General features: G+C 42.0%; 3 protein-coding genes, 4 long non-coding RNA genes and 1 pseudogene across 8 annotated transcripts; 3 read left to right on the top strand and 5 right to left on the bottom strand.

The window, feature by feature from the left end:
- Positions 1-14,059: 14,059 nt before the first annotated feature.
- Positions 14,060-15,294, bottom strand: LOC123473850. Its single transcript, XR_006648170.1, has 5 exons — positions 15,282-15,294; positions 15,161-15,220; positions 14,824-15,093; positions 14,222-14,757; positions 14,060-14,151 (listed from the first exon to the last, which is right to left on the bottom strand). It is a non-coding gene; the product is annotated as an uncharacterized LOC123473850 (long non-coding RNA).
- A 6,752-nt stretch (positions 15,295-22,046) lies between these two features.
- Positions 22,047-23,183, top strand: LOC123473854. Its single transcript, XR_006648175.1, has 2 exons — positions 22,047-22,558; positions 22,727-23,183. It is a non-coding gene; the product is annotated as an uncharacterized LOC123473854 (long non-coding RNA).
- Positions 23,184-33,275: 10,092 nt separating this feature from the next.
- Positions 33,276-33,881, top strand: LOC123473849. The gene is made up of 2 exons (XM_045175393.1): positions 33,276-33,490; positions 33,611-33,881. The coding sequence occupies exons 1-2, from the start codon at positions 33,276-33,278 to the stop codon at positions 33,822-33,824; spliced, it is 429 nt and encodes a 142-aa protein (XP_045031328.1). The 3' UTR covers positions 33,825-33,881.
- Positions 33,484-34,002, bottom strand: LOC123473852. The gene is made up of 3 exons (XR_006648173.1): positions 33,877-34,002; positions 33,768-33,820; positions 33,484-33,710 (listed from the first exon to the last, which is right to left on the bottom strand). It is a non-coding gene; the product is annotated as an uncharacterized LOC123473852 (long non-coding RNA).
- Positions 34,003-34,102: 100 nt separating this feature from the next.
- LOC123473851 lies at positions 34,103-34,694 on the bottom strand. 2 transcript variants are annotated; one of them, XR_006648171.1, is made up of 3 exons: positions 34,521-34,694; positions 34,391-34,427; positions 34,103-34,329 (listed from the first exon to the last, which is right to left on the bottom strand). It is a non-coding gene; the product is annotated as an uncharacterized LOC123473851 (long non-coding RNA). The 2 variants fall into 2 exon arrangements; XR_006648172.1 differs by having other exon boundaries at positions 34,103-34,326.
- Positions 34,695-42,513: 7,819 nt separating this feature from the next.
- Positions 42,514-46,463, top strand: LOC123473942. The gene is made up of 6 exons (XM_045175588.1): positions 42,514-42,600; positions 42,662-43,097; positions 43,642-44,415; positions 44,493-44,990; positions 45,540-46,253; positions 46,426-46,463. The coding sequence occupies exons 1-6, from the start codon at positions 42,514-42,516 to the stop codon at positions 46,461-46,463; spliced, it is 2,547 nt and encodes an 848-aa protein (XP_045031523.1).
- Positions 46,464-47,217: 754 nt separating this feature from the next.
- Positions 47,218-47,924, bottom strand: LOC116933817. Its single transcript, XM_032941509.2, has 3 exons — positions 47,838-47,924; positions 47,544-47,762; positions 47,218-47,334 (listed from the first exon to the last, which is right to left on the bottom strand). The coding sequence occupies exons 1-3, from the start codon at positions 47,922-47,924 to the stop codon at positions 47,218-47,220; spliced, it is 423 nt and encodes a 140-aa protein (XP_032797400.2).
- Positions 47,925-49,030: 1,106 nt separating this feature from the next.
- LOC116933815 lies at positions 49,031-53,156 on the bottom strand (annotated as a pseudogene).
- Between the last annotated feature and the right edge of the window lie 4,717 nt (positions 53,157-57,873).

Raw genomic sequence — 57,873 nt, 5'->3', positions numbered from 1 at the left:
CCTCAGCAACGAGTTGATTTCCGGAATTAGCGGTTCCAGCGGAGTCAGCAGGCGTAGCTCCCGCAGGTAGAAGATTAGGTTGCGGATGTCTATCAGGAACGACTGTTGATGGGTCAGTAGTTGCACTTCCAAGTGGGAGGATAACTCTCTCACTTCGTTCGTCAGATGTAGGTAGCGTTCTTCTCGGTGTCTGATGGAAGTTGCAAAATTCTGAAACGAGGCTAAGATTGTCTCGTGTTTCTGTGGTGTCACGCCTTGCAGTTTCGTGATGTAGTGAATTTGACTCAGCAGAAATATCAGGAATTGTCTCGCATGTGATATGAAGATCGATGTCAGCACGGACGCTTGGGCTTCCGATTGGGTGGATTTCTTCACCTGTGCGTGTAGTTTCACCTGTAGGGTCGACGTCAGATGTCTCAGCAGAATCGTTGGTTCTGACCACACCGTCGTTGGATTCGTTTCGGGTAAATAGTGGTTCGATAGACGGATGTCTTGAATCAACCAAATTAGCTGTACCCAGATCTTCGGATCGGTCGACTGAAAGTCCGCTTCTCTCTCCTTCAGGCTCTTGATCGCAAGGATAAGGTACGGAAGCTGGCTGGTTTTGGGCTGGAATATCTTCTGTTGATTGTTCTTGATTTTGTCGAATAGATGTCGTAGGCTCAGGTTCAGTTGATTTTCCATTCGGGGAATTCCTCGTGAAAAACCCTAACACAGTTTTTGCTACTGAACTAGACTTAGGCGAAACTTTTGGAGGAGACTTAGCTGGAGAAATACGCGCAGCAATTCTAGCAAAAATAGAGGGTGAACGCTCCTCTGAAACGGTTCCAGCGGCAAAACTACCTCTGGGTTTCCGTCTGGAAACAAGATCAAGGCGAGCTACGGCTTCGTACGCACCATTAGACCTAAGCTTACTCAACTGAGAACTAACTCTAGATGGTTGTGTACTTACAACGGAAGAAACGGGTTCAGCATGCAACTTATCGAAATTAAGTGATCTAGCTACAGTTGGCTCACTCGGCCGGGGAACGTTAATTTGGGGCACACTGGGTTGTATGGGAGTTCGTGGAATTCTAGACCCGCCAGTAATAACATCATCATTCATTGTGGTTGAGTTCAAAAAGCGCTGCCACCATTATGTAATACATCCCCTTGGGGAGTTAGTATTACCAAAGAATTAAATGTCGTTTCGAATTGGAATTTAAGTGAACTCGGAGGCGAATTACCCACAATGATAGACATGTATTTCACTTGACTAAGGCCATAAGAATTACACGGGAAAGAACATACAATATGACAAGAAAGGGAATAACGAGCCAGACCATAATGGCCAACGAAATAAGGACAATTTGGAAGCTTACCGATGTAGCGCGAGCGTTACGGGAGCGCACGCTGGTAAAACGATAGGAAGCGGAGAAATTAACACTCAGCAATTCGACTACTAAACGTTTCAGAACTGTGAGAAGACTCTAGCAAATTCAAGAATTTGCACCGACAGAGTTTCCGCGTCTAAACGTTGTGGAAGTTGCCGAACGACTCTGTTTGTCGGAAATGTGGGTTCATCACGAAACCTCGCATTTCGGGAGTGGTCACAGACGCTGATGGCCTGTCGCAACTTGGCACGAGCAACCAATCAAGAGATGTTTTATTAAGTGGTTGATTGTGACGTGTAAGCAACCAATCAACTGATTGTTTATTTATTGTGCGATATGCGCATCAGTTGCAGGTGTTCATCGAGGTCAGCTAAAAGCGTCGATGACTTCATCTCCGAATTGACAAACAACGTTTCAAGGAAGTAAAACATGTAAATATGTTGCAATTGTAGACGTTAACATAAGAAGAAAGGTGGATATCATAAATGAAGAAGGGAGTAACATAAGATCATAAAATGTGGGCATGTTGAGTAAATATATTTGTAGGCCTTCGTTACAGTTAACTTAACGGATAAACGTAAACGTAATATTATTTTCAGGCGTTAAATTTTGACGTTATTTGCAGAAAAAAACAGCGTTGCCTTTTTTAAATTCCTGTAGGTTGACAACCAAAACAATGGGCATTTCGTTTTCAATGTCATTTACTGAGAACTTGTCTTGACTGTATTCAAAACAGTCGCGTAGTCATAATCAAGACCATTGATAAAATATTATTCCTTTGATTTCATCACCTAACCTGTGCAGAAAAACGCAATAAATTTAATAATCAAGATCCTTTTATTATTTTACAATTATTTTTTTCTTTAACGTAACTTAAAAATAACGTGTAACGTACGTTAACGTGCTGTTTCAAACAACGCGTTAAATAACGTATTAACTTAACGTATAAATTTCAAAGCTACGTTAATTTAACGGATAACGTAAACGTAGTCAAAATCCTATAACGTAACATCACTACGGATTTGATGGGTAAACGGGTATACCCACCACCATCTTGAAAAATGGCGGCTGGGATGGCGCCAAGTTTAAAAAAAGGGAGGGTAGCAAAAAAGTTTATGAGAAAATGCCATCTTGTGGCTGAAATTTAAAAGCACAAGGCTAAATTCCGGGAAATCGGGCCAAAAAACAGGATAATCGGGACCTGGTTGCTTCACTATGGCTATTTCTTTTTTTTTCTTCTCAGAAAAGGGTACCCTTTTGCGGGGAACACTAGATGTTTTCCACCAGACGAGAGCGCCTCTTGCGGGTGTGTTGGTGTTCACTCCACGCACAGGCTAATTTATAGCCAGGTGGCGCTCGCACCAGGCGGAAAATTACTCTTACGCTCCGCCCTAAAATCCTCGTTTTTTCGTATTATGTTCCCGCAAGAGGGTGCCCCTTTTCTGAGAGGGAAAATAGCCATAGTGGAGCAACCAGGGGTCTATGACTCTGGATATTTTAATTGAAAATTTATTCGTTATTCGTTATTTGAATATTATTCGTATTCACGAATAAAACGTCCTTTTTTATTCGTTATTCTTATTCGTATTCGTTTACAAAACGAATCAAGTTTTTCCTTATTCGACAGCACACTGGTCATAGCAGACAGAATCGGCCGTCGCATGCTGCGTTGTGCGATAAAATCAAATACTAAAAAAGAGGTCGAACAGCCCTATAGACATGGTGTAAAAGGGAGGTGTAGCAACTCTTCAGTTAAAAAGGGTATCTCAGCTGAAGCCTCTTTGTGGTACATGGGTTATCTATCGTCAGTGGCCGTGTGGCCGATCTTGAACTAAATGAAGAACCCACTTGAAAAATATTCTAAGTCCAAAATAGTGTATCCATCCCTATCGGCATTCGCTACGGCCCATGGCAATAAGATGGCATTTCAAAATTAACGTTATTATCTTTATTGTTAATTTGTTATCGTATATTTATGTTTATTTCGTGAAAAAAATATTTCATGAATACTGTATGATCACACTCAATATTAAAAAAGAAATTAAAAGATACTTTAAGTATTACTTTGTATTAAATTTCTTGTTTGGGCATTTTTGGCCAGTTTGAAACTCGCCTGGACTGTTGTTTGTTCTTTGGACAATAACACATCTTCAAACGTATCGGTACACGAAGTAAAGCAATTGAAACAGGTTTACATCTTTCCTTATATGAAATTCATTGAATAAGTATGGTCAGATAGGTAAAATTGAATTAAGTTCAGGTTCGGAAATTATTGGTCATTAACTGTCAAGTTTTGGTTTTTGAAAAGAGAGACATATCAGGTATCACGCACAATCTTTATACCTGTTCATTCAATTTATCCCTGAGAGATTTTCCTTGGGAAAGATTGAAGGCTATCCCGTGGTTATGGGCCCCAAAATGTTTATTGTTTCCCCAGGGGTTCCAGCCGGGTTTTGATTGGTTGTCAATTGGAGGGAATTATTGTTGAATATTGTAACGAGTTATCGCCGATGGGTTCGGTGAATCAATAAGGTGTATTCAATCACTTCAACACTTAAGCATTACACAAAGTAAACGTAACTGTTCTATCTAACTACTGGCCCCCAAGGTCTACACTACAGTCCCATTTATAGTCTTACAGGCGTGGGAAAGGGTCAGTCGATGAATCCAAATGCATCAGCAATCGGATGACACTCGAATGACACTTCCGTCGGTCGTTTGTCTATCCGTTACAGTTATAACGGATGGCGAGAGTTCTCTTACAACGATGCGTGAACGCTACATCCCCCCCTTCAGCCTGCGACTCGTCCCGATCGCACTATTACGACGAAAAACAAGGAGAAAAATAAACATAAACCCCAAAACATAAGAGACACGAGCAATTTTCGGCCAAAAAAAAAAAAAAATCAGTGCAAAGAAACAATTTTTAGCCAAAAGTTAGTGAAAACAAATGAATGCAAAATTCAATGTAAACAAATGTCACAACAAATGCTAGAAGGGTTACTGGTAGAACCAATGGACATTAATGCAAAACATAAAAAAAAATCAAATTACCAATAAAACAAGCATGAAACAAAATAACAGCTACAAATAGCTATTGAGAAGAAAAAGAAAAGTTACACAAGAAACACCAAAATAATTTCAGCAATTCGAATAATTCCTTACAGAATAGGGGAGAGAGAGAGAGAAAAACAAAAACAAATACAACGGGTCGGGTAATCGGTTATAAACGCTGTGATGGGCCGTCACATGCTACAGCCATCGCGCCCGAAGGCGTCGGCCTTCGACGCTCTACGAGAATACGGGCACCGAGGAAAACATTCTTACTTGCTTTCCCGTTGATGTTTTTGCTTACCGTAATGTCTGGTCCGGATCCGGTAGCTGCCAGCGAGATCGTCGCCTATCAAGGGGTGATCTTCAAGTCGGAAGGAGACTTAGCCTTTTCCGACTCGGAGTGGGTCGTAGTGACAGATTTTACGTTTGATCCAGTGGACCAAGTGGTAAAATCGTTATACGAGTGGTTAGACATTCGAGTGAATGCCATGTCCGATCACTACGCCGGAGTTAAATCACAGTTTAAACAGGCATTGCAACAACATGTGAAAGAACGGGCACAAGAAGAATTGTTGAAATTGCGGAAGGTTCATCAGCGCTGGAATGAACTAAAAACAGCCGTCGGTGTGCAAGACTCCAGAGTGAAACGTGGCCTAGTGGATGGAGGAGGTCGACTTCTTAACTGGCTTTTCGGGGTCTCTACTCAAGAAGATCTCGAACACGTGAACGGCCGGATCAATAAGCTTTCGACGGAGACAACATCCATTGTGCATGCCCTGGAAGTTCATGCTTCTCTCATTAACGAGACGCTGTGGGAGACTAAGGCAAGTGGCGACGCCATAGCCGAGCTACAGATTGCTTTTGCAAAAATTGAACGAGAGGCCTGGAAAATGGACAACAAAATGGACGGGGTGGTGAAAGAGATCGAAAGGCAATGGATTGCTACCACGAAAGTTGGAGATGCGTTCCGTCAAATTGGGTCCGCCGTGGGATGGGTCGAAGAGGTGTTGGATAACTTTGCCGTTGGATTGGCTGTTATGGCTATGGAACGTCTACCAGCTACCCTTTTTCCCCCGCTGCAAGTTCAAGCCGCCCTGAAAGAAATTAAATCTGTGCTGCCGTCAGGATGGTCCTTGAGTCCGTCCATCCAGAAGGGCGATGTCTGGAAAGTGTACACTGAAGCTAAAGTAGTCGTGGCTGCGGTTAATAATGGTCTTAGAATTTTTATTCATTTACCTGTTTTTGAGTTTCCTTTTCGTTTTACACTCTATAAAGTAATCAGTTTGCCGCGCCCTATAGAAAATGCCACACAAGGTGCACAATTTTATCCTCTTCCACCATTTCTTGCCGTAGCAACTGATAGACAAGCCTTTGTAGAGTTATCAGCAGACGATGCATTTCGTTGTTTAATGTCACCGGCTTTAATTTGTCCGATAAGTAGCGCTATTAATCGGAAACACAGGGAACCCGGGTGTGCAATGTCTTTGTTTGTTAAGGACGAGGCCCGTAGTCGCACCCAGTGCACGACTCATGTGTCACCTTGGCTTGGCCAACAAACTGTATATCTAGGCCATAGGAGGTGGGGTTATTCAACTACTGAAGATACAACAATAACAATAACTTGCCCGCAAAGTCGTGAAAAGGTTAACACTTTAATTAGAAGAAAACCTTTTGATGTCTTTGAAGTTCCAATGTCGTGTACTGCACACCTGGATAATTGGATTTTTCAGGCAAGCTTCAGGAAGAATGTCAAGTATACACTGAACAACGCGTCACTGCCGTCACTCACTGAGCTTGAAAAAGTAGGGCAAGTTTTGAAAGCGCCTGAGGCTAGTGAGACTATACTAGAAAGGGAGGGGGGGACAAGAACCCAGAAAAGCCAGCCGATACTGACGCGCCGTGCGATGATTCAAGGTCGCGTAGCCCTCATGGGGGAACATCTGCGTATCATTGAGGAAGAAGAGAAAGCTAGACGGGGCGCGGGGCAACCCGAAACAGATCGGTACCCTGCATCTCCACCATGTAACGAGTTATCGCCGATGGGTTCGGTGAATCAATAAGGTGTATTCAATCACTTCAACACTTAAGCATTACACAAAGTAAACGTAACTGTTCTATCTAACTACTGGCCCCCAAGGTCTACACTACAGTCCCATTTATAGTCTTACAGGCGTGGGAAAGGGTCAGTCGATGAATCCAAATGCATCAGCAATCGGATGACACTCGAATGACACTTCCGTCGGTCGTTTGTCTATCCGTTACAGTTATAACGGATGGCGAGAGTTCTCTTACAACGATGCGTGAACGCTACAATATAAACACGGAATCAACATTTGATTGAACGTTTACTTAGAACCGGTATTTCCAAGTACTTCGGAACGTTTGCCTATTGTAAAACCCCTACTTACTTCATCTTTAAGTAAATAGCTTTTACTCGATTAAGGGAAGCTGCGGACTTCGTTCGATGGTATATTCCCGTAAAATGTTAACATGATTCAAACAAGTCGATAAATGTCTCAAATGATTGGAGGCATACATACAGGCCGTAGCCGTATAGCCAGCGTCAAGCACAACAAAGACACAAATAAGACAAGTTTAAACGGGATACGAGCAAGCCAGTAGCAGGTCGAATAAACGACCTGACACTTGACTCGCGAAGGGGTGAATCAACACTAGACTGGGTGAACAACCCAGCGTTGACTAACGAAGAATTACAATTGATGGGGTTTTATAAGACAAACAAAGTCAACGCGATCACCAACGCAAGGTGAGCGTAATGAAAGGATGGAAAGGAAAATGACTTGTTTCCAGGAATGAGAGGGAGGATATTTTTCCAAGAAAGAGTGAGCTGATGCATTCCTTACACTATCGTCTGTTCTTCTCCCTTTTCTTTGTGGAGGAGAAGTATGGGGTCAATCCACGCCGATCCGTCAGATCTTGGGCGTGTATAGTCAGAAAGGGTTAATGTAAAGGATAAAAGGGTAATGTAAAGGGGAAAGGCCACCTATGTTCCGCTAAGCCAACCCTTTCTGACTTTACATGAAAGCCCGTTAGGCATAAAATGAAGTTGAAAATCCAAAATATTCATGAACTTTGCCGATTTGTTTCAGCCAAAGTATAAATTTAAGTCCTTTGAATTTAATACATATGGTTAATTGATATTTAATGAATAATTAAAAAAAAAAACGCTACTCTATTAAGTCGCAGATTTTGGCTACCGATTTTTGAATAAGGAAGGGTTTACAAATTTAAAAGTTAAATTACTATACTTAGAACTAATTTTTGACTAAAATAAATGTAACCAAACGAAAGCTAGTGAAAAACTGGATAAGAAACTTGTATTTAAATTTCTCAAAAAATAAAATAATAGGGACAAAAATTGAAAAATAAAAAAACACCGGTAAAAAATGCTCTACGGCAAAATGAAAAAAAACGTTTTTCATTTTGCGATAACTCAGAAACTACTGGGAAAAATACAATAAAATTTTGAAAATCAGTGTTTCATAACTATATGAATCCACTGTCCAAATTTAAACAAAATCCGTGACTTACCCGCGCCCGAGATCTGACGGATCGGCGTGGATTGACCCTATGTCTCTTAGTGTCTCCTGAGTCCTCTGAAGAGATCTACCTTTTGATTCAGAAGGCTACCAAGTTTACAGCTTGAAGTCAATACAAATTTACTTAAAGCGTACAAAAGTGTGTATTTTGTCTCTTCGTTTTCTCTCATAATTCAACAGGTTATGGCCCAGAGAATTATTTGTTTTTTGTTTAATTTACAAATTTGTAAGTGATGGCAGCATATTCTTCAAAAGATGTTAGTCACATTAAAAAGTTTGATGGAACAGATTTTTCGTTCTGGAAATTTCAAGTGGAGTTGGTACTAGAACAGCATCAACTTTTGAGTGTTATTAAAGGTCAAGAAATCTGTCCCTTGCCTGATGTCCAAGAAGAACTAATTGCTAATCAAGACGCAATCACTTTATGGAAGACCAAAGATGTTGCAGCCCGTTCTTGTTTAATCAGCACAATTGAAGATTCCTGCAAAAGAAGTTTGTTAAACTGTCGCACAGCGGCTGAAATGTGGACAAGGTCAACTGTTCAGTATCAGCAAAATGTAGCTGAGAGTAAGCATATTCTTTGCAATCAATACTATCAATATGCCTTTGAACCCGGTAATTCAGTAATGGCACCATCTCTACCATTGAAGGCATGGCAATTCAACTGAGAGATATAGGAGTGGAAATTGGTGCTACGCAATTAATGACTAAGATTCTTCTTACTCTTCCACCCAGTTTTCAAAGTTTTCAGTCTGCCTGGGATCTTTTACCAGACCAAGAAAAAAAAACATGGCCACTCTGACATCGAAGCTTGTTTTAGCCGAAACAATGAACAAGCATTTTGGTGGCAACACTGAAAAAGATCAAGCCTTTTTAAACAAACGAACAGGTTCATCACCTCCCAAATCTCGCGGTTTGTCTGCAAAACTTTTTTGTTCTGTTTGTGGTTATGGAACTCATTCTACTACCACTTGTCGTACTCGTAAGCGTAAATGGAACCAATCTACTGATGTCCCGCCTTCAAACAACAGTGAAAAACAACCTTATTCAGGTAGCAGTGACAAACAGGAAAAATGTACTTATTGTACCTGGGAAAATCATCGTGTTGAGGATTGTTCAATTAGATTGAAGCATGAACGAGAGTTAGCTGCCACAAAATCAAGAGCGAAGAAATCAAAGGATCGAAGCGGTTATGCTTCTAAAAAAGAAGAAGATCCGAATGTTGATCGGCATCACAACAACGACACTTTGGCGTTTCCAGCGTATTCGTCTGCCTCTTCTAGACGGTCTGGATCAACTTTATTTGTAGCTGATTCCGGAGCTACTGATCATATGAGTGATCAGTTGCATATCTTCAACGTTTTTACAGCTGTTACACCTGGAGATTGGAAAATAAAGGGAATTGGAACTAATTCAGCACTACAAGTTCACGGCTACGGCACAGTTAAAATTCGTAGTAAAGTCGATGGCATCTGGTATGATGGTATTTTGGAAAAAGTCCTGTATGTGCCTAACTTGGGAATCACCCTCTTTTCAATCGGGACAGCAGCTGATCTTGGCTGTGTTGTAACTTTTGACAAAAATCAGATCCGACTTTGTCAGAATAATACTCCAGTAGCTGTTGGAACGCGCTCAAGTCAAGATGATTTGTATTATTTAAATATTGAGGTTGTACCAACCACGGCAAATGCTTTTTTGTCGGTCTCATCTGTTCCTCTCACAACTTGGCATCTACGTTTGGGGCATATCAGCACAACAATTATCAAGTTAATGGAGTCAACAAATCGTGTTATTGGTTTAGAATTGTCAAAATCAGAAGAACATCCAGTACAGCAATGTGAAGGATGCGCGTACGGCAAGAGTCAACGGCTGCCTTTTCCAACTTCCGGACACATCAAAGCTACCGAAATTGGTCATCTCATTCACTCGGATCTGTGTGGTCCAATGAGTGTAGCATCACCAAGTGGGGCTGTTTATTTTTTGATTTTCAAAGATGACTACACTGGTTTTAAAGTTTTATATTTTTTAACTCACAAATCACTGGTGTTTCATTATTTTCAACTCTACTCATCTCGACTTACTACAGAAACTAATCAACACGTAAAGATTTTTAGATCGGATAATGGAGGCGAGTTTACTAGCAGTGAATTTTCAAATTTTCTGAGCAAAGAAGGGATCAGACATGAAACTAGTGCACCGCATACCCCGGAGCAGAATGGAGTAGCCGAACGTGAAAACCGGATCGTCATGAAGTCGGCGAGGAGTCTATTGCATGCAAAAGCCGTTCCTCTTGAACTTTGGGCTGAAGCCGTGGCATGCGCGGTTTATTGTCTCAATCGTGCCTTGAGTACCAACAACACCACCTGTACACCTTTTGAAGAATGGTACAAAAAGAAACCAACTATTTCTCATCTGAGAATTTTTGGTACAATGGCATATGTTCATATTGAAACAATTGGGGTGATGATGTTTATTTAAATTTGACACCAATTACATTTCAAAACACAGCGGCAAAAACAAAAGGGAAAAGATAACAGACGGAGGGAGGAAGACTGACTCACTGATTCCTCGCTGGTCGAGTGGTGACTCTCCCAATGCTGGTGAAGTTTGTCCGTCTTTTATACGGCAACGCAGAGAGTCGAATTTAAAGTCAAACTAGGTCAGGCGTGTTCAAAAATATAAGGTCGGCGGAAGAAGGCTGACTTTACCGTTAGAGTAATAAAAGTAGAAAGTCGGTCATTCGGGGCAACAAATTTGGGGTCAAAACAGGGCAATAAAAAGCAACGCGTTAAAGTTTACCGTTTAAATTTTGATTTGGTCGGCGGATCCTTACAATATCCCTGAGGTGCAACGTAAAAAACTTGACGCAAAGAGTAAACTTTGCATTTTTGTTGGCTATAGTGATATTCAGAAAGCCTATCGTTTTTGGTGTCAGGAGACAAGAAAAATAGTAATCAGTAGAGACGCTATTTTTTGTGAAAAAGACGAAACTGTTTTTTCCTGCCAATCCGCTTTTTCCAGAGAAAATCAGCAACGAACTCCCTCCGTCCACTTCATTTCTACCGAAGAGAAAGAATGACGTTTTTCCTCCATCTGAAATCAAAAAAGAAGTTCCGTCTCCGGGGAATCGCCGAAATCCAGCCAGAGTGAGACATCAAGCAGTTCCAAGAAGTTCGCTTCATGCTTTAAGTGCAGAAACTACAACTACAGAACCACTAACCTACGACGATGCTATCTCGTCACCAGATTTTTTGCTCTGGGAACAAGCTATGGAGGAGGAGATGGAGATGCGATTGAGCAGCACTCAATCGCAATCATACCTGGACATTGACTACCTTGCCTAGAGGTCGTTCGGCAGTAAAGTGCCGCTGGATATACAAGCTTAAACACCGAGTTGATGGTTCTATCGAAAGATACAAAGCTCGCTTGGTTTCTAAAGGATTTTCCCAACGTCCGGGAATTGATTACGATCAAACCTTTTCTCCAGTAGTCAAGTGTGATTCCTTGCGTACTATTTTAGCAGTTACAGCTGCAGAAGATCTGGAATTATATCAACTAGATGTGACCACAGCTTTGGGGCCGTTCACATACTACGTAGTGGGATTTTGGTGGATTTTTACCTCCCTCCCTCCCCCTTGTAGTAGATTGAAGTGTTCGGGCTGACTCCCCCCCTTGAAATTACGTAGTAGTTCGCTCGACCCCCCCCCCCTAAAAAATATAGGCCTATATATATTTCGAAACTCAATTATTTCTGTATTAAAAAAGTAAGCATTCTTTGTATCATTTTTGGTACAGTGACATATTGAAAATTAACGATGCAAAGTTTTTTTCTGGTTGCCAGAACAATCGACTGCCCATGAGGAGCTTTCGCCAAAAATAAACAACGACAGCGTTGCCAGCTTAGGAAAAACAAATTTTTTTTTTAAATTGGAAAATTTTTGAAAATTTGTTTGTACTACGTATCGAATCCCCGGGCTCCCCCCCTCCCCCCGTAGTATTTTGAAGTAATTTGTTTGACCCCCTCCCCCCCCTAAGCCCACTACGTAGTATGTGAACGGCCCCTTTTCTTCATGGTGTTTTGAAATAGGAAGTCTACCTTACCCAACCAGAAGGCCGTGTCATCTCTGGACAAGAAACTCAAGTTTATCGTCTTCACAAAAGCCTGTACGGTTTGAAACAGGCGTCGCGAAATTGGAATGAGAAATTTGATGAATTTTTGATCAAATTTGGACTTGTCCCTAGTCAAGCCGATTCGTGTGTCTATTTTCTTCGAAAGAATGGAGAGATTACTATCGTAAGCATCTGGGTAGACGATGGTTTGGTGGCAAGCAGCAGTAAGAAAATTGTCTCAGAAATCATCGAGTATCTACAGCTCCAGTTCGAAATTGTATCAAGACCGACTGATTTATTTGTTGGCCTCCTGATTAACAGAAACCGTGACAAGAAGTATCTGCATCTCTCACAGCCAAATTACATCAACAAAATCTTGTCCAAATTTTGTATGCAGGATTGTCACTCTAAAACTACACCAGCCGATCCATTCAATAGACTGACCAAAAATTCTTCAACTGCAGATTCAAGCAAGTTGTTTTTTTTTCAAGAAGCGGTCGGCAGTCTCTTATATTGCATGATCACTACAAGACCTGATATCAGCTATGCAGTGGGCCAAGTGGCTTAGTTCACTACCAATCTCGGAAAGTCTCATTGTGAGGCTGTAAAATGTATACTTTCCTATCTAAAGGGAACAATCACTTACGGTTTACGTTTTCAGAAGACTCAGTCAAACTTGCTCAAAAAACTCAACCAAATTTCATGCCAAAGTAGATTGTATGTATCTAAATAACATACTAAAAAAATTTTTAATTTGATTAAAATCTACTATTTTTCCTCCTACTGTCCCTCTTGACCCGGTGTCCCGGCATACTTCAGTCTCCCCTACTTCGGAACGTTTGCCTATCGTCTGTTCTTCTCCCTTTTCTTTGTGGAGGAGAAGTATCTCTCTTAGTGTCTCCTGAGTCCTCTTAAGAGATCTACCTTTTGATTCAGAAGGCTTCCAAGTTTACAACTTGAAGTCAATGCAAATTTACTTAAAGCGTACAAAAGTGTGTATTTTGTCTCTTCGTTTTCTCTCATAATTCAACAATTATCGCGTGTAAACTGGGGAATTTTTCGTTTTTATTTATTTTTTATTAGATTTGCCGTATTAAACTACGTGTCTGGGCAAATTTTCAAGTCTGTTGGTGTTTTTTCTTCATTTTATATATTTATTTATTCGGTCGAAATTCAAATTTTTGAGGTTCCCGCCGGTTTGTGATTGGCTGCAAAATTGGGGGGAATTATCGCGTGTAAACTGGGGAACTTTTCGTTTTCATTTATTTCTTAGTCGATTCGCCGTATTAAACTACGTGTCTGAGCAGAATTTCAAATCTGTTGGTGTTTGTGTTCATTTTATATATTTATTTATTCGGTCGAAATTCAAATTTTTGAGGTTCCAGCCGGTTTGTGATTGGCTGCAAAATTGGGGGGAATTATCGCGTGTAAACTGGAGAACTTTTCGTTTTTATTTATTTCTTATTCGATTCGCCGTATTAAACTACGTGTCTGAGCAGAATTTCAAATCTGTTGGTGTTTGTGTTCATTTTATAACTTTTATTTTGTGTTTGACTGTTTGTTTACAAATATCGTACGCGGCTGTCTTTTGTCATTTGTTTTATTAGCATTTTAAGAACAATGAAGTCAGCCGTGAAAACTGCTTGTACAATCAGTCATTCGTGTGGTGCCATCTAGTGGCAAAGGCAACGAGGAAATGTGCGATCCTAACCTAACCTAACCCACCGTAGCGTTTTCGCACTACAACTATTTCACTTATTTTAGCCATCGCGGGCCTTTTATTGTTTTTATATTATTATTTTATTATTGATCAACCTAACCGGTACTTGGTTTTAAACTAGGCTATCCCGTTGCTGTATTTTAAATTGAATAATTGCGCAATAGCGCGCCACTTCACCATTCAGCCCGGTTCAGCCATTGACGTATGCCCAACTAAATCTCGAAGGCGGACACCCAGTGGCCTTATTAATTACAGCTTCAAAACTGTTGTACCTTAAATTCACCGTTAACGCGCGGCACTTGTTTCGCGTTAATTTCAGTTCCGATGCAAAAACCTGAAAGTAAAGAAACGTATCGATGAAATAATTTTATATATCATATAACAATTCAGCATGCTTTACAGACCACTTCTCGTGACTTCATTCGCCTAATTTTTTTATTCTTCACAGCCAGCTTCCTCTTTGAAATCATTCTATTTTTGTTAATGACGCTTCTCTTCCTGATGTACCTCAGGGCCTTCGAACATGCAGTGCAAAGCTCACTGTTCACATTTGATAAAGAGCTACAGCGTGACGACCGAGAAACATCGCCATCCCTTGAAATAGCGAATTTTCCCGTAACGTTCACTACCAAAGAATTCGCGATTCCTTTGCACACATTCTGGCGGTCGAGGGTTTTGATAAATCCACTTTGTTCGTCATAGTCGCGATAGCTACATTTGCCATTCGGCAGTGAAATTAGTTTACCCCCAATGTGGAAGGACAACCTTGTTGTTCATAGAACTCTTAGTGTCTTTATCACAACATTTCCATCATTGGTATCCAACCATGTCATGCAGGCAGCGGTTTTGCCGTTATAATTCCAGTTCCAAGAGTTAGATGGAAGTTTCACATTCTTTTGTAAATATTGAAAGGCAAGTGCATCTATGGCAGAATCTGCATCTACATCGTAAAAAAAAACTTTTAGTGGGAAAAGTTACCATGAAGTTAAAGACAAGATGCAATTACCATTACATCCAACAGAAGCCTCAGCCAGGTTAACTTACTCAAAAAAAGGCACATCATCTGTTGAATGGCCATTTAATTCTATCGTATGTGGGCTTTCTGGCTGTGACGTAATAGAAATGTTGGCAGAGTCAAGTGGCAATGACACGTCAATTGGATTTGAGCTACATTGTGTGGTGGTATTGTTTGAGACAACAGCGGAGGATTCTCTACATGGAAAACCCAAAATGGAAGAAATGTTCTTTGATCTTGAATAATGTTTCTTCTTCACAACTGAAGGAGAGAAGTAACATGTCATAATCAACAAATTTTACTTAAATCAAAGACAAATGTTCATTACCTTGATTTGTACTCAAAGTTGTCAGTGGTCGATGAATATTTCTTGTTCTTGTAGCAGTGTCTGTGAGTAGAAAATTTAAGTGATCGAAAAATATCCAAAGGACAACATAATACCAATATACCTAGAAGATGCTTTGGCTTGACTCGTTGAAGTCATTAACTTATTTGTGTGTGTTAATTGACTCGTTGGAGTCATTAACTTATTTGTGTGTGTTAATTGACTCTTTGGAGTCATTAATTTATTTGTTTTTATTAATTGACTCGTTGGAGTCATTAAGCTATTTGTGTTTGTTAATTGACTCATTTGGAGTTATTGACTTTCTTGTGTTTGTTAATTGACTCATAGGAGTTGTTAACTTAATTGTGTTTGTTAACTGACTCGTTTGGAGTCATTAACTTATACCTAACCCATATCTCTGATCTTTTCAAGCTCGATACCTAACCCTGGGACAGTAGGGAAAGGGAAAAAGAAGAAAAAGCTTACGGAAGGACAGAAGAGGAGGCGCAATCGGTATACCTTCGAAAAAGAAAGGAAAAAACGTGAAGCAGCAGTCGCCGCAGCCCTCCAATCGACTTCTTCAATCCCAATCGTTTCTGAAAGGTCTGTGGTTTTTACTTCTGCCGATCTGCCCCTTCGTCGCGTCGTTACCGTTGGTCCGTCTGTTGGTCCCATCTTTCCAACTACATCTACTGTTCCATTCGTCACCCCCAATCCACCAGCACCAGTCAGGGAGCAAGGAATTCCAGACAACCAGAAGGTACCTTGCCACAACTACTATTCAGCCAATCACTTCCCATGTGAGGAAGAAAGAGTCCGGAAATTTATCCAAAGGAGAAGAGAAAGGGAGCTCGAGCAGGTCGCACGGCAAAGGGCAATAGAGGAAAGAAGGGCCAGAGAGGCAAAAGAAAGAGAAGAGAAAGAGAGAGGAAGAAGAGAAAGCAAAAGAGAAGAAAAAGACCCAAAGGAGAGAAGAGAGAGAGGAAGAAAGGAAAGAGCTAAAAAGAAGAAACAAAACCTGCATGGGAAGGTGAAATTTATGCTGCCAATAAGGAAAGAAAAGGAGGAGACCGTTGCAGAGAGGGAAGAAAGAAGAGCTAAGGAAAGGTGTGAAAGACTAAAGATTGCAGAGGTGGCAAAGAAGAAGCAAGAAGAAGAAGAAGAGATAGAGAGGATGCGGATGAAGATCAATTTTCTCGACTAAGTGTTCCATTGTTGTTTCAGGAAAATCTCGTAATTGACACATATTTAACCCAGTGTATCACATCTTGCACCCAAATAAACCAGTTGCCACATTTAATTGACGCATTTAGTGTCTTAATAACTTCGCTTGGTCCTCAATTAATTCAGTCGTGTTTCGAAAGACCAGTTCATAATCATAGGACACATCTGGTGTCTTAGATGAACCCAACTCGGTATAATCGACACATATAGTGTCTTACAGCCCAGTGTTGGTCCTTAATCGACACATTGGTGTCTTAAGATACTATTTCCAGATCTCATTAGACGAAACTTAGCCGTTGTCGCCACCCCAGCCCCGGCCGCGATCATCCGGACCATGCTAGACTCCGACATTAGATACGCAGGATCAGATAATGAATCGTTTCAAGCATGGTTACAGCTGATTAATCGTAAAGCCTTAGCAGAAGGTTGCCAAGACACAGATAAAAGGAGAGCAGCCATAAGCTCTTTATTCGGCAAGGCTCTCACCTGGCACGAGGAGATTGGCATAAATCTACCTCAGTGGGACGATTGGATAGAGAGCTTGCGCGGAACCTTCGAAATCCTATTAACCGAAAGCCAGTGGCAAAAACTGGTAGAAGAGAGAAAACAACTGCCGAATGAAACCGGTTCCGCATATGTTCTTGACAAAGTCAAACTATGCCGACGAAGGGCCATTCCTATTAACGATGCGGAACTGACCCCTTATCTCATTCGCGGATTATATCGTCCAGAAATACGCTCGGTGCAGTCGGTGCGGGCGGATTTCCCTGATGGGAAATCCGCCCGCAACAGTCAACGACTTTCTCGTCGAATTACGCCGGCTAGAGGCGATCACCGTATCCCCGACGGATGCAGCAGGAGCCATGACTGGAATTGCTTCTCTTCCTCCTCCAAACACCAACGATAACCGCTCGCTAACGCAGGTGATAGAAGCCCTTGCCAATCAGGTAGCCTTTCTAACCCGAGCCGCCAATCAAACCACCTCACCAGGGCCAGTGAAACCAGCACTAAAACAAGTGACGTTCGAACGTCGATCGCCGGGATCAAAAACGAAATTCAATGCTACAATTGTAATGCATTTGGCCACTTTGCACGAGATTGTCCGCTACCGAACGCTCGTTTCCCTAAGCCAGCTGCGAATTCGGAAAACGGGCAAGCCGCCCCGTCGAGGCAGGAGCGGCAATAAATGAACAAAAATCCCTCAAACCCACCAACCTGGCGCTGATCGAAGTTCACATCGCCAGGGTGGGGCCCGTGAAAGCTATGGTCGACACTGGGGCCATGTTTAGCGTAATAGAGAAGAAGATGATCCAACATTTATTAAAAGAAGAGTTTCTAGTCGGCGGAACTCTATTGAGCTTCAATAAAGAACGCGTCCCAATAGTGGGAGAAATTCCGCTAACGGTCAGATTCAAAGACCGAGTGGTGGATTTGCAAAAAGTAAGGGTGGTAGAGCAGGCGTTGTTTCCCTTGATCTTAGGAGTCGATTGGATGGGGGAAAGCAACGTCGGCGTGAGGCCAAGCCACCAGGATCGGTGTCAAATGGAAGCCATTATCTTTCCTGAGACAACTACCAACCACACGGACGAAAAACTCAAGAAAGAAAAAACGGGCGATGGCAATGGAATGCTGGCAGCAATCACTCTTTCGCCCGCGATGCCTCCTACACGAGCCAAACGATACGTGATGGAGCCATGCGTCATCCCGGCCAAAACGATGAAATTTGTACACGTAAGCATTGAAGAAACTACTAGCGAGACAATGATGGTAGAAAGGGCTCACTCAGCCTTTCCCAACAAAGAATGGATAGTTCCGCACTGTCTAGTAGGTGTGGAGGGCAAACATGTTCGCGTACCAGTAACAAACTTGTCCAACGAACCCCTGATGCTCGAAAAGGGTCAAAAGTTAACCCGGATCAACCCATGGGGCGTCGACGATGAATCGGAGAACAGGGACGAGGTGTGTGGGACATTAGGAGAAGAAAATACGTATCTGCCAGATGAAATAAAGAAAAAAATGACAAATCAAGTGAAAATTACGGCGGAACATAAAGTCGCTCTTCATAAAATGCTCGATAAGTACGCCGGTTGCTTCTCCAATGAAGGAAAGATCGGAGTGGACGCCAAGCACGCTCATCGCATCGACACAGGAGACGCGCGCCCCGTAAGCGCACGACCCCGGCGAGTCTCCATGTACGAGCGACAAATAATAACCGAGCAAGTAAGAAGCATGCTATCCAAGGGGATCCTCGAACCATCCAACAGCCCATGGAGCGTCAACGTGGTGCTAATCAAGAAGAAGGACGGTAATCTACGGTTTTGTGTGGATTATAGACCGCTGAATGCAGTCACTAAGAAAGACGTATATCCAATGCCCCGACCCAACAACCTTATCCAAAGGGTAGCCGGGGCGGCGATCTTTAGTAGGGGAGACCGGGGCTATTTGGGACAGGGGTTAGGTGGGACATCGCCGTTTTTGGCATGTTCCCATTTTTTGAAAATATTAATTTTTTAGCCAAACATGTGAAATGTTGTTACACACGTTGACAAAAAAAATTATTAAAATCTTATAATTTGTTTAGGAGATGGAGGGAAAAATCGGGTTTATTCCATTTTGAGTGAAATCCCTCCCATAAAAAAAAACAAATAAAGGGTACTTTCTAAATACGTTATAAAAAAACCAAAGCAAACATTGAAAAGGAAATTCATTCTCCTTTTTTTTGTGTTAAGATTTTTTTTGTGTAGCTGTTATCGTTTAGGTGTAATAAGTAAAATGAGTCAAGTGGTTTTTGCGGGGCAATTTGGGACATCGAGACTGGGGTTGTTTGGGACGAAGTACATTTAAATTACATTAAATTTAAATTACAATTAGCTATTTATAACATGTAACTATCGATTAAAAAATAATCCCTCCCTTTTTGCAGCTAAAGCCAACCCCCATAACAAAAAAGGAAAATTTTGAAGAAAAAAAAGTTTAAAACTATTTTTTTAATTGTAACAATTTATTTTCGATAAATTTTACACATTACCCGACGCGAAATATAATTCGTAATCGAATGGCTATAATAATATTAAATAAATCTAATTATTTTAGGATAAAAAAGAATTTTATGGAGCTGTCCCAGGTAACCCCGTAATGTTTTAGTGTTCAACAAAAAAAGGTCTTTCATTAAATAATTTGCTAGAGAATTGTGTATTGGACAAAACCATATTTTAAAAATATCTTTAAATAGAGGACATGATAAGGTTTAACATGAATACAACAAGTTTAATGATAATTTATTTTTTTATTCAGTAAAAATTCTTAAAGTTAGTTTTTATTTTTCTGTCCCATATAGCCCCGGTCTCCCCTACTATGGACATAAAGAACACATTTTGGCAGGTTCCGGTACACCCCGAAGATCGGGAGAAAATGGCATTTGTCACTACAGATGGCCTCTACCAGTTCAAATATCTTCCCTTCGGGCTCTGCAATTCTCCTGCGACATTCGTCAGAATAATCGACCATGCGCTACTCAATCTGAAATGGACACACTGTCTAGCATATATAGACGACATCCTGGTGTTCGGATCCAATTTTAAGGTACACCAAATGCGGCTAGAAGCGGTTCTCACTGCCTTCCAGAACTCCAACATAACGCTCAATGTAGAAAAATGCAGCTTTTGCGTCCCGCACGTGAAATTTTTGGGTCACCTAGTGGACGGCGAAGGGCTCCGACCAGACCCCCAGAAAATTGCAGCCATAAACAAGTTCCCTACGCCCGTGGATGTCTCATCCTTGAAAAGCTTTCTCGGATTAGCCTCGTACTATCGCCGATTCATCCGTCAATTTGCCCTTATAGCGGCACCTCTGCATCAATTGCTGAAGAAAGAAGCGCCCTGGAAATGGGAACTAGAACACGAAATAGCTATGAGGAAACTACAAGATACCCTCCTAGCAGCGCCGACCTTGACCCACGATGATGATGATGGCGATTTGATCTTAAAAACCGACACCAGTAAATTTGGTCTAGGGGCAGTCCTAAATCGCGTGAAAGAGAAGGTCGAACGGCCGATAATCTTTATCAGTAGAAGGACCTCTAAAGCAGAAATGAATTACCATAGTAATGCCCTAGAGTGCCTCGCTCTAGTATGGGCCTTGGATAAGCTAAAACCCTACGTGTATGGGAGAAACTTCACCGTCTTTACGGACAACTCGGCATTGAAATGGCTTTATTCAAAGAAGGACATAGACGGGAAATACGCCCGCTGGATCTTAGCGCTACAAGAATTTCAAATCCAGATAAAACACATCAAAGGCCACCTGAACGTCGTCGCAGATGCCCTCTCTCGCTTCCCAGTAGGAGATCCAGAGGAAACGGATCTTCCGGAAGCCATGTGCTGTGCCGCGGTAGGAAGCTTTCATCCTCCCGAAGAAATCGCGCTCCTTCAACACGACGATAAGGCAACAAGACTCATCAGAATGCAGTTAAGAGAAGACGGAGCCGCTGCGAACGAGTCATACGCTTTGAAAAAAGATGTGCTACACCGAAAAAACCGTCAGGCTGGAAGGAAACTTTTACTGGTGGTCCCTTCATTTCTTAGACGGGAGGTGCTAAGCGCTTGTCACGACGATCCTTCTGCAGGCCACATGGGAATTGAAAAAACCTATCACAAATTAGCAGAACGCTACTGGTGGAAAGGGTCCTGGAAGTCAGTGAAGGCTTATGTATCTTCGTGCAGAGTCTGTCAATTCAACAAACCTATATCAGGCCGAACGGAAGGCAAATTAATGTCTATACCTGCCCCTAGCACGCCTTTCCACACCTTAGGGATGGATCATATTGGGCCTTTCCTACCAACTCCTCGAGGAAACGTACACGCCTTAGTAATGATGGATTATCTGAGCAAATGGATAATCGCTGTTCCATGTCCTGACGTCAAAACCAAGGGGGTTGTGGACGCCCTCAACCAAATCCCTCAGTACGGCATCATGAAAAGGATCATTACGGACCAAGGTACCGCGTTCACTTCAGAAACTTTCGCCCTAGAAATGGAAAAATCCGGCATTCAACATGTCCAAGCAACTTGAGAAAGACCACAAACAAACGGTCAAGTCGAAAGGGCCAACAGAACCTTAGTATCCACCATAAGAAGCTAAGTAAACCTCTCTCATAATGACTGGAACCTCCATATTCCTATGGCAACGCTAGCCATAAATTCAGCCCGGCAGTCAACCGCAAAGCGCTCCCCGTTCGAGTTAATATACGGAAGAACACCGGTCCTGTCGGGAGAAAACGCCTTCCCCTGGCCAGTCAAACGACCCGAAAGAGTCAAGCAGTTCTTCCGACGAGTCACTCGCTGGCGAGCGGAAGCCAGTAAATTAATCTCAGATTCCCAAAATCAAAGCAAGCGGTTACTCGACCCACGCAGAAGAAATGGTCGACAATATATAAAAGGCGACCTGGTCCTAGTCCAGAGGAACATCCGAAAAAAAAGAATGACGAAGAAGTTTCTATCAAAATTCATTGGCTCATTTGAAATAGTAAAGAAAGTCTGCCCCACTACTTACCTGGTCGAAGATCCTCCAACCCGAAGAAAGAGGCAAATTTGGCGTCGGTTTAATGCGCACGTCGCTCAGATAAGGCCGTTTCGTGCCCCTAATGAAACAGAATGGTGACCTGAGGACTCGGAAAGCGACACAGAGGACGAACATACCGAAGAAGAACATGAACCGACAAAATCCGCTCAAAATCCGAACAAACCCGGGGACAATGGGAACGAAAACAGGGAAAACCCGGACGACCAACCCGTCCGACCCACGCCACGACCCGATGGAACCGTAACCCAAGCCGGAAGACAAACTTACCCACCTCCTTGGCGACTACAAAATTTAAATTAATTTATAAAAGTATTTATTGCATTTAAGGGCCTTAATTTATGAAATGTACGTACAATTAAATTGATCCGTCAAGGCAGGAGCCTTGAAATTGCAGGATGGCCGAGTGTTATGAAATGTCAAAATCTATTCATGTAATTGTTAAGTTGACCGCTAGAATGCGCGGGCATGTACTTTGTAAGAATATTGTTCCCTACCTTGACCTGATTGCCCCGCCCTTGACCAACCCTGCCCTCTTGAACGATAAAAGGCCCCCCCTGCAGTTTTGGCGTTGCTGTTGGAGAACCGTTTGAGCTAGAGGTACGGTCTGTGAGGTCTTATTTTGTGAAACAAGTGTAAAGTTTATGCCGTGGCAATACAAATTCGTTACTTTCGAACAATTTTGTTTTGTGCTTCTTAACAATACAAAGAGGAATTGATTCAGGTTTCCTTTATTTGTTAAGTAAATTTTTGTAATTTTTCATACAGAAGAAAACAGCGCGAAAAACAGTCATAAGCGACTACTTTCCCCATTGTTGACAACGTTATGGAGGGAATGTTATGACTGATCCGGGTAGTCAGCGCCCCTAGCGAGTGCCCCAAAATTTGTCCGCGGAAATAGCAGACGAACAGCCCAAAACAGGCCTAGCAGACGACAGTTCTGGGACCTCTAATGTTAGACCATGGCGAGACGGTCTCGAAGGGTTGAGACCGTCACCGCTACATCCCAGTGGGACTATCCCGGCCCTCTGATTGGCTCTCTCAACCCTTACACCCTTCCATGTATTTCTGCTTTCTACTCCCACATTTTCCTGATACACACAGCGTGGTTTTCCGTGGGAGTGGAGTTCGGGCTTTGATTTGTTTGTTTCTTTGTGTATTTATATTATTTACATTTATTGTTTGCTGTTTGTTAAGTTTTACAAATACAACATTTTTACTTATATTGTCACACGAGTTGTATTTGGAACAAGAATACACGAATACAACAAGTGATGACTTAAATTCTAGACAATTATTCACTTTTAACTAGTAACAATAAGGGATGACCATACCAAACTCGGAGAGCGTCTGAAGACTCCAGGGAACTACTCCTACGGAGCCTAGCTCCGGGAGCTCACCCGATGGAGACTCATCTAACGCAGATTCAAGGCAGCGTTTTATACCGTCGCGCGAATTACTCCCCTTCCGGACTGCATATCTGCGTATCTTTCTTAGAGTGGACTTCTCCCGATAATTTCTTCACCACGATCGCAGCTTTGTCCAAGGAGCGGATGACTCATATCTGCGAAGAGATAACCAATATCCCTTTTCACCCGCGACAATATCAATTGTTTTTTTCATTTTATATAATAGACTGAATTAAGTACCGGTGTGTTTTCTTAAATTAGTGTGAATTGGGCCATAGGCACTTGGGTTGGCGGTTCCAAAACCCGATCAGGTAATGATCGGGAAAACCATAATTCTAAAAATTTTAAAAGGTTAGGAATGGATATATCTTTATAAGATCTGTCCATTTTTTCAAAAATGATGCTTTAAAAAATACCCATTGGAAGAGTTACCCGATTTGCCAATTTTCAGGTAGGTCGGTACGGTTTACGGGTATCCGGCCCCCCAAATAATAAGTAAAATTTCAATAATTCCCCCCATTTCCACCCCGCGCGCCCTTTTCTCTGTTAAACAGAGAAAACGCGCGCTTATGAGGGGGCGACAAAAAGGCGCGCGGGGTGGGAATTGGGGGGGGGGGAGAAAGGGACAAAAACGGGTTAAAAAGAAGAAGCCTAGAGAGCAACCACATCGGGCGAGCCAAATAAAAAGCGGCTGTTCACGGCACCCCTTCACACTGCAACGCGCCGCTAGGGGGTCGGCTTGACCCATACTTAGAGATACTAATAAGGTCTATACCGCGTTTCGTTGGTCTGTACAACATAGTCTCACTACATATGTATTAAGTAGTACATAGCTGCAGATGCACTTTTCCTTATGACCAAACTGCCGAACGCCCATAGTGTTAGTCACTTGTTTTTTGTTTTTATCTTTAGAAATAAAATAGACAAAATGGACCCGATGTGCAAAGAAATTCAAAAAACAACTTGTATCTTTCATTAGATTTAAGGAAAGAGGAGACAGGCTAAATGAAAAAAGAAAAAACGATCGAATATTAAGTCGATCTGCTGGGACAGAGATGCGTTTCTGTGGTTTTTACAAAAACAAGAGTTCAAGTTGTTCACTTAAAAAAAAGAAGAAGACCTTTAATGAAGATACCGCAGCAATTTCAGAAGCAACATTAGTCATTTCTTCAAAAACACTGGAAAGCTGTGTAGTTCAGTCTCGATCTAGTAATGAAGCCGAGGACAATCTTACTCAAAACCAACTTGATTATCTTGTCGAACAAGTGAATTTAATTGAGTGCCAAGAAACTTTCATTCATGAAGAACCAGAAGAATCTAAAATTGAAAAGTCAGACTGGACTCGAAGAACCAATGTGATTTATAAAAACTGGGCTGCTGTCAAACAAAATTTTCTATAAGCTTTTGTGTCTTCAAAATCATTTGCTACTTCTTGGTGTTCGGACTGTCAAGCACCACTTCTGCAGTACTACATTTCCTGTGACAATTGTCGTATGAAGAGATGTGAGAAATGTGATCAAGCTTTTCACAAATCTCATCCTTTTCATCTGTGTACTTTCTACAGACCAAAGATATTAATGATTCTCAGACAGCTCGAAGTCGCAGACTGAGTTTGAAAGACAGTTGCAGAAATGTTCTGAGAAAGTCCAAACAATAATTACTACAATAAATGAACAGACAACACTCGAGGGTGAAAAAGTAACCATTGAAAATTATTACAATGGAATTTTCCCATGGCAGTCTTCTTCTGAAAGTAATATTTTGCTGTATAAATTAGACTAAGCGTTAATGACAGAATTTAAACTTACTTTTTTTTTTCATTTTCATTTTAATCCAAATATCACCTGATCGATGCATGTGTAACAGAATTCCCATTCTGCAAGCATGGCTTCTTCACTTTATCTCCCCCGCATCCCTCGTCACACAGCCTCCACTTGAACCTACCATAAGACTGCAAGCAGCAACAGAATAGACCTTTTTCCCATCGACTCCCCAAAAGACACCTGCATCGCCCGAAGCTCTTACATCAGCCGACTAACACGGAAGCACCCTCGTCTAGCCACAAAACTTCCGAAACATCTTCCTACCTGTTCCCACGTCTAGAATATTCATACACCTGCACCGCACGCGCCAAGACATTCCACCTTTTTTAGATTAAGATCCCAATGCATAAATAACCGTAGGTTTAGAAATATTTTTACTAATTATTCACTTAAATCCTAGTTAAGTGACCTGTCCGAACTGTCACCACAGTTCGGGGGTGGCTTTAACACAGGACTATTAAATACTAATTTATACTTCAAATTCACGCTTTCTACCGTAAATCTTACAACTTTAAACTATAATTCTTCTCACCCCTCCGTGACTCATCCGAGCGGATGGGTACCCCTTAACCTCCCTAAAATTCGACTTAAGTGAGTTGACAGAACTGTCAACTCCAGTCGGGGGTGGCTTTTGCACGGAGCCTTCTTTCCCTATGGTTTTCTTTATTCGGGTCACGGCCGCATCTTTTCCATATAAAAGACCGTGACTTTTCCTCTCATAGTCAGTCGTTTTCCAGTTCTTCTTCGTTACTCTTCAGCTCATTCTTAATCTATTCTCTAGTGACTTAACAGTATCGGTAAAGCTCAGTTAAGTTGACTTGTGAAGTGAATATTTTCCGCTCACGCTACCCAACTGTTCCAACTGGTATGTCACACCTCTATTTATTTATGTCTGTAGCTTAGACTTAGTAACCAATACATTTGCATTGTGGATCAGCCGTCTCCTTTTTATTTATTTTAACCGCTTTTAATTTAATTATTCCGTAAAGGGAAGAATGGTTAAATACATGATCCCTTTACATCTGGTGGCAGCGGTATTTGAACTTATCCACAATGTCATTGTACACGGGTGCTAAGCCTAAAATTTTTAGTAAACCAATAAAGAGTACTGTCCGTCACGGATCTGAACCTTTTTTGCCCACCTTTGATAATCTTACCTCTGTACCTGTCTCTAAAGTAAACCTTGATTTATCTGAACCATCTCTTCACCAAAAGAGACCCACTCGTTCAACTGTTAGCCTTAAAACAGTTAAGTTATTACAGCTTGGGTTAAAAAATTCTAAAACTATTAGGAAACCAAAATCTTTTAAGTGGCAAGATATTAAGACATCTATTAGTAATAGTCCTTCACTTCTTGCTCGCACTATTGACTGGCTTCGGCAGTCCCAATCTACTTCAGATTTTGAAAGTGACAGTGAAAAACCGCCACGCGCTTTATTACAGGGCTCCTCTCCACAACTCCCCTCCTCCCTACCTGTAGTTAATGACCCTAAGATAACCTTTACAATTCAGCCGACAGCCACTGAAATAAATAAAGTTGAAATTCAGGAACCTTTACCCTCGCCTAATTCTAGCAACTTTAATTTTGACAGCACTTTGCTTAGCTCATTAAATGAACATCAACACGTCGATACTACAGATATATGTGAAGCACGCGCCGTCATTAACCCACCCTGTCAATTACCAACCGCATTCCCCATTACCTGTAGAACATTTACGGCTAGCCCTATTTGCACTCAAGAAAGCCTTACAATCCAAGCAAATTTTACCGGTTCACGAACAAAATTATCTGATTGCGCAATTAAAATCAATCAGCAATTATCCCCAACTATCAAGCCCGAAACCGTTAAAACCATTGCCCAACCTATTGCCCTTGCTAGACGAAATTCACTCCCTTCTAAATCAACCGTTAGACCACACACGCCCCTTACGGCCGTTGTCAGCAACAATTATCAAAATCTTTGTCGATCGCTTGACGGACTACACGGAGCATACATTAAAAAATCAGAAAGCGACCCTCAAATTTTTGAACGAAGCCAATCGTTACACTCACTTCATCAAGACGCTGACTCCAACGAAGACGCAGAGCAGCAGGAAGAAACAGCATCCAATCCCTCACGGCATTCTCCGTCACCTATCCTTGGGCCTCGTAGAAAAAATTTGCACAGCTCACTCAACGACATTCATCAACGATTTTCTTCAACTCCCATCCCTACTACGGCGCCTAGTCAACCTTGCAGCCGTTCCAGACCTAACCCACCAACTAGTTTTAAATCTCCTCTCACACCTGGAAAACCTAGCGGATCTTCCGGAAGCAATACTGAACACGGTACAATTCACGGCACAGCAGCTAAAAGCCCTCATCAAACGAGAAGACCAGCGCACTTTAACGACAACGTTATCATCCGACAACACAGTACAAGTCAAAGCAGCTGCGAAAGCCTCATCCCCATTCTCACAGTACAGCAGGCATACACACAACCACCCTCTGGCGGAGACAAATCAAAACCAACTACAGATAAACGAGACAGCCAGCAAATTCCACACAACGCCACATACACCACCACGCGGAGACTTAACGCAACTTCAATCAAAACAAAGCAGCCAGCGCCACCCGTCACGCAATCGACGCCAACAGAAAACAACAAGCAATTCCACAGAAAACAAACAATAAAAATGGATCCACTTCAGTATTCATTGGTGACAAATGTCATCCCGATAGGAGATCTGCAAGAATTACAAAAAGGACAACGCGCGCAAACTATGCTCATCCAACTGCAAAATTTTACGGGAGGACCATCAACTCGTTTTGACCGCTGGATTAAACTATTCGAAAATATTGTCGCTATGTCAAACTGGAACGAAAAAGAAAAAATGAATATGTTGGTGACCAAAATGGCCGGCTCTGCTCATGATATCCTACAAAATATCCTAGAAAGCGTCACTCAAGATTATAAAGAAGTAAAAAGGCTGCTACAAGAACGTTTCCATGGAAACGAAAATCAAGACTTTTTCCAAACCCAACTTGAAGAAGTAAAACGACATCCAGGCGAAGCTATTCTTGATTATGGTTTCCGCCTCAAAAATATTTTTGAACATGGATACCCCAAGGGGGAAGATGACACAAAAACTGACGAAACAACACGACTCCAAATGCTGCGACAAAAATTTCTTCAAGGGTTAGACAAAACTCTTAGAAACAAAGTCCGCTACAAACCTTTCACTACATACGAAGCCTTAGTTGCCGAAACCAATAAATACGCTCTACGTCTGGATGGAGAAAAAGAAGAAAAAGACAAAAGAGAATTTATTAACGCAGTAGAGAACAACTCCACCAGTATTGAGATTTTAAAAGCAATAGAGAAACTACCTGAAACCATAAATGCCCTCGCGACAGGTACCAGGTATCCCCAAAAGGTCCCTGAAAAAGATGGAAACCCCCAGAGACCTGCTAGCGCAGACCAGGTAGAAAGATTGGAAAAAGCAGTGACTCGATTGATAGAAGACAGTGATCGTAACAGAACCAGATTTTCCAATAATAGTAATATTAGACAAGCAAATTCATACCAAACAAGCAACGGTTACAATCAATACAGACAAAATTACAATACTCCACAAAATTACAATACTCCACCTCCCCATTTTGTGAGCAACCCTCCAACCAGGTACCAGATTAATAACCCTCCATCCCGACCCTTCTTCACATCTCAATATTCCCCACGGTCAGATCTGACTACCTGTCATGCTTGTGGCATGAAAGGCCACGTAAAAAGGGATTGTAGAAACAATCGAGAACAAAATACAGATATGCGACAACCCCTCAAATGCTATTCTTGTCAGCAGATAGGACATAGAGCGAATGAATGCATCCATAGACAAATGCAGCAAAAGCCTAATATTCCTGGTCCATCTCATGGACAGGGAAACGCTTAGGTACCAACTGCAGCTTTGGGTCAGTTGGTAGGCAAACCTCTTTTTATGGAAAAACCCGGCAGATTTCTCACATTACAATTATTCAAAATAGTTCAGCACCCCGTATTTCCCTTTTTATCGATAAGATTCAATTTGATGCGCTGTTTGATACAGGCGCTGCAAGAAGCCTTTTACACGAAAAAGTTTAAAGATTATTACCGTCGGAAATGCAACTGGCCAGTGCTGAGACCGACACAGATTTATTTGACGTACAGAATAGAAAATTACAGACCCTAGGGAAGGTAAAGCTACCTGTCCAATATGGAGAATATATACTTGAACAAGAATTTATTATTACAAGCGGAATTTCTGAAGCATGCATTTTAGGCGTTGACGCTGCTTTTAAACATGAGTTCGTACTATGTGGGCGAACTAAGACTATTTTTTTGGCGAGAGACAAAGCAGGAAGAGCACCTCTGTATTCAAGCAATAATTTAATGACCTCAGTCAAAAAGGTGACGACGTTCCCATTGACTTGCACGGTCATTAGAGCCAGAATGAGTAGGTCACAATATCAATTGCTTCCTGGCTTTCCGTTTCTGTTTACTCCTAGCAAAGAGCTACCGGAGGGAATTACAGTAGATCAATTTTTAGGCGAGACAAATGATAAAGGGGAATACAATTTGCTGATTCGTAATATTTCAAGTAAACTCATTAATTTACCGCGTGGAATTTTATTGGGCAATGTCGAAACAGCTTGTCAGTTAATTGGAAAAATTGACGTAAAAGATGAAAATGACACAATGCCAAATGAAGAACAAGCGGAAATCGACACTTACATTTCTAACGTAGAATTTCAATATAAAAAACCTTTAATTAAATTATTAAACGATTTCAAAGACATTTTCGCTACAACAGATTCTCAATTAGGATATACCGGTTTAATTAAGCATAGTATAGACACCCAAGGAAGAAGCCCTATCAGACTTAGACCCTATCGAGCAGCAAGGAAGCATCAGGAAGAGTTAAGACGACAAATTAAGGAGATGTTGGATAAAGACATCGCCGAGTTATCTACCTCTCCCTGGGCGGCACCTGTTGTACTCGTAGAAAAGAAAGACGGAAGTTTACGATTTTGGGTAGACTATCGTAAATTAAACAGCGTCACTGTAAAAGATTCATTCCCTTTACCAAGAATTGATACCACTCTCGACCAACTACACGGAAAAAAGTTTTTTACGACTCTTGACCTAGCATCTGGCTACTGGCAGATAGAACTAGAAGATTCAGCTAAAGAAAAAACGGCATTTATCGTAGAAAATAATTTATACCAATTTAAAAGAATGGCTTTTGGATTGTGTAACGCTCCGGCAACATTTCAAAGAACAATGAATTACGTTCTAAGAGACGTCTTAGGAAAGAAAGCATTAGTTTATTTGGATGATGTCATAATTTTTTCAGACACATTCGAAGCCCATTTAGAAGACATACGCGAAGTATTCAACCTTTTAAAAATCGCTAACCTTAAACTTAAACTCAAAAAATGCCAGTTTATTAAACATTCAGTAAATTATTTAGGCCATATCATTTCTAAAGAAGGGATCGCACCAGATCCCGAAAAAATTGATAAGATTCTTAATTATCCAGTTCCTAAGTCAGCTGACGACATCAGATCTTTTTTGGGACTAGCAGGATACTATAGACGTTTTATTAAAGGATTTGGTTCGATTGCCCAGCCACTAACAAAGAAAACTCATAAATTAGCTTTAAAAGAACCTTTCGTTTGGACTGACGAAGATCAGGTAGCTTTTGAGACCCTCCGAACATGCCTTACAACTAAGCCTATTCTGGCATATCCCGATTTTAGTAAGCAATTTTTACTTTTTACTGACGCATGTAATTATGGAATTGGAGCGATATTATCTCAAATTCAAGACGGTAATGAAGTAGTCATTGCATATGCCAGTAGACAACTCAGAAAACCAGAATTAAATTACGCTACTGTAGAAAAAGAAGCCCTCGCAGTGATCTTTGCGATAAAATCTTTCCGCCACTACCTGCTTGACGAACCTTTTCTGGTCATCAGTGACCATAGTCCTCTTCAATGGCTACAAAATCAAAAAGATAATAATGGGAGACTAGGTCGGTGGGCAATACAACTAGCAAGTACCAACTATAGAATACAATACAAACCAGGACGAGTACATCAAAACGCAGACTGTTTATCTCGAATAAAAGTCGCGGTCATTCAGGAAAAAGGCAAACAAAAAGAGATCTGTCTAAAACAAGCAGAAGATCCTCTTTGCATACACATTAGAAATTACTTAGATAACGGCGAATTAACTGAGGAACATCAAGTTAATAATCCTGTTTGGGTTAAAGAAATTGAATTTTATCAAGTAATCGACGGTGTGCTATACCGTAAAGATTTTTCCACCAAAACAAAAAAGAGAAACGAAGTAAAATTTCAGGTAGTCTTGCCTCTTTTCCTTCGTCCATTAGTATTGAAAGAACTTCACGATGAACCTTTATCAGGCCATCTTGCCTATCAAAGAACGTACCTTAAAGTTAAAAACAATTATTATTGGCCATCTATGAGGGCCGACATCAAAGAGTATTGTAGAGTGTGTGAGGCTTGTTTAGCCAATACAAAGTCTACTTTACGCGCTTTCTTACACCCTCATGAGCTAGCAAAAGCACCATTTGACGTGGTGGGAATGGATTTTATGGGTCCTTTCACACCACCGTCAACAAATGGAAATAAATATATTATGGTCATTACTGATTATTTTTCGAAATGGACAGAAATAGCAGCTCTCCCTGATCAAACAGCTGTCACAACAGCTGATTGTTTCATGAAATTAATAGTACAAAGGCACGGTCTACCAAAAGCGATAGTGTCCGATAGAGGAACGAATTTTACATCGGCAATTTTTCGCCACTTATGTAAAACGTTAGAAATTAATCAACGGTTAACGACAGCGTATAATCCCGCTAGCAACGGACAAACCGAAAGATTCAATCGTACGTTAACAACAATGCTCAGAAAAGAATTAAAAGATGGACAGCATGAAAATTGGGAACAAATGATGGGAGACGTATGCTTTGCATATCGTAATTCCGTTCATTCATCAACATTAGAAACGCCATTTTTTCTTTTGTATGGACGTGATCCCAACCTCCCTATCCACAACTTTCTCGATGCTGTACCACTTTCCACACACTCTCCCACAGATTATACAACCCTTATGCTAGAACGACTTAGAATAGGTTTTCAAGTCGCTCGCGAAGAAAATCGAAAGGCAAGAGAAAAACAAAGGGAGCAATATAACAAAAGAGCAGTATTGCACGAATATAAAGTAGGGGATAGAGTATTGATAGATATCAAAGTTCTTCCACAAGGAGAAAGCAGAAAATTCGTCTCGAAATTTAAAGGCCCATACAGAGTAATAAAACTGTACGATAATAAAACAGTCGACATCGCCGATAACTCTTTCATGCCAAGACGAGTCCATGTCAACCGACTCCGTCCCATGTTCGACAGCATGATATGGCGAGACGAATTTTGCCCAGACATCGAAAAAGAACAAGAAAATCTTTTGCACGAGGTAGATCTCGAGAGTGACACAACTCTAGAAAACAGAGATAATAGACCTCTAGCGGAGGGTAATATGGAAACTTCTCAACTCTCAAAGACAGATAGCGATCTGCAACAGGCAAATGACGATACAATCGCCACAGAACGTCTAAACGAAGACAACACAGAAAATGACACTTTAGAAATAACTCTTCTAACTTCCCAGCCTGACCCTACTATCGTAACAACTGATCCCACTTTTACCGTCCAACAAGAACGCAGTAAAAGGATTGTAAGGAAACCTCAAAGGCTAATAGAGGAATAATAGAGTCTGTAAATATTTATAGCCCTTGGTTCTCGCGTACATGTTCTTGCAAACAAAAAAAAAAAAAAAAAAAAAAAAAAATTTTAGAAACAAAACTAAATAAAACTAAAGTAATAAAAATTAGAAAAAGGAAGATCTTATGATTATGAAAACCCAAGCCACGCTATTTTTTTTTAGGCCCACCAACACGTGGCCTAATCCAGGGAAAGCTAGGGCTATATAAGCAACAAGCACTCGAAAAAAAGAGCCAGTCTATTTTTCTGTTCCTAAAATGGAAAACAACTTTTTCGACGAAGAGTCAATCTCGAGTGAGGAGCTCAATCAGATAGGTTCTTATTGGAACACTGATTGGGACTCCTACTACGAAGAATCTCTAGTAAGACCGTATTCGCGTCAGGAAACCCCCTGGCAGCTCATCTCGTTCGGAGACCCGCGTTATCAGGATCTAGATCCTGATGACCCGGTGTATATAGCAGCCTGTAGGGAGTAAGTAAACTAGATCGTCCTTATTATTTTTATTTATTTATTCATTTGTTTTATTTATTTTTCTCCCCTAACAAAAAAAAAAAAAAAAAAATCGTTTTTGTTCCTTTGGGGTGAGCGTAGCCTAAAAGAAAAGCAGGAGAAACAGGCCATCGCCGAGAAAGAAGAAGTAGCCAAAGCTTACGAGGAAGCTTTGGCTAAATCGAAAAAAGAAGACGAAATCCTAGAAGAAAAGAAAGGCGAAATCATCAGATATGCCAAAGGGAAATTTTTTCCTTACCTAGCCGTTTCGGTTCCACGACGGAACCAAACGACTGGGATACGGCATCAGACCTAAATAGGAAACTTGTTTGTCAGCGTTGGTTCGAAAACCAAGAAAAAAATGACACCTTAAAGTCATTCGGCATTGGAATGGGCCTACTCCTGGGCATCGTAAGCCTGTGCTTGCAATTGTTCCAGCAGTAGGAGCATTATTTTTTTTCCCCATAATTTTTTTGTCTTGTTCTTTTCGACCTTAAAATCAAATATAATTTTTGACATTCTGAAGTTATTATTTATTAATTCACTCTATAAAACAAACAAACAAAAAAAAAATACATAATTAAATGGAAAAAGTAAAAGAAAAAGATAAATAAATAAAATAAAATAAAATGGAATAAAAATAACATAAAATAAAACAAATAAAATATAACAATAACAACATACAACAATATGTATATGTATATGTAAATATAAACAAACTTGTAGAAACTATAAGGGAAAAACTTTACTTCCCCTTTCTACTTGAATAAGATAAGAGAAAAAACAGTAACTGCCATCTAGCGGTGAACTGTTGAAACCTACTAAAACAAATAAAGCAATTTCATATTAAACCAAATGTAAAAACATTCAAAACCAAAATACCTTTTATACTCCCTATTCAAACGAAAAAACACAAAACCTGAAATTCAAAAAAATACAAAAAAAAAAAAAAAAAAACACAATTTAAATGCACAAACAAAGAAATACATAACAGTAAACCAAATGAACTCACCGTTTTGGATATACTCCTTGAACACCCACACCCTCAATCTCCACAAATAACTGAAAAACTATAAATATAAGAAATCTCAGCAGGGAACACATATACAAACTTACCTATCCCAACTCCCTAATAAACTCCGACTACCAGCACAAACATGGCGACTAGAAGCCAAACAAAAGCAGACGTTGACAGCTCCAACGTTGCCAAATCAATTTTTCATTCTCCATTCTCTTCTAATAAATATATATTTTTTCCAATTAAATACATAAAATTATTCCCAAATTATATTATTTCAAAAAAAAAATAATTTATCCTTAAGAAAAAAGCATACATAAAAGTAAAATAACGAAATTTAATAAACTAAGTATGTCCCTATGTTTCTTCCAAAAACACCACGCATACCCCATCTAGCGATCATTTCAACACCCACACTTTATACAACTTCACTATATGTACAAACTCCACTATTCTCTCCTTCATCATTCATAAAATGTTTTTTCCCTAACCAAGTTTTACTCATATTTATTAAATCAAGCGTAGTAAAGCGATATTCAAAAAAAAAAAAAATAATAATAAAAAAAAAAGTCCCCATATATTTCTGCATTTTTCCATTCAAACTACACATCCACGACACCTAGCGGTCGATTCAACCTCTTTATGTACACTATTTCCCTTTCACTTTCTGTCATTTTTCCACACTCCTCCGAGATATTGTATATCAAAACAAAACAAAAACACAACAAACAAAACAAAAACACAACACACTAAAAACAAACAAAACAAGACAAAAATAAAACTTAACAAAACAAAAAAATTAACAAAACAAGAAAAGAAAAAAAAAAAAAAAAAAATCACTTTAAATTTTCTGAAAATGTAAATTACCTTCCATCCCTACATTGTATCCTTCCTTCTAACTTATTTTTTTTATATACCTCCCATCAAATCCGTCTTCCTAGAAATTTCTTATGACGGATAGTATTTCATCGAACATATACAATCATGTAGTCGGCAACATCAAACTTATTCAAGTTTATCTTCAGAAAATGTTGCTGTACTTCATGCTAACAACAATATTATGCATCACTGCATTGGCATTCGAGACTATAATCTGCAACTGCGATAATCCATCAGCAAAAGAACATTTACGAACAAATGACGAGAATTGCCCGTCATTACTGAAACCGACGCAAAAAGAAGTCGAATACATGTTATGGACAAACAGAAGAGCTGGAATTAAATTCCAAGCATCAATCTGCGGAAGATGGATGAAAATCAATCACATCACAACGGATTTCTTCGGTCAACAAATTATAGTTCCAGAAACAGTTGCTTTAGAAACATCATTAACTGAATGCACAATTATGGCTAAGACAAAACGATGCAACGACATTCAAATGAATTTAACTGACGATAAATGGACCCACACACCAGATCCACCCACAATTGGAAGCTGGTTCTCAACCGTCTCCCCTTATGTAATTAATTGCATGATGGAAGAAACTAGACTCATTCGACAAGGAGCCGATGACATCATCGAAACACCTCTCGGAAAAGCAAATGTTTCAGACGGAGTTCACACCCACAATCATCTCACGATCATTTGGGATATTACAGTAGCCACCGCGTTCGACAACACTCCAAGACTCGTCAGCAGCGGAGAAGGCGCTCTCATCAAAACATCGACTCCAGGAACTTTTCGCCTCGAAGACGAAAAACAGCAATTGGCATTCCATATTAAACCAGAAGGCAGATGCCTCACAACTGCCTGTCGCCACAAAAACGAATCTTTCACAGTTATAGGAGACGAGCACTTGTTCATCTCAATCCCCCACCTCGACGACGACAGCGAAGAATCCGACTACGAACTTCCTCAACGAGAAACGACAACTCTATCAAACACCAGCAAAAATAACACAGTAACTGCCCTGGAACAAATACTCAACACTCAAGTCGGTTTGGCCGCACACGTACAGTTTGTACGCGACAAACTGACTGAACAAGAAAATGATATTCTAAGAATCGTGAGGAACACTCAATGCGAATTGGTACGGACTAAAAGAGCTCTTGCAACTTCAGCTGCTCAATACGACGGATGGCTAGCAGCCAGCATCTTACAGCTTCCCGAATGCATGAATCTTCAAGCACAAGGAGAAACTGTATTGTTGAAGCAATGCAGAGCCATTAGAATAACATTCACTACCGAAACGACAAGCTGTGGACCTCAACCTCGATTCAAAAACTTCACCATCGCAACAAACGGCTGGGAACTTGCCCCATACAGTCCATGCTACTGGAGAGACCATTACGTAAACTTTAATGGAAGACATCATGTCTATCGTAACAACACTTGGAAGAAAGCCGAAGCAACCCTTTTACAACCAGAACGGGATCTGCCTACTTCCTTCCGCTACGACGACGATAATACACACGACTATGAACCACAGGCTAATCCTGCCTACGATGGTATAACAACAAGCCACATGAACATCATAGCAGATCTCGCTGCAGCAATGGCCGAACAAAGCATGAAAACAGGCATCAATTCATCAACAGCAATGAGAAATATCATTGTTACAGCAGAAGAAAAAACAGGAATAACCAGCTATATGAGCTGGTGGGAAACATTCAAGATTATCATGTTCTTCATTGGACTAGCAATCATCAGCACCATCGCCTTCAAAATCCTCCGTTGGTTTGGCGTATTCAAGATGATATGGAGCTGTTGCTGCACACTTAAAAATCTCAACAAAACCACCCATAAAAGAAACCGACGTCGAGAAGTGATGGACATTTCAGAACCAATCGACATGAAACAATATCTACCTCCTCTACTGCAAACTCAAGTTTGACTAGACCGATTACGGGACGTAATCTTACGGGCCCGGGAGTCATGTAACAGAATTCCCATTCTGCAAGCATGGCTTCTTCACTTTATCTCCCCCGCATCCCTCGTCACACAGCCTCCACTTGAACCTACCATAAGACTGCAAGCAGCAACAGAATAGACCTTTTTCCCATCGACTCCCCAAAAGACACCTGCATCGCCCGAAGCTCTTACATCAGCCGACTAACACGGAAGCACCCTCGTCTAGCCACAAAACTTCCGAAACATCTTCCTACCTGTTCCCACGTCTAGAATATTCATACACCTGCACCGCACGCGCCAAGACATTCCACCTTTTTTTAGATTAAGATCCCAATGCATAAATAACCGTAGGTTTAGAAATATTTTTACTAATTATTCACTTAAATCCTAGTTAAGTGACCTGTCCGAACTGTCACCACAGTTCGGGGGTGGCTTTAACACAGGACTATTAAATACTAATTTATACTTCAAATTCACGCTTTCTACCGTAAATCTTACAACTTTAAACTATAATTCTTCTCACCCCTCCGTGACTCATCCGAGCGGATGGGTACCCCTTAACCTCCCTAAAATTCGACTTAAGTGAGTTGACAGAACTGTCAACTCCAGTCGGGGGTGGCTTTTGCACGGAGCCTTCTTTCCCTATGGTTTTCTTTATTCGGGTCACGGCCGCATCTTTTCCATATAAAAGACCGTGACTTTTCCTCTCATAGTCAGTCGTTTTCCAGTTCTTCTTCGTTACTCTTCAGCTCATTCTTAATCTATTCTCTAGTGACTTAACAGTATCGGTAAAGCTCAGTTAAGTTGACTTGTGAAGTGAATATTTTCCGCTCACGCTACCCAACTGTTCCAACTGGTATGTCACACCTCTATTTATTTATGTCTGTAGCTTAGACTTAGTAACCAATACATTTGCATTGTGGATCAGCCGTCTCCTTTTTATTTATTTTAACCGCTTTTAATTTAATTATTCCGTAAAGGGAAGAATGGTTAAATACATGATCCCTTTACACATGGATGCTGCATCAGAGAAGTCTTGAGGAAATCGTACAAGTGAAATTAGAAATGGAGAATTTTTTCAATGGACTAAGTTTAAAACAAAAAAAAGTTACTTTCAGAAGATATAACTGAAGAATGCAACTATCGAGAAACCTTTTTACAAAGGAAAACTGGACATTTTACGAAGGGAGTATTCCAGAATTGATGCTCTCTTTGAAGACGCATCCTCTTGATTTTGTGGCATCATACCTTTACCGGGGACTGAAACACGTCAAACAATAGACAGGAGCAAGCTTATTGAAGACTCGTCGGATTCGGATACCACTTTAGAAGATGACCGTGACACTGATTTTGATATTCAGTTTGAAGGAATTGATCTAGCGGAATCAAGTACGTCCAAAGATTGCAACGAAAACTGACAATGTTTTTAATGCATTTGTGGAATAGTTTTGCTCAAATGATACCTAGTTTAAACTACGTGTTTCTTCGCGAAAATAAAAAGAAATTCAGCTTTGCTCCTACTATACAATTGTATGCGTGGTTTACTCACTATTAATTGGGTTCAAGCAAACAAATCAAGTTTGTCAGTCATAAACTTTCTGTCTAATGAGATGTTCTTTATACTATATATACGATAATTGAAACCAGAGAAAAAAATATTAGAGATGAAAATTAATTACCAAATTCACTAGATTTCATGACAATCGATAGCACTAGATAAGAGCTGTATCTACTTCTGTGTAATTCTTATCAAAATTTTAAAACGGGAAAAATTTCAAAGATAAAATGCTGTTTTTTTTTTCAATTTTTCGATCTTCAACCATTATAAACCCAACCGATAAAACACAAAAAAAGCATGAAACTTTCAAACTTTTTCATTTTTGAGAAAATTCTCGTAATTTTCACAGAAATGGATAGCCCTTGATAAGGGCTATCGATTGATGGGGTATCTGGGATATCCCCGCTGGCATTACGACAAGTCCCTTTTCCCCCTGCTAGATGTCACTACTTGTGACACCCCTCGATCGGGCACTCTGGTTCTACGGAACGCCAAATTACCCCCTAAAATTTCAGCACCTCGGCTAGGGCCATTTATTTTATTTCGCAGAAAATAATCACCATCCTACAACGCCATCTAGCGGCCACGATTCGCACCTTTATGAAATCCCCACTGGAGGAGGAACTGAATCCCTATCGATCTCTACAGCCATTTCCAACAATTAATATCGATTTTATAGTGCCAATGGTGATTATTTTTTGCAGAAAAAATAAATGGCCCTAGCCGAGGTGTTGAAATTTTAGGGGGTAATTTGGCGTCCCGTATGGTTCGGACTGTCAAACTGGGAACATTCCCCCCCTTTTTGCTGAGATATTTTGTAATACGGGTGCCGTACTAGGCTCCGTCGTGTAAAAAGGTATTATGATTGATTAAGAAGTACATTTCATTGTCCTGTAGATTGTTTGCATTGCGTCTCGATTGTGTGAAAGTATTGGTTGTGTGTCTAGAAAGACAAACCCCCGCTAGGGGAATCACTAGCGTCTGAATAAAATAGGCTTGTGGGCATTTATCCCGCAACAGTATTCCAGTTTCTTCGACAACTGTGGAGGCAGTCGGTGCTGTTGTCTGGCAAACAACAAAGTTTGTTGATTTGTTTGTTGGTGTGTGTTTTGCTGACGTCGTTGCATTTAATGAATGATTTCCTTTTGAATAATTCTCTAACATCTCAGTGGCAGATTCCTTATCAATGCTATTGGCACCAACAGCTATATGAAAGTAATTATTTAGTAAAATAATTATAAAAGGCTACTTAATTGATAACAATAGAAATCTAAAATTTAAGTTAATATTGAACCTACCCTGTTCATTAACAACAGAATCGATAACACCGCCTGTGCCACGATACTGAATGTCAAACAAATTTGCCGGAACAGTTTTAGCATTGTGTAGGCCTGACAAAGGGTAAACATTAATGAACAGAGCATTCCACATAACAACAGACATTACTACACTCAAGTCTTGAAGTCACCATCATCCAATATTGGTTGAAATCCTTCAGTGGTTTAAAAGTATTGCACATTTACTGAGTTTTCTTGCCAAATTGCTTGAATCCACATGTTCCAACTTCCTTGTTCGGGAAGTAAGTGAACAGTAGAATTTCTGCATCAACATTCCTAGAAATTTGTGTTGCCTACGTTTACGGTCTGGCAGCAGTTCATTCGCGTGTTCACTAGCCTAATTCCTGCTGTTTCCCACTTGCCCTCTATTGCTGATGTTGTTGCCAACGAACAAGAGAATGAATCAGTTTGTGATAACATGACAAACGAAGAAGGTATTAGTCTTTCACTCCAACTCGTTCTCTAGATAAAACAAGAATTCTACTTTTCAACATAGTTCAATCATCAATTTATACCAATGGATGCCATGCAGAGGCTGTGATCCCTGATGCTTCACGCTATTCTCCTTTAGCTACTGATGTTGCAGCTGACAAAGAGAATGAATCAGTTTGCAATAACGTGACAAGCGAAACAGGTGCTGTTGTTGAAATAAAATTAATTTCGTTTAAAATTATTATTGTTCTTTAATTAGTTGAAACATCAACAAGCAAAGCTGGATGCTGCGGAGTAACTTTGCGAACGAGTAAGGCGCCTCGATCTGCAACGAATACTAAGTCAAACTGCAAAGGTTGCAATAAATACCTATCCATTGCTTCTCGCAAGAGGAACGTGTTCAGGAAGGTTTTGCCAGATTCCTGCATCAATTGTTCAAAGAATTGCGCAAGGGTAGCAAAATTGCAGGAAAAAATAAAGGAAAAGGAAAAAACCATTAGACGATTAAGACAACAAAATGCACGTCTAGTTTCATATTTCAACGAAATTAAAATTTAATGATTCGTGGTTCTGTTACATATATTTTTTAATCTTTTTTTTATCAGCATATGGCCGGAAAGATCGAACAATTTAAGGTGGAACTAACCCACATAACACAAGGCAGTCCGTCGGATGTCCGACAGATGTCGGGGTCGGATGTTGAGTACATCTTTTTGATATCCTCCGGACAGCCCGATATCCGATTTGGATGTCCTACGGATGTATTTTTTTTTGGTTTTGACCGCCCTCAACAGCGCCGTCAGACATTCTAAGGATATCCGAACGGGCTTTCATTTGGCTATAAATATGACATGTATTGGACATCTATTCATGAAAAAACATTAGGCTATACCAGGATTCGAACTCGGGTCTCCCGCATCACAGTTGAATCTTATTCCACTGTGCCAATCTACAGATATTTTATGTATCATTTTCGAACAATACAATCGAATTGTTGTAAAACACTTGAGCTTTTTCGATAACAAATCACATACAGGATTTTTAAGAAGAATTCTAATTTCCGACAAGAGCCACCAGGGAGTAGTTGCCACTGGCCTCTCCCTGGAAAACAAGTCGAAAGACATGGCTCGCCTGGTATCCTGCCGTACGCCCCTCTCCTTCCGAGACTGGAGATATCTTCACAGGGCCCGGCTCGACATCCTTCCTCTTCGGGGGCACTCGTGGTTTTGCTCACAGGAGCAAGATACGAGTTGCCGCCGATGCGGAAAGGAAAACGAGACCGGGTTTCATGTGCTTAACCACTGTGAAGAAGGTCTCCAGCTCGCCACCAAGAGGCACAACACCATCCAAGATCTCTTGGAGTCGCTGCTAGTCAAGCAGGGACACGACGAAAGAACTTGACTGAGAAGTCACTGGAAAAACAAATATGTCACTTGAAACCACAGGTTAGTGTTTTAATGAATGATTCTATTGATTAATTTACACTAACATAATTTTTTTTTAAATAACGTTTACAGGAGCAAGAAGTTATTATAACATTCATTGCAAGGGACGGACACAGCTAACGTTGGAGAGTGGGAAGGCTTACTCTATGCGATATGGTCCTGGCTTTTTACTCCAGTGTTTACTCTTGAAGATGAAAAGCACCTCGTCATATAAACATTTAAGGAATAGAAGCATACTTCCTCTTCCACATCCGGATACAATCCGTAAATTGCTTAGTTCAACTCCATGCAAGTTTAGTTGTAACGAAATCGCACTAGATTCGAGCGGCTGTCCGTCAATAGCCTAATTTCCCTCTTTGAAGACATGCTTGAAGAAAATATCGATTCATCGTTGTATGACTACCCTTTTCAACAAATTCTTACTGCAAAATTTAATCAAGATCCAGTTGAGGTATTTTCCCGTGATTTCATAACCTCCTAATGTTTCTGAAATGTTTCCGTTTCGAATACAGCGGTTCTTTGGCATTGTACGGGCAATTGACGGCCACCCAACATGCACTCCTTGGCTGCATCTCTTTCGGATACTTTCGCTGTATAATTCGTCTACAATGGACGTAAATGGGGAAAATGTCGATAACGAAGAAAAATACTGTTTGTTAGTGGAATATAAAGATTGCCTCTTGAAAAGATTCAAAAAAGATAATGCAGCTGCCAAAAACTTAAGAGAGTCCCTTAAAGATTCATTGCTGGAGGAACTGAGAATGCTTTTTGTAGAAGATATTGAATATGAACCTGCAGAAATAGGAGTAAATGAGGAGAATTCTAACCCAGAAGTCAACGAAATACTGTCAGACGAAATAGTGGAAAGTATCCATAATGATGCGTACGTAGCAGAAGATGAAGAAGTTAACTTTGTTGAGAAGAATCTGGATACTATGGTTTTTGGAGGTACGAAGAACCAAGGGATGTATGACGTGGTGGGATACGTGCTATACAGTCGCTGCCGGCATATCTTGAAATGCCAAGACTACAAGTCTCTACTTGAAACTGAACAACATTAGATCCCAGAAAATTTCATTGCAGCAGATCATACCACCAGGAGGAATTATGGTGGGCTAAAGTATCCATCGATTGCGATGTTCAAACCTTCAAAGAAGTAGAGACAATAGTCTCAGGCCATTTTCAATCTAACATTCATTACTATGTTAGGGACAGCTATCAAAGTATTTTGTCAAAGGTTTCCAAGTTAAATTTAATTAATATTGGTTGTGAAAAACATCAACATGTTTTACCTCATCTAATCTTCGAATATGTTCCAATTCGTTTTCATTTTGAAAGTAAACGAGTCCGTAACCGTGATCTGTGAAGTGAAGACAAATTTCAGGGGAAAGGCTTTTGGAAAACACGCTAGGCTTGTTTGATACTTCTCATACCTTTCAGTTTCCCGTTCTTTCTTTGATGTTTGTTTGTTTATCTTCATATTAACCACCAGACGTGGTGTGTTTAAATATTCCGGTTGACGATCATTTTTCTCAACTGGCATCGCGTGTCAAACTTGGAGAAAAGCTCAGTGAATCACAACAAGAGAGAATGCTCAGCGTGCTCAAGCGTCGGAATCGATGTTTTCCTACCTCGAACAGGGCAATTGGACATACCAAAGAGGCAATGCATTTCATCAACACGGGAGATGCCAGTCCGATCAGGTGTAACCCTTATCGAGTCTCTGCGTTTGAAAGACGCATCATTGCTGACAAAGTGGAAGAAATGCTGGAGGACGGAATCATAAAGGAGTCGCACAGCCCTTGGAGCTCACCAGTAGTCCTGATTAAGAAAGCTAAAATGGGTGACTATCGGTTTTGCGTTGATTTTCGTCGTTTAAATGCGGTAACCAAACGTGATGTGTATCCTTTGCCAAGAATAGACGATGTTCTAGATCGTCTAGCAGGAGCTAATTTTTTTTCTTGTTTAGATTTAGCCAGCGGGTATTGGCAGGTGCCAGTTGCTCCAGAGGACCAAGAAAAAACGGCGTTCATCACTCCAGATGGACTGTATTCCTTCGTTCGTCTCCCTTTCGGTCTCAATTGTGCCCCAGCAACTTTTCAACGCCTTATGGATAAAGTGTTAGCAGGATTAAAATGGAACATGTGCTTAGTTTACCTCGATGATATTTTAATATTTGGTAAGACGTTTGATGAACATTTAGCTCGTCTTGACATGGTGTTGAAAGCCCTAGAGCGTGCAAACCTTACCCTTAATGTAGATAAATGTATTTTTGGAGCTTCTGTGGTCACTCACCTAGGTCATGTGATTAACGCAGAAGGGATCCATCCGGAGTCTGAAAAGGTTCGGGCACTAACAGAGATGCCAGTCAAAAATTTGAAGTCTTTGCTAGCATTCCTGGGCCTCGCATCATTCTATCGACGCTTTATTCTAGACTTCGCCACAATTGCACAACCCCTACACTCGTTATTGAAGAAGAATGCTGTGTGGAATTGGCTGATAAACAAGAAGCGGCAAAGAAAGAAATCATCAGCAGAATGACGTCAGCACCAGTACTGGCTCACTTTGATGAAGCGTTAAAGGTGACTGTGCAAACGGACGCAAGTCAAATAGGGCTTGGCGCAGTCCTTTCGCAAGATTCAGGCAATGGACAGCGGCCCGTCGCCTTTATTAGTAGGAAATTGACGGATACGGAAACTAGGTATCACGCCAACGAGCTGGAGTGCCTCGCAGTAGTATGGGCTCTGAAGAAGTTGAGATCTTACGTCTACGGTAGACACTTTACAATTAAGACAGATAGTTCGGCGGTAAAGTGGATGATGAGTAAAAAGGAGGTAAAAGGTAAATTTTTAAGGTGGATCATGGAGTTCCAAGAGTTTACCTTTGACATAGAGCATGTCAAAGGTGTAGAAAATAAAGTGGCAGACGCTTTGTAAGGAATCCTGAAGAATCCCACTCGGGAACGAGTGATTCTGGGACAAAGTACGCACTTGTTGCAGTAATAGTTCCTCAAAAACCTGTTGCCACGCACGAACTTGCCCTCCTGCAGCAGCAAGACGGCAAGTTGTGATCAATTTTCACTTCCTTGCAATCCGTAGCACCCAGTAAGATCTCTCAAGGTTTTGCCATCAGGGGAAAAGTTCTGTATAAAATTAATTCAAACAGTGGTAAAAAGTTTTTACTTGTAGTTCCCTCCATTCTCCGAAGACAAGTTCTCGAGGCATGTCACGATACTCCGTCATCCGGGCATCAAGGGGTAGAAAAAACTCGTTTTTTTTTTGTTTAGAATTAAAAGTAGGTTTTGGTGGCCGCGACTGGGAAAGAGTGTCCATAATTTTGTAAATTTATATATCTTTTGTTTAAAACACAAACACTCTGTTGGTCTTCCAGTCGGCAAACTTCAACCTATCGAGCCTCCATCATCTCCTTTCCAGCTAATTGGCGTCGACCATCTTGGACCCTTCAAAGAAACGCCGACTGGCCATCGTCACGTCATAGTTTGCATCGATTACTTAACCAAATGGGTTGAAATGGCGCCTGTTCCGGACACATCAACCAAATTTGTGACAATCTTCTTAGAATCGAACATACTATACCGGCACGGAACTCCACAAAGGATAATTACCGATCAGGGATCATGTTTTACATCTGAACTATTTGATGAATGGATAAGAAAGTGGGGAATTCAGCATATTCAAGCAACAGCCGAACATCCAGAAACAAACGGCCTGGTGGAACGCGTTAACCGGACTTCAACACTTGCGCTTTGTGCCTTCATCAACGCACAGCACAATGACTGGGACAAACACCTGGCGGCAGCAGCTTACGCAATCAACACTGCGCGTCAATCAACTACCGAGATCACACCTTTCGAGCTGGTGAACGGTCGCCAACCAGTCTTGCCCGTCGAACGTCTTTTTCCATGGCCAGCTGAAGAGCAAGAGAGCCACGTTGATTTTCTATCGCGGGTTCATAAATTAAGAGAAGCAGCACGACTGAGAATTTTAAAGAAACAACGAGCCGTGAAGGAACGAGTCGACAAACGCAGGAGAGTTCAGTTCGAACTTCTCCCCGGTGACCTAGTCCTCGTCCGTCGCCGGCCACGTAAGAAAGGCCTAACAAAGAAGTTTCTTTCAAAATTTTCCGGCCCGTTTCAAGTCGTCAAGAAAGTATCGGCTACGACCTTTTTAGTAAAAGACCTGCCCGCTGTAAGAAAAAAAAAATCGTTCCGGCGTTTTCATGCCCACGAATGCCAAATTCGTCGTTTCAATGGTAGAGTTGACGACGAGTGGGATGAAGACGAGCAAGGAATAGAAGACAGGATAGACGAACCAGATGAAGACGAAGAACAACTAAGAGAGATAGCTAATGTTCATGAAAGAGAAAACGAAGAAGAAGAAAGAAGAGAACATGAGAGAGAAAAGGAAGAGAGGACAACAACTACAAGAGCCGGTCGCAAATCAAGACGGCCAGTATGAACGAAGGACTTCACTGACCAGTATTAAACACGATCTTCCTTCTCTATCGTCTCCTTGCATTTTTTTTAAATTATTATTAAGTCGCAGGCCAAGGGAAAGGTATTAGATGAATTTTGTTTTGTTTTTCTTTTTTATTATTTTTTTTTCTCTTTTCTGGTATGAAGCGGGGTTAGTATTTAAGGAAAATGTATATTCATGTTGAATTTATATCGTTTTTGTTTTGTTTTGTTTTGTGATTTCGTTGTTCTTAACACGTGTGTTTAACTGTAATCTTAAGAAGAAACGAGTCAGGAAAGGCCGAATGTTACAATTGTATCTCCCGCCAATATCCCCATCCCTAATTATATGTTGGTCTCTGCCAGATGGCGGGTCAATTAGCCAGACGCCTTTGTCTACCTGTTGTAAGAGGCAGTAGAGGGTAAACCGTCTGAGCGACAGGGCCATAGGAGGGCGCTTTTCTTATTGCTGGCTTCCCCTCGCGGACTATTTTCCATTCCTTTTTCGCGTGTCTCCTTTTTCGCGTAACTGTGCGAATCCCAAGTGCAGGGGCAAAATACAACTATTTCGTTGACTTATTTAATTGCCTCTTTCTAGAGTAAATTCCAGCGTACTCGTTTACGAGCGTAACAAAGGGAATTGTCATCTGTTACGTTGTCAACAGGCAGAATGGAGCAATTCGAGGAAAGTGAAGGAGTTACACCACCATTCTTAATAACTAACAACTTTCTTAAAATTCCCTTGAACTGAATTGCGTTAGGTTTAAGCCACAGCGAAGTCGAATCATGCCGAAGAAATGCTCTAAAGGATCTTGCTGCATATGACGAGTTGCGATGTAATCCAACGGCTCATCGGTTTTCTTCAGCAACTCCGAGGAGAGCATTATAGTCGATTTAATTGTAGCGAGAAATCCAATTACGCAGGTTTTCCTTTTGCTGACAGAGACTAACCGTCCATTAGGGAGTTTCAGTTGCCTTAGAAATTTCGATAGGTCTTCCAAATCCTTCTTCTTCTCTTCTAAATTTGTCTTGTTTAATGGCTCTTTATCGCCCTTTGCGTTGATGTTCCATGAATTTAAAATATCAAATAGCTTGTTGAACCGACGACAGTATTCTTCTCTAGCCTCGCTACCAGCAAACTTTACAAACATTTCAAGAATTTGATCAGTAACAATGCATGACTGACAGTTGCATAAATTCATATTAATTATTACCTTAGGAACCTTCAACTTGACACGCAGATGTCGGAGAGCATCTGCTTCTGACTGACTCAAGACTTGGGCTGCAAGGACAACCTTCATTTTGTGTCGCTGGAAGAAGGCATGATTACGAGTCAATCGATTTCCAAGACGAAATCCAGTTTTGTTTTGGAATTCAAACAATTCCGTTATGTAATTCCCTTTGGCAGGAATCCTGAATCCAGGTAATAAAACTCTTTGCGGCATAGCCAATAAACCTCTTTCTAATTTCAGCATATGACAGGCGTCGAGCATCACGTAAACTGGTTCATTTGTTGACGGATGTTTGAAGTAAGGATTAAATGGCTTAGTCAGGTCATTCTTGGTGGTAGCTCTGCTATTTCGTCGCCTTGTCGTTGCTGTAGTTAATACGTCAGGTAACTTTAAATTAGCACCCAGATGTGTGGTCATTTGTATGTTTGTAGGCAATCCGTCAAACACAAGAGATGTCACTGTAACTCCAAAGTTTGCACATTCCACCAAAATTTCGGTTGTTAATTCGGCGAGACGCTTACTGTCAACCTGGTTTGTGAAGTAGTATGCTACCGGTGTTTTCCATCGCCCATCGAGGCTTACTAGATAATAGACGAGTGCTTCTGTGGCAACGGATCCGTTTTTTTAATCACTTCCGTCAGTCTGTACGTTCGGGAACTCATGAAAACCAAAGTATTTTTTCAACTTGCTGTCCCAGTGAATTCCTTTCTTGATCGCCATTCCATCAAGAGAAAGAGTTGCTTCTGCAAGGTGTCCCTCACTTATTTTATGTTCTATTTCTGCAAGGGCGTTCTTCAGGATTCCTGATGCACAACCAACTTTAGCTAGATGGTTCTTGATACTGGTGAGTGATGGTAGAGTGAATATTGTTCTTAACTTTTCAAATCCTGCTTGAGAGTAAAAGCTTAGGTTTACTGATAGATTTCTTATGAAATCTGTGTACCGTCGACCATTTGCTGGTTTACTATGATTAAACTTTTCGTTTTCAAACAGCTTGCCCGCGACAGATAACATATTGCGGACTTTGGCGAGCTCTTCTTTCAATTTTCTCAGTTCAACGTAAAGTTCTTTTATCTCCATGGTCTTCATAGTAATTGCATTGAGGGAATCTGTTAGTTTCACGCTTTGCATTATTTCAGTTTCCACCACCATTTCTGGAACATTCGGTACGTGTATTACAGTAGCCATAGGAACCGGGACGCAAATTTCATTTTCTTTTCTTAATATCTCGTATTTCTTCTGCTTGAATCGATTGGCGGAAGCATTTTTTTCTTTTCTTATTTAATTAATTTTTCTAGGATCTTCAATTTCTCTTCCTCCAGCATCCGATGTGCTTGTTGATGAGCTGTTGTTCGACAAGATAATTAAAACACACACCACTAGGTGGCTCTCGTACACATATACGTCCTTGTGTGTGACGTCTGTGCATCGTCTCTATAGCACAGTATCGTTGGTTGTGCATCGTCTCTATAGCAACGTTCTAACGTCGTAGTCATAGAAGCAATGGTCGAAATATAGTCTCCCTCAGAGATTAACTTCGTTATCAAGTGAACTTAATTAGTGTTCTTTCTTTCGTGTGTAAAACAAAAGGTAATTATTAAGTGTCGCATTGCACATTCATGTATTGCTTATTTGTGTAACGCATCTATGCGTATTCAAGAAAGACCCTACTGATGAAGGCAGAGAGAAGCCCACGTACTGTTCGTGATGGCTAGTTCTTAATAAAGAAATTATCTAATGAAACGCCCTTGTTATTTCTTACTCAACAGGTTATGGGCCCAGCGACCTAGGAACCAGAATATCACAAGATGGCAAGTTCAACAGAGGAGAAGAGCATGAAAGCTGTCCAGTTCAACGGCAGCAACTTTGCTGTTTGGAAGTTCAGCATCTTCCTTAAACTGAAACTCAGAGGTTTAGCCCCAATCGTGGAAGGCTTGAAACCTAAACCAATTCATGCTGAACCAGAAGATATCGACAGATGGGTGAGAGACGACACCCATGCCATGAGATATATATTTGAGACCTGCAACGAGGAACAGCAGCAGAATCTCCTCACCTGTGAAACCTCCCATGACATGAGGCTGTCAATCACGAGTCAACATCAGCAGGGCACAGCAGAGAGGAGACAATCCCTAAATCAGTCCTTCTTAAACTACAAATTCAAATCCGATTACTCCGTTCGAGCCCACGTTGAGTCATTCAAACTGCTAGCCAAGAACTACAGCGATGCCGGGGGCATCATTGACGACGCCCAGATCTGCAACAAGGTGCTAACGTCATTACCTCCGAGCTACGATCACTTCCGAACATCATGGGAGTGCATGACCGAAGCCGACAAGACACTGATCGCCCTCATGACCAAGCTATGCAGCCAAGAGGAGAGACTTAATCTCCGAACCGGTGGACAGAAAAGCTCCGACGACAAGGCCTTTTTCGGCGAAATTCCCGCTCATCAATCGACGTTCACTCACGCCCCCTCGCAGAACCGTGGCCGTGGAAACCCTCGACGATTCCAAGGAGGAAGAAACCGATCAAGAGGCAGCATCCCACCAATCGAAGGCCGCAACTCTAGATTCGCAGATTCAAACGGAGTGTCACGGAAGAGAGGACGATGCAACAATTGCGGTCGCCCGGGTCACTGGGCAGACGACTGCTGGGATGATCCGTACGACGAACCATACAACCCCAGCTGGAAACCAAAGGAGGCATCGTCAGCCAACGTCAATCTCTCATGGCGAAAGGAGAAACCGGCGAAAGAAGACATGGCTAAGGTCGCAAGTCATCACATTACCTCCACCACCGAATTTCTCCTCGACTCTGGAGCTGCACGAAACATGTGCCACCAAAGACACCTGTTCAACTCGTTCCAAGAGATTCTTCCAGGAACCAGGTGGATCAATGGAATCGGTCAGGATCGAGTGGAGGTACTCGGCATCGACAACGTATCCATCACCCCCATCATCAATGGCGACACGAGACCTTTCACTCTCCGCGACGTTCTATACGCACCACGGATAGGCGTCAACCTCGTCTCAGTCGCAGCGCTTACCAACGACGAGTCACACGTCCATTTTTACGAGTCAGAGGCATTCATCACTCGCCGAGGTATTCTCATCATGACGGCGAAACGAGTTCAAGAAGCACTCTATCAACTGAATTTCGCACTCTCAACCGACGTCGCCATGCTGGTCCGCTCATCATTCCAAATTTCTCTTCGCGATTGGCACTAACGCTTCGCCCACCAACATTCCAAGCTGATCGTCAGAGATGGCTGACAGCAAAGCAGTCACCGGACTTAATCTTCCTTAACGCGACAGGGAACCGCTCGAGAAAAGTCACGATTGTATTGCTGCCAAGATGACCAGGAAAGTGTTTCCCCATAGCACTTCCCAACAATCGCGTATCGGAGCCCTGGTCGTCAGCGACGTATGCGGCTCAATGCAGATAGACAGCATCGGTGGAGCCAGATACTACGTCTGCTGCCGCGACGTGTTCAGCAACTATCGAAGCATCTACTTCGCTAAGCACAAATCTGAGGTGTCGGATTGCTGCAGAGCCTTCATCACCTCCGTTCACGCTCAGACAGGCAACCTGGTCACCATATTTCGAACTGACGGAGGAACAGAGTATCTCAAACTTGATCCATGGCTTAAACGAAAGGGAATCATGCATCAAACAACTTGCCGATACACCCCACAGCAGACCGCTACTCGCCCTAACCGCAAAGCTCGATCTGTTTCTCCACACACTCGACGTAAAAACTGCTTTCCTGTACGGCGACTTGAAAGAATATCTACTAGTGGAGCAGCCAGAAGGATTCGTTCAGCCCGGAACAAAGGAACTTGTCTGTCACCTGCTGAGACCACTCTACGGCCTGTTGCAGTCGCCTCGGAATTGGAACGATAAGTTCAACTATTTTCTTGAAAAATTTGGCCTGACTCGCTCGACGGCCGACCCCTGTCTTTACTATAACAGAGGAGAGAATTTCGACGACTACACCATCCTAGGCATCTGGGTGGACGACGGAATCCTAGCCACCAAGACAAAGGAAAAGGCTGCTGAAATCATCAAGTACCTAGAGTCGCACTTTAAAATGACATCTGGAGACGCCGACACCTTCGTCGGACTAGAAATCACGAGAGATCGAGAAAAGAAGGAACTCTGCGTCCACCAGAACAGCTACATTCAAACAGTTCTCAAGAGATTCAGAATGACTGGCTGTATTCCTTCGACAATTCCCACCGATCCTAACTCACGTCTCACCAGAGCCGATTGTCCGAAGAACACCGGTCGGCCTCCAATGGATTCGACATATTACCGATGCGCAGTCGGTGCCCTCCTGTACATCGGTCGGATGACTCGGCCCGATATTCTCTTTTCAGTAAACGCGGCCTCCCGTTTTTGTGAAGACCCAGGAAAACCCGCTTGGTCAGCAGTCAAGCGCCTCCTTTCCTACTTGTCTGGTAGGACAAGTTCCTGTTGTCTTTCTTTCGGTTGTAAAACAAAAGGTAATTATTAAGTGTCGCATTGCACATTCATGTATTGCTTATTTGTGTAACGCATCTATGCGTATTCAAGAAAGGCCCTACTGATGAAGGCAGAGAGAAGCCCACGTACTGTTCGTGATGGCTAGTTCTTAATAAAGAAATTATCTAATGAAACGCCCTTGTTATTTCTTATTCAACATGAGCAGCGTTCTCTTCTCGAAGTCTTTTCAAGTCATTCGTCTTGTGCTTTTCCCCTTCACTCTGGATCTTAATTTGTTGCCGAAGAAAAGCGTTCTCTTCACTTAGTTCATTTAAGTATTCCATCTTTTTCTTATCATGTTCCTCGGAGATCTCAATTTCTTCCCGAAGAGCAGCGTTCTCTTCTCTTAGTTCATTTAAGTCTTCAATCTTTTTCTTATCATGTTCCTCCAAGATCTTAATTTCTTCCCGAAGAGCAGCGTTCTCTTCTCTTAGTTCATTTAAGTCTTCCATCTTTTTCTTATCATGTTCCTCCAAGATCTTAATTATTTCCCGAAGAGCACCAGCGTTCTCTTCTCTTAGCTCTTGAATATTAAATTCGTCTATGGTCGCCCCCAAGCAACTTTGCTCCTCAAAAAGGGTCAGATAATTCTCATTAATGTTCTGAGTGGTGGGCGAAGACGAGAAGCTGGCCAGACGAGTTCTCTTAGTTGGTGAATCGTTATTCACTTCTACAGGAGTTACTTCAAACAGGAGAAGTTTTGAACTGCTATTCGCTAAACTGGAATCTATTGCGAACCCAAAAAATTCTATTGAATTTGCAGTTCTTACTCATTCAACGTACACTACTTCAAGGTCACGCGGAAACATTAATGAGAATTATCTGTTCACCTGCTTGCGACAATATGCCATCCAACGTTACTGGATCGAGTAAGCGGTTTTGTCGTCGATGGGAAATCTTTCTCGGTGTTAGGTTGATGTCGTTTTTGTTAAAGTGTAAAGTACACAACACGGATTTTTTTTGGGCATGAAACCCGGTGGGCAGAGTTTAAGCCATATCGAACGTCGAATTTCCTCCTTGGGAAAAGTAAAGAACGAAACATTTGGGTCACCTCTCTTCGAAATACAATTTTTGCACAACAGACACAAGGCATCTGACTACTGCGAATACAACACTTAAACTAAAATATTTTATGTTAGATAACAGTGAACCGGCTCTCATTTTACAGGGAAATATATCAAACCATGGTCAACAAGGATGTTCATGTGCGGTAACTAGAATTCCCGAGAATTCCCAAAAGACGGAACAGCCCCCCTTCATCTTGTTTAAACTTTAAAGGTTGCCGCCGTTGCCGACTATGTTACTGGCACCGGTCGGTAGGGGTGCTAGCGTAGCGCTGGTGAAGCGCGAAGGGTGATGGGGAGATAGTTTTAGGGTGGGTTGTGAACGGGTGAATAAATGGGGCGGCGTCGTCTGCTGGCTCTCCCATTGAGTTGGCCATCTCCTTATCTCTGGAACCATCCCTCTATGACTCTGCTCCCACTTTTGTTGTAGTATCTAGCGCTGACCACTATATGCCATGCCACCTAGAATGGCATATCCCCGCTATGCAGAGCCCCAATATAGCGGTCTTAGACACACACTTGTCCTTATAACATGGTGTCAGAAGTGTGCTCTCACAACTCGACGGTATTGAGTCGTAACCCCGTGGTCTGTGAGTATTGAGCTGCATCCTTCTTTATCGAACGCATCCTAAGTGTTGTTGAGCTGCATCCGTCTTTACCTCGTGCATCTTTTTGTCTTGCACCGTTTTATTGAAATGTCGTCTTCGTTAAGAGCTCCAGAACCTTTTTCTTTTGGGGCCAGTGATTTGGCGGCCCAGTGGGGTATTTGGCGTAGACAATTTTCGTGGTACTTGGTGGCTACAAATGCCGGCGCTAACGTGGATGAAGAGCAGATGGTGGGCGTCCTCATCACTCTTCTTGGCAGCGAGGGCCTCAAAATTTATGATACTTTTGTGTTCGCTCCAGCCACTGATGCCATTAAAATTACCCCAATGTTAGACAAGTTCACTGCCCATTTTGAGCCCCGACGTAGTGAGGTTTTTGAACGTTTTAAATTCCTGCGTCGTCATCAACTCACTGGTGAAACTTTTGATTCGTGGTTAATTGATCTCCGTGGTTTAGTAAAGTCGTGTGGCTATGGAACTGGTGTTGATTCGGTCTTACGAGACCAGATAGTGCTCGGTGTGGCTGATCCCTTAGTCCGTGAAAAACTGCTGTTTGAAAAAGATTTGTTACTCAACACTGCATGTGACATTGTGCGTGCGTGTGAGTCATCTAAAGCCCAGCTCAGCCAAATCAACACATCGTCGACAGCAGAAGCTGCTCACGCCATTCAGAGTCGACCAGGTAGCCGGAAGTTTGAAAAAAAACCGGAATCATCATTCAGAGCTCAGAATGAGCAGCAGCTGTCAACGAGTCAACGCTCATCCCAGTCGACAGGTTCAATAGATCGCCAGCAGTATTCCAAATGCAACAGTTGCGGTCGTCGGCACAGAAAAAATCAGCGCCGTGTTGCTAATGTTACGTGTTTTAATTGCGGTGTCGTCGGCCATGTATCAAGTTGCTGTCCTGATCCGCCAAAACCCCACCAGATGTCATCACGTCAAGCACCAAGTCCCGCGGCCAAAGTTCATGCTGTGGAGGAGGAGACGTACTGGATTCGTGATGTCGATCGGGGCGGTACGGCAATGGCCCTCCCGCGGTCAGTTGAAGAAAGTTACTACGTCTCTCATGCCATAACGTCATCTGGTAATGAGTCTGAGTGGCGCCAAGAAGTGACGGTAGATGGCGTTAAAGTTGACTTCAAGCTTGATTCGGGCACTATGTGCAACATTCTGCCGTATGAGTCATTTGCTCAGCTGCCCAAAACACGCCGCTGTCTTCGCCCTGGGCCCATTGTTCGCAGCTATCGTTCACAAGATGGCTTCTTGCGAGTGCTAGGATTGCACACAGCCAAAGTGGTTCATAAAGGCGCTTTGTTTGTTACCGACTTTGTCGTGGTTGATGAACCTGGCCTGCCACCCCTTCTAGGACTCCCATCTTGCGACAAACTAAACTTGATTCGGCGAGTCGATGCTGTTCAGTCGCCAGTTGAAGCTTCACTGCCACCAATCGTCGTGGAATTTATGGACGTCTTCACGGGATTAGGTAAATTACCTGTAGAACATGACATTAGGTTACTGTCAGGTACTAATCGCGTGGTTCCTGTTGTGTGTGCAGCCAGTCGACTTCCGTACCGGCTGGAGGGTCGAGTTTTCAAGAAATTGGACGAAATGGTCAACGAAAAAATCCTCACCCCCGTGCAAGAACCAACTGAGTGGGTCAGCCACATGATGGGGGTGGGAAAACCGGACGGTGATGTCCGTATTTGTCTGGACCCGTTTGAACTAAACAAGGCGATCCAACGTCAACATTTTGCCGTTCCCACCATTGAACAGCTGTTCAGCAAGTTGGGTAAGGCTCGATATTTTTGCAGCCTTGATGCTGCGTCTGGTTTCTATCAGATTCCTTTGTCTGATGCAGCGTCCTATCTGTGCACAATGGCCACTCCGAAAGGCCGTTATCGATTCCTCCGGCTGCCGTTTGGGTTGAAATCAGCCCCTGAAATTTATCTCCAAGTGATGAACGACTTGTTTGGAGACCTGCCCGGTGTACTAATCTACTTTGATGATTTCCTTGTAACGGGTGAAACGGAGAAGGAACTTCTCACCAACCTTCGTCAAGTATTTATACGTTGCCGTCTCCATGACTTGAAGCTTCAGTTAAAGTAGTGCAAATTCTTCCTCCAGGAGCTCCCATGGCTAGGCCATGTCATTGGTTAAGGAACTTTAAAGCCGGACCCTCTTAAAATTTCAGCAATTGTGGAAATGCCTGATCCAGCTTGTCCGGCAAATCCTATCCGTCTCCTGGGCATGGTGACATACCTGGACAAGTTCTGCCAAAATCTCGCGGGTCTGACAAGACCCTTACGTGACTTTCTCAAAGTAGACGCAGCGTAAGTGTGGGAGGAACCCCAGAAGATGGCCCTCAGTCAGCTGAAAAGTGCCTTGTCGTCTCTTCCAGTGCTACTTCTTTGTCCTTCTTCGTGGGTGGCCTGATCACAAGGCCCAGTGTCCGGTGGCCGTAAAACCGTTCTGGCCAGTACGCCACCACTTGTCTGAAGTTGATGGTCTGCTACTCAATGGCAGCCGTTTTGTTGTCCCAATCTCTTTGCGACAGGAGGTGTTAGCCGGCATTCATGACGGCCATTTCGGAGAAGTAAAGTGCGTTTTGAGAGTAAAGTCAGCCGTTTATTGGCCCGGGTGTGACGAGCAGATTCGTAATATGGTGGCCAGCTGCTCAACCTGCCAGGCTCATCGTCATCGCAATCCAGCCCCGCCACTTCGTCCGGTGCCTCTGCCGGCTCATGCGTTCCAGTGGGTGTCGGCTGATATTTGTTTTCATGATGGAGTCAACTACATACTGGTGGTCGACGCCTATAGTAAGTGGCCAGCTTGCGTTCCGTTGCGCACGTTGTCGTCTTCGTCCGTCATCGCCGAGATGGAGAGAATTTTTAGCGACTTCGGCGTTCAAGAAATGGTAATGTCGGACAACAGCTCCCAGTTTGATTGCGCCGAGTTTCGGGCATTTTGTGAGGACCGTGCCATTCGGTCCGTTACATCCAGCCCAACGTACGCACAGTCTAACGGGCTGGTGGAACGCCACATCCAAACAGTGAAAAAAAAACCTCGTGAAAATGTTTGCTGGTGGCCGGTCCCTGTGGGAAGCCTTGGCGGCGATTAGGTCCACTCCAATATCAGCCGATCTGCCGTCACCGGCAGTGCTACTACAAGGCCGCAACCTTCGTGGCAGCTTGCCATTTTTGCAGAATCGGCTAATTCCGCAGTTTGTGCCCGCCAAATTTGTTCACGGTCAGCTGCAACGTCGTCAAGCTACTGCTTGTTTTAATCATGGCGGCCGTCTAGATGTTCGGGTGTCGGCGCTCATTGTGGGTCAACGCGTCAGAGCGTTCATCTCGGGCATATAGTTGCCAGGTGCCGTTGAAGCTGTTTGCAGCGAACCGGACTCCTATGTCGTTCGGTTGGCAGACGGGCGAGCCTTTCGTCGGACGCGCCGTGACATCAATCTTGACAACTCACCATCGGCAGGATTGGCCATTGGTCAACAGAGTGGCGGTGCTGCTGTAATCCCATCTGCTGTTCGCGGTTATCGCCCCGCCCCTACTAGTCGTCTGCTACCGGCCCTGTCTTGGTCTCCACCTAGTCCGCCTGCCCGTGCTGTGAATGGTCAAAGTGCCCGGCCATTTACGGTAGCTCTGGGTCGACCGTCAATGGTGCCATTGCTTCCGCCAGTAGTTGTCATCCCAGCGCCCGTCCCGGCAACCCCAGCGAGGCCACGTGCGTCGTCCGTCTCGGCCGGCCAGCGTGCTGCTATCCAGCTGCCCTCTGCCCAGTCGCCCCTGACTGCGTCAATTCCGTTGGCCGTCG

Source organism: Daphnia magna, linkage group LG6 (genome assembly GCF_020631705.1).
Source record: "Daphnia magna isolate NIES linkage group LG6, ASM2063170v1.1, whole genome shotgun sequence".
Classification (NCBI taxonomy): Eukaryota; Metazoa; Arthropoda; class Branchiopoda; order Diplostraca; family Daphniidae; genus Daphnia; species Daphnia magna.
This window is presented reverse-complemented; position numbering and strand designations above follow the sequence as displayed.

Coding starts and splice junctions, on each gene's coding strand:
- LOC116933817 (XM_032941509.2), bottom strand. CDS start 47,924: ATGAAGGTTGTCCTTGCAGCCCAAGTCTTGAGTCAGTCAGAAGCAGAT. Junction 47,763..47,837: donor TCAAGTTGAAGGTTCCTAAG/GTAATAATTAAT, acceptor ATGTTTGTAAAG/TTTGCTGGTAGCGAGGCTAG. Junction 47,335..47,543: donor TCAGCAAAAGGAAAACCTGC/GTAATTGGATTT, acceptor TTAGTTATTAAG/AATGGTGGTGTAACTCCTTC.
- LOC123473849 (XM_045175393.1), top strand. CDS start 33,276: ATGGAAAACAACTTTTTCGACGAAGAGTCAATCTCGAGTGAGGAGCTC. Junction 33,491..33,610: donor TATATAGCAGCCTGTAGGGA/GTAAGTAAACTA, acceptor GGGTGAGCGTAG/CCTAAAAGAAAAGCAGGAGA.
- LOC123473942 (XM_045175588.1), top strand. CDS start 42,514: ATGCTTGAAGAAAATATCGATTCATCGTTGTATGACTACCCTTTTCAA. Junction 44,416..44,492: donor TACCCTTAATGTAGATAAAT/GTATTTTTGGAG, acceptor GAGTCTGAAAAG/GTTCGGGCACTAACAGAGAT. Junction 44,991..45,539: donor GAGTAAAAAGGAGGTAAAAG/GTAAATTTTTAA, acceptor TTGGTCTTCCAG/TCGGCAAACTTCAACCTATC.